The 72089-nt window shown below is 35.1% G+C and overlaps 4 protein-coding genes across 4 annotated transcripts; all 4 read left to right on the top strand.

The window, feature by feature from the left end:
• The first annotated feature begins 3373 nt into the window (after positions 1 to 3373).
• Positions 3374 to 19985, top strand: LOC137400058 (cytochrome P450 1A1-like). The gene is made up of 10 exons (XM_068086368.1): positions 3374 to 3581; positions 5088 to 5286; positions 7308 to 7378; positions 9049 to 9249; positions 11106 to 11330; positions 11696 to 11834; positions 13267 to 13399; positions 14387 to 14501; positions 14748 to 14893; positions 19388 to 19985. Exons 1-10 carry the CDS (start codon positions 3495 to 3497, stop codon positions 19593 to 19595), a joined length of 1524 nt encoding a protein of 507 aa, XP_067942469.1. The 5' UTR covers positions 3374 to 3494; the 3' UTR covers positions 19596 to 19985.
• An 11593-nt stretch (positions 19986 to 31578) lies between these two features.
• On the top strand, positions 31579 to 40016 carry LOC137400650 (cytochrome P450 1A1-like). The gene is made up of 6 exons (XM_068086982.1): positions 31579 to 31662; positions 32581 to 32779; positions 34226 to 34296; positions 38485 to 38685; positions 39417 to 39641; positions 39999 to 40016. The coding sequence occupies exons 1-6, from the start codon at positions 31579 to 31581 to the stop codon at positions 40014 to 40016; spliced, it is 798 nt and encodes a 265-aa protein (XP_067943083.1).
• A 2772-nt stretch (positions 40017 to 42788) lies between these two features.
• LOC137400205 (cytochrome P450 1A2-like) lies at positions 42789 to 46601 on the top strand. Its single transcript, XM_068086528.1, has 5 exons — positions 42789 to 42836; positions 44089 to 44221; positions 45115 to 45229; positions 45540 to 45685; positions 46397 to 46601. The coding sequence occupies exons 1-5, from the start codon at positions 42803 to 42805 to the stop codon at positions 46599 to 46601; spliced, it is 633 nt and encodes a 210-aa protein (XP_067942629.1). The 5' UTR covers positions 42789 to 42802.
• A 2049-nt stretch (positions 46602 to 48650) lies between these two features.
• Positions 48651 to 70707, top strand: LOC137399598 (cytochrome P450 1A1-like). The gene is made up of 10 exons (XM_068085777.1): positions 48651 to 48789; positions 48982 to 49180; positions 56493 to 56563; positions 57077 to 57277; positions 60642 to 60866; positions 62506 to 62644; positions 64232 to 64364; positions 66069 to 66183; positions 67764 to 67909; positions 69982 to 70707. The coding sequence occupies exons 1-10, from the start codon at positions 48703 to 48705 to the stop codon at positions 70184 to 70186; spliced, it is 1521 nt and encodes a 506-aa protein (XP_067941878.1). The 5' UTR covers positions 48651 to 48702; the 3' UTR covers positions 70187 to 70707.
• The last annotated feature ends 1382 nt before the right edge of the window (positions 70708 to 72089 follow it).

The raw sequence follows: 72089 nt of genomic DNA, 5'->3' as shown, positions 1-72089 counted from the left end.
TTTACAAGAATATTTTGCCGCTGATGAAGATAATAATGACGCCTAAGAACTACTAAAAGTTGATGTTTGTATCTATGGCTTCGAATAAAGTGATATTCTACAGCGATAAAAACCTTTCTATAGCCGTTGGACTATGAAATTCCTAAAAAGTTGGGGCGTCTTAGCCGGCCAACTGTCCAAGGGAATACGGCCCTGTAGTTCATTGATATCCACAACAAAATCGTTATATTAGAAATGCAGATAATTTTGTGTGTGATTGAGCTCATTGGGAAATTTCTAGTAAATTCGTTAATACACCGAATGAGCAGCATGGCGAAGCAAATTAAGATAACAAGTTTTTTTGGAAAAACCAAGACAAACGAAGAAGATGATGATATCAGTTTAGTCACCGAATTTGTAACTGATGAGGATGAAAGTCTGGTAGGTGAAGTCATACAATTAAATAATACTTATTGTAGTGATGAATTTTACTGCCAACCAAAAACGATAACAACCCTCACCAGGTCCAACCATGTTATACAGTTCTGGTTGTGATGTTGGTTGTTATCTATTTTCTTTTTTATGAGACATGTACTGTATTTGATTTTTTTTAAATTTGAAATATTGTGAACTCAAAACGTGCCATGGCCATCGCTTGCTATAAATACTTGAGATCTAATATTGGTACCATATCGGTCACGACGGAAAGGACCGAGACGTCATTGATAGTCCAAGAAACAAATGGCAGCAAGCGATCACGTTGAATTATCGATTTCTGCCATACATTTATACCTGCGGGTTACAAATACAAACTAGTCGCAAATATAACAACTTTTTTTTACTAGAGGACCGGACCTGAGGAATCTAATTTGTTTGTTCCACTGTATTTATTTTCACATCACTATATTTTCGCACTCATCAGAGCTGCGAAATTAAGTTGCAGCGAAATTTTACTCTGTGTGCTACTCACGAAACTAAATACTAGCGAAATATTAGTGTCCTAGGGTAGTCAATAATCCATTCCTCAAATGTTTACGTTATAGAGATTTACGTTATAAGAACAGTAAAATCCATGTAAATTGTCTAAGCTGTTCCAAGATCTACGCAAACTCACCCCTTTGGCCATAAAAAAGGAAAAGCTAGACTTAACTGTTTAATTTGTGGACTGTACTGTAGATGCAGTATTATTGGATTGCACCATCAACTTTTCTTCTTTTTCTTATCAATTTCACTGGTTTTATGGACCATGATTGCGATGGACCATGATTTTACAATAAGATTATGGATAGCGCACATCTTCGATGTTTATATACAACGATTTGCGTATTTTTTCAAACAGCAGTCTATTCTGCAAAGTAAAATTAACAACAAATATTTCCCACTCCTACAGTAAATCAGAGCAAAAAATATTTTTACTATAAAATGCTGTATCACTTGTTTGTCTATTTGTATCCAGGGGTCCAGGTTTGGGTAAAAGATAGCTTTCGACGATACTCCACCTCATGACATTTCGATTGATATACCGACCCCATAACACCTGCACCAATCGATCGCCTCTGTTGTCATTATAATAAGTACATGTATTTATGAACAAGTTCGTAGCTACCTATTTTCTGTTGTCGACACATCTGCCGGTCCATCACGATGAACTAGATGTCTTGGAAGCTGTATATATAATAGACATAACATCATGCGCAAGTCGTTTTTTTTCTCGCAAGTGCAGAGATATAGATTACCATTCAAATAGAATTTGAGAACTCACCCGACTTGACCCTTTACATTATATGGAATTTTTTACATAGTGCAACACAAAAACTTCCCATAAATTTTTTTCGTTCTCTAAAATTTACGTTGTAGGAGGTATAGGTTATAGGAGCGTCTACTGTATATTTAAATGTGTGTTTATGTATATCTAGCACTCCTGTTATTTTAGATTGATTAAAAATATGCTGTATGTCAGACAACAGATAAGAAATGTTACGAGATTTATCACCAGATTCTATCTGTAGATGTGCCCTCATCATTACAGCTTGTCCTGCTACATTTTAGTAACTGCAGAGCGCTAGACCTCTATGCCTGTATTCAGATATGCTATACAGGTAGTCATCGACTTACAACCGCTTTTGTTTCCGGCCAGTCATGGGTCGATTCGGACGTAGGTTGAGTCTGATCTGAGTTAGACGGGTTTAGCTTACTAAACACACACTTTGAGAAAGTTTTAGTATGTATTTTAGTAAACTTCAAACTTTTAACTCAGACTTTATCATTTATCTGCTTGCGAATCCGTTTTTACCATAACGGATAACGCCGAACTCTCTATGGCGAGCAACATATTATCTCTTAACAATGTATATAATCAGTACACAAATCGTCAAATTATAATTTCGAGAAAAATTATTGTTGATATTTTGTGGCAGAAAAAATTCGCCCCAATTGAAAAAATTAACGAGAAAGCTTAACGAAAATAACGAAGAACGGCTTACGCTATGCCTCGCACTGAACTGCCTGACCTTCCCGCAAGCGTGGCAGTATATTCGGGTGGACGTATGTTGCTTAAGTCGTAAGTCGACAACTACAGGTAGTTGTTTGGTTCAACATGAATAAAAATGTTCAATAGAGAAGTAACACTAGCAAATCTGCCATTTAACAAATATTATCCTAAAGTAGACAACAACCTCCATTCAGAGTAAATTCTGTTAAATTTATATTAATAAACCCTACTTTGTCCTAGTGGTGTCTGTCTGTTAGTCTGCATGCACAATATATGCCTCAACATATTTTTTATAGTGATTTCATTCCAACTTCACACAGGCATGCTCCATGCCTTCAGTCAGGTAATTAAAATGTTTGGTGTCAAAACTCCATCTGGTTTCTGAGAACCAGTCTTAAACATCCACCTGCTGCTATCTGATTGGAAATGAAGGGAACCTTGGACATCAATATGTTTACCGCTAGTCTAAATATAGGCCTGAGACTGCGTATATGATAACGTTTAATTATCTAATTGAAATTCATCCGTAATTTGACAAGAAGTCAATAAGAAAATGATTGACCTAAAGGTTACAACAATAGCACTAGAACTCTTTGCTCGTTACTAGCACAAGTATCTCATTAGCTCAGCACAAGTATCTCATTAGCTCAGCACAAGTATCCCATTAGCTCAGCACAGGATTGTGGTTCAGCACAGTCACCTTACTACAACCTCAAAATTAAATGTGTGTAAGAAGTATTAACTTATACATATGTAATAAGTCTATTGTTTTGAATAGATGCAATGAAGCGTGCAAACAGCTTAATTGAGGTGAATGAAGGGCCTGGATATCATTCGTTTGAAGTCAATAATGAGGCTAGTAGCTCTGCGTGAGTGCTAGCTAGTGAGTGCTCAGAGCTATTAGAGAGTTCCGCTAGGTGTCAGCAGGTGTTTGAAAGTCTGAAAACACTTCATTCAGGATTAAGCTCAATTTACCGACATATTTCTGTTGATATGTTATAAAGTGAAACACTGGAGAAACAACATGGAGCTTGGAGATCTTACAGTGACACAGATATTGCTCACAGTAGTAGGAGGAATGTTAATCTATCTAATTATTAAATGGTTGAAGGTAGGTGAACTTGGAATATTTGAGTATTGGATGATATATATCCTCATATTACATATACATCCTAATATTGGAATGAGTGTGAAATACATAAAACTCCAGATTCTAAGCTGCTGTTTCTTGATACCAGTTGACAAGCAGACCTTTTTGTTCTGCAAATAATGTTCACCCGGTGTATTCCGACGGTTTAGTGCTTTTTAGTTCTTGATCCTCTTTTAATTATTAATCCGTGCAATTTCAACCGAATTAAAATGTTATAAAATGTTAATAATTCTGGTGAAACAATAGAGAACCATGGAGCAGACGTTCTAGGAGATGAACATTTCTAAAGTTCAGCTGAGATATAAGCTAATAGGCTGATATAATACATAAGTTGAGGGAGAGTTGTTAGTAATCAACTAGCTACGCAAACGTATGCTTCTTTTTATAGTTTTTCAACTATCAACCAAAAGGCAAAGAATGACGACAAATGTTTGAGTAAAAGCAAGGAACTATAATACAGAAAATAAATATGAGCATATGTCATTGACTATTATTCCTAGATTTCAAGACAGGTTTAGTAACTAGATGTTGATCGTATATCTATTATATACTTCAATGTTTGTCTTTTTGTTTGTAAACACTGTGTTCATTTATAACAATTACAATCTAGCAATAAAAGTTCCGCATAGCACTGGATTTGATTTCAGAACCTCTAGATCGAGAGGCTGGATGCTAAACTTAACCATTAGAATATGCGTGCAACTAAACATAGTGATCAATAATAGTGAAGATATTCATTACATTGGTTAAGATACTCGCGCTTGAAGCACTTGCTTGGGATTAATGACTAACACTGTCGACAGTTACGCGTAACAAATATTGAGCTTGTACAAAATGCTGGTATTGTGTCAGTAAAGATCTAGATTGCCAGGAACGTTAGTCAAATCTATTAGGTAATTATTCTATTACCCATGCAACACAGGGCATTCAGCTAGTACTAGAGTAAAGGTTACAATTGCGAAGGACACTAGTTTGTCACATCAATTAAACTCAGATATGGAAGACATAGATTAGAGTCTAACGCATAACTTGCATGTTTAGCATGTTTGATTGGTTAAAACTAGCCAGAATTATAGTTCTTTTGATTAATTGATTTTTCAATTCTTTGTATAACGTTATAGTTCACTGACCCAATCTTATTAGTTTTCTACAAGCGTGGAAAATTTCAAACCTTTATAAGGTGTTATAATCTTATCTTTTCCTATTTTTAAACAATATGCTTTTGATCGGAAGAGACACTCTTAGTAGCATCCTTGACAGCAGTCAAAGTTTTAGTGCCTTTAGCAAAAGTGAGTGTTTTTAGTAGATTAGTCGTTATAGTTCTATCAAACGTGATATTAGTATTCGTTTGACTTGTTTAAATTTTAAAATATGATAAAATGTTTTTTATTGTTTCCAACACAGTGTATGATATTGATAAAAATAATAAAGTTATAACATTTATAAGGTGTTTATTATTTTGTTTAGGATCCAATTCGGAAGATTCCGGGGCCTCGAGGGCTACCATTTCTTGGCAATGTTTTGGCTCTAAACCCAACAAATGTCCACAATCAGTTCTATGAATTAGCAAAGAAGTTTGGAGCTGTTATGAAGGTGAAGGTCTTTACAGTTCCTATCGTTGTACTCAATTCAAGAGAAGCTTGTATGGAAGCTCTTATAAAAACAGGTAAATTCAGTGCTCCATCATCATTGGCTGACTTAGTTAGCCAATTATCTTACCACTAACCATTTAGGTAGACTCGACTCCAGATTACGTACATGAATACTCATAAATTAGTTATGTTAAATTATTTCATTTTTAGTCAGCTACTTTTAGTCTGATAAGGCTGTTGAGATCATGCCCTCCTAAATGGTTTTGGCCGTTTGATTGGCCAACTTAAAAATCATCATTAGTTTATTCAGCCAGAAGCTAAATACAATATCATACTTGTATATCTAATCTCTGACTTTATTAAAAACCCTTAAATAGTTTACCTTAACTCACCTTAAATGTAGTTTCAAAATTATTACAGACATGACATATACTGTAAAAACTCTATTTGAACGCCACCTGTATTTGAACGCCACCTCTAACAGAACGTCACTATAAGGGAAGGGTTGAAAAATACAGCTCCACCTTATTATTAAACACCGCCTCTATCAGACCACCACTTGGACATTCTTTGATCTTTACAAACCCATAATAGAAGGTGATCAATAAAAAGGTTTCCACAAAATGCTACTAAAAATGACTCGGTTACATCAATAATAATTAACTCTTTCGCTGTTGTAGTTGTTGCCATGGTTTTAGTGGTGGTTTACCTGAGAAGCTTGATCGTCACAATCATCAAAACGGTACTCCGATTTGTAGTGACTAAGGTCTAGATCCGATCTATTGTTTTCTCATCTGTTCATAATGTGGTTTACAATCTGACCTGAAGACTTTTGAAGCATTTTGATGAACGATCAGAATACTTTTCAGGAACACCTTATGATGTAATAGCAGCCATTTTTATAATATCAACGTTCGTTTTCCAAATTTAAAGCTTTACAATTTTTTTCTTCAAAACTTTGAAACTAATAATTGTACCTCGCTAATATTTTACGATCAATGTAATTCCTTGTCTAACTTAGTCTGATAATTCAATGTATATGAAAAACGGTTTACCAAAAAGTTTGAGGCCGGCGGCATTAATGACGCTCCTTTCCAAATAGAATGTAAAATATAGGCGACTTTAGAGTCGCTTTGCTTGTAAAAAAAGTTCAATTTATCTTATTAAAATTCTGACGAGCTAGTCGAAAAATACAGGGCCACCTATTTGAAAGCCCTCTTTACTAAAGCCCTACTATAGGGGCATGGTTACAAAACAGAGCGCATGGCGTTCAAGTATAGAGGTTTTACAGTATACATGTATAAAGTAAACAATTTACTTAACAAAATATTCTATTCTTCTTTCTGCAAAAGGTTTAGGCAAATTGTTGATGTCTTTCTCACTGTCCAGTCCAGTAAGAAACACAAGTTCTGTTATACGCTATAATAAGCAGGGGAAGGATCTATAAATGCTTAAAATTAAACAGGATGAATGATCTTTCAACTTTAATGAGCATTTTGCTATTAAGGTCACACAAAAACATAAAACCATCAACATAAAATTTGATAATCTAACTTAAATATCGGTTTCTAAACCTTTTTGACATATAAGAGCATGCTGTCAGTAACATTGTCAAATTCTGGACCAGAATATTTGTTAGCCAATGCGATGAAAGTGTTAAATAGCGCCCTAGCAGATTGCTGAACAATATATGGAGAGAATTAATTTTGATTAGTTAGATCATATTGATGCATTTATATGACCTGTAAGCTTTGGGTTTAGGTACTACCAGCAACTTGTTCTTCCGATTACTTGTGCAAACCGCATGAGTGTTGGTAAGGCTGACTATTAAATGACTGAGACAAAACAGATGAAAACAAGTTAAAATAATAATCAGTAACCAAGATAAGATCCAACATCAATAAACTAATGTATCAAGCATTAATACTAACATTTGAAGAGCCTCATCTTCTCAACACTATTGAATTGAATTACTGAATTTGACAAAGAATGGTTTGTTTTTCGTGATTCATTAGAGTTTGCTTTCTAAAGTGGAGCACCAGTGATCCGTGAATTGAGAGTCTTCTACTAATGGTATTTTTGACTTTGTTTATAGGAACTGATTTTCAAGGCAGACCTCCTTTAGCGAGAGTATTCAGAATTATACCGAAGGATGTTGGCTTCACGGTAAGTTGTGTTAAAACTGCAATTTACTGAATACCTACATGTATATAGGCTACTATTTATAGATGGACCCCAAACACCAGATATCAGATTATCGACAAAATTGGTAAAGTTGTACATGGGGAGGGGGATTTTAAATAAAATATAAGAACTGCCGAAACATTTATATGTAGTAACTAGTCCAATACTGGCGTTGCACGGGAATAGAATAATTACGTAATGAGTTTGAGTAACTTACCTGGAAAGCTAGATCTTTACTAAAATGATACTAAAACAATTCCCACATTTTGGGCCAGCTTAACAATTGTTACGCGTAAAGGCGTGGTCACATGAGCGCCAAACCGAAATGGAGAAGGAAAAATGTGACGCGTGCTCACTAGAGTTTTAATCAGCCAATAAGAGCAAGGGTTCGCCACGAAATTTCGAGCAGGACTGAAGTGGTTCGTTTCGGCCAGAAATGTCTTCGGTTGAACAGTTTACAACTGACAGCGACGTATTTTTGCGTCGTTTAGTTCGTTTCGGCGCTCGTGTGACCACGCCTTAACCTAGACACGCCCAAACTACGAGTATTCTCATATCTTCTATACACTTAAAAGTAACCTGTAAACCCTTTTGATTGAGTCAGAATCTAATGACAATAGATATGCGTATGCGTGTCAATGCATCGTCAACTTTGTGGGTCAAGGTCTTTAGTATTAGTAGGGAACTATAATCAAGTGCTTACTTTATGACAAACATGTTTGGTGTATGCCAGAAATGTTTTGATTAGACTCATTTGCGAGTTGTTGATAGAATGCTTACCATGTCAATTGCATATCACTGAAACAGGCGACTCGAAGAGCGCTCCAAGGTGTTTAGGCAACTTTCTAGCATCATTCTCACTGTAATGCCTAGTAGAAAACATTATGTTTTGCTCTACGCACGCTGCTAGCATCGAAAGATTTAAAAATGCTTAAAATTTAACCAGATGGCATGATTTCTTGTCCCTAATGTGCATTTTGTTCATAAAAAAACTTGAAATGATCTAATAAAAGGCTCAATAATCTAACTTAAAAATTGTTTTCTAAGCTTCTTTGGCATATAGCAGCATGCTGTCAGTAATAGAAATAAATTCTAAACCAAAATATTTGTTAGCCAATGAGATCGAAGTATTAAATAGCTCTCGAGTAGGTTTTTAATAAAATATACAACTTATACAATTCAGATGATAAAGGACGATGTTTGGAATATTTTATTGAGATTCAACAAGAGCTGGATGGAGATGATAAGACTGAATAAGTGTTTGTCACTCCATATCTAATGGTTTAGTCACGGACAACCTCTAGGTCTAGAGGATGCAAAGAGATACGAAAGTATCTCATGTGTTAAAGATTACTTTTAAGTGCATAGAAGGCGTTATATTAAAAAGTATTACTGACATAGAAAATATGTAATATCTTTCCTGTCAGTATTGAACTTGGAATAATATTGAGTAAATACCTTCTTAAAGAATTTGTCAGATTTATGCTTAAGCTACGCTTTCACTCACTATCAGTACAACAACGATATCATCATAATAACTTTCCATTTTTACAGTTTTGTTTAAAATTGAGCTTTAGAATGTTTGGTTTTGAACTGACTGTAGCTGATTTGGAAACAAATATATAAAATGAAAAGACTTCTTCTGATTACAGACCATGAACTCTGATCACTCTTTCTTACGTCGTACATTCACCAAAACAATGAAGGCTTATGGTCCAGGAGTGGCGCATTTAGAAGGTATTATGCAAGACACAATACAGGAAATGACGGAAGAAATCAATCGCAGAGGCGATCAAGTCATAAACACAGCTGATCTCTGTTCTGGTTATGTCGGCTGTGTTATCGCATCAATGGTAAGTGATTAATATTCTTGCAGTCCGGTGTACTGTGAAGTATCATCAGGTGCGCTGGCAAAGCTCCGAGTGTGAATATGTGCATAATCGCTTGAAAAATGTGGAGTGTGATGGATTGGTGCAGCCGTTTGAGTGCCAGTCTTCTGTGTTGAAAGTAATGAATTCAGATTATCTACAATGAAATCTTTGTGCCAACCTCTAATTTGGTGTCAGACAAACAGACAGACAGGTACAGCTCTTATTATAGTAAACATTAAACAGTGGTATACTTTGTATTCATGCATTTTGCAATGCTAACACCGGAAAGAAATAATGTGGCATGGCAAGTGTTCATTGTATGTGCTCTCCAACTAATACACAAATTATTCATTTTATACAGTAAGTTATAGTAATCTATTTGTTGATTCTCTAGAAACATTTTTTTAAGTTATATTTTAATCTCATTTTTATATATTAATTATTAAAAAGAATTAAACAATATTTGCAATACAACAACTTTACACAAGGCAACAGAGTGAGTCACTCTTTTTATGATTTGGAACTTTTAAAATTGTTTATTTACTACATTTACACAAAACTGCAGAGTTTATTTTAACCTTCCTAAAACTAAAATTTATTGTTTGTTTGTGTGGGAAATTCTACAGCATGAAGTTTGAAATAGTATGCAGTGGAATATGATCATAGAAATAACGGTATTTGCTTCTTCCAATCAGTAGTACCAAATCAATAGTACCAAATCAATAGTACCAAATCAATCATACCAAATCAATAGTATCAAATCAATAGTACAAAATCAATGATACCAAATCAATAGTACCAAATCAATAGTACGAAATCAATCATACCAAATCAACATTATCAAATCAATAGTACCAAACCATAGTACCAAATCAGTAGTAACAAACCAATGGTACCAAATCATTAGTACCGAGTCAATAGTAACAAACCAGTGGTACCAAATCATTAGTCCCGAGTCAATAGTAGCTAATCAGTAATCAGTATTATCAAATAATGTTTGACTTCAAAGTGTCTAGAACTTAAAACATTAATGAACATGATGAAATCAGTTACGAGAGTTAATGAGAAAGCTAAGCTATGTCAGTGAATAGGTGAACACAAATGTAAATATTAATTAGAAACATCTGATATATACAAGTTTTATCATCAAGAGCAAATCTACCTTCAAGTTGCTCCCCATTTCACAAGTTTGTAGCGGTACTGCAAACGTAAATTTAAATCAATTTAAAAAACGTAACATTTATAAATGTAATAGCAATCTGGCAGCATTGAGTTAAATTTAAGCTGACATCTAGAAGGGCTAAAGGAAGATTAGTAATCTAGAAACACTGAAAGGGTTTAACATTAGAAAGCTGATATTTGTTATGGATATCGATAAATATATGATACCTCTAGATATGTTACACAGCTGGGGGTGTGATAGAACTCAAATACCTTAGCAACCTTTAGATATGTTACACAGCTGGGGGTGTGATAGAACTCAAATACCTTAGCCACCTCTAGATATGTTACACAGCTGGGGGTGTGATAGAACTCAAATACCTTAGCGACCTCTAGATATGTTACACAGCTGGGGGTGTGATAGAACTCAAATACCTTAGCGACCTCTAAATATGTTACACAGCTGGGGTGTGATAGAACTCAAATACCTTAGCGACCTCTAGATATGTTACATCAGCTGGGGGTGTGATAGAACTCAAATACCTTAGCAACCTCTAGATATGTTACACCAGCTGGGGGTGTGATAAGTAAATATTCTCATATATTTTGGTCATTTGTAATTTCATGTGAGTCTGCCGTGATACTGAATGAAAATGGAGGATAATGTATGTTTGTAGATGTTTGGAGAGAAGTACTCATTTGATGACGAAGTCTGTCAGATGTTACATAAGATGAATAAACAGTTGATAGCAGCTGCTGATCCATTCACTGCCGGTGCTTTGTTTGATTTCTTTCCATTTTTGTTGAAATTCAAGTTTCTCTTTCCAAAAACTCAGCAAACCCTTGAGGATGCCAATCAAGTCTTTAATGATTTTGTTAAAACAAAGACTGAACAGTTTAGAGTAAGTCCATGATACATTTTATATATTGCATGTATACTACTATATATATAAATATATCTGTATTATCTGTACTATCATATACATTATATTTACTATATATAATATAAATATATATAATATAATATATTATATTTAATATAAATACATGGTATAAATAGTAATTACATGTATATACGACATACACTATTATATATATTATATATTTTACATATTATTGATTATATGATATAAGATATATACTTGAAAGCCTCTGTATAAGACAAACTGTATACAGTATAGATGTACATATATTTATTAAGTGTAGATGTACACAAATTCATTAAGTGTAGATGTACATATATTTATTAAGTATAGATGTATTTCAGGATTCATATGATCCAAATGACAAACGAGGATGTTTGGACTATTTTATTGAGATTCAACAAAAGGAGCTGGATAAAGATGGTAAACCATTGCTAGATAATGAGGGCATGAAAGGCTTGCTACTAGATTTTATCAGCGGAGGTAAAAAATAGCACTTGTCTGACAATGCCAGTGTATTTTGACATGCGCCGAACAGTTCTCATCTTATTGTTCTTATCAGTTTCAGTTTGGAGACTGAGGTCAAAAAGCAGCCTTAGCACCTTTTTGTTTACAACCGCAATAGATTGACAGTTGAGTAAAAAAGGGCTGTACAGTCTGCTCATGGATGTCTTCAAGATGAACTTGCACTAATTTTCTGTAGATTTTATCAGAAAATCTCAGTATTTTTCTATCATTTGCGATTGTTTCTGATGATTGAGGAGAGCTATTTGCAAGGATGTTTCAAGATTAAAATCGATAAAACTTAATCGCAATTAAAACATTCAGAAGAAAACACGAGCGAAATGACATGACTAGTTGTTATTGTTGCTATAGTTGATATCGGCTATTGCGTTCAAGTTGAAATATTACGTATCTCTATTCTGTCGGTCTCTTTGCAATTATAGACATCATACTCACACTTTCCATTGATCTGAGCATTTTAATCACGATTGAATTTTATCAATTTTTATCTTGAAACATCCTGGCAATCAAATCACTTCAAACAGCAAAAACAATCACAAATGATAGAAAAATACCGATACTTTCTGATAACATCTAGATTCTAGAAAACCTTTGTGTGGTACACGTGAGTTCATCTTTAAGTTAAGTACCCCAACTAGAAACATGTGTAGCTTCTACTCTAGACAGCTCCTACTCTAGACGGCTCCTACTCTAGACGGCTCCTACTCTAGACGGCTCCTACTCTAGACGGCTCCTACTCTAGACGGCTCCTACTCTAGACGGCTCCTACTCTAGACGGCTCCTACTCTAGACGGCTCCTACTCTAGACGGCTCCTACTCTAGACGGCTCCTACTCTAGACGGCTCCTACTCTAGACGGCTCCTACTCTAGACGGCTCCTACTCTAGACGGCTCCTACTCTAGACGGCTCCTACTCTAGACGGCTCCTACTCTAGACGGCTCCTACTCTAGACGGCTCCTACTCTAGACGGCTCCTACTCTAGACGGCTCCTACTCTAGACGGCTCCTACTCTAGACGGCTCCTACTCTAGACGGCTCCTACTCTAGACGGCTCCTACTCTAGACGGCTCCTACTCTAGACGGCTCCTACTCTAGACGGCTCCTACTCTAGACGGCTCCCACTTTAGACGGCTCCTACTCTAGACGGCTCCTACTCTAGACGGCTCCTACTCTAGACGGCTCTTACTCGATACTCAGTTGTTTAGTTACTTCGATTTTTCGCTTTGAGTTGAGCTTCATATTCCAGTTTTTAATCTTTCTTTCACCACTGTATATGTTTTCATACTTCATATATAATTTTTAGGCAATGTTTTACCACTCGAATGTTTTCTTCGTTGTTTAGTTTTCTAGATTTACATATATAAACTGTATTCAAAATGCTTTTTATTCAGGTTTAGAGACCAGTCAAAACAGCCTGCGTCAGATGCTTCTAGACCTTGTAGCCGATCTAACATTACAGAAAGATTTACAAGCTGAGATTGACAGTCAATTCGAACCAACTCATAAAATCACTCTAAAGGACAGGTATTTGTGCTGTGCATGTATATCACACATTAAAAACGTATAAACAGAAATGGGCTCATCTGTTTCTGTGCACCTTAAATTTTATGACTTGAATAACAATAGGACATGATTGAGTTGAAAAAGTCAAGCCTTTCAACTATGTTTACTCCCACAAGTTATCAACTTTTTAGGTTACAGTAATCCACTTGTTGATTCTCTTTGGAAAAATTATTTCAAGTTATAGTTTAACCCCTTTATTACATTCAAATTTGTAAAGAAGAGTTGAAAGATATATGCAATACTACAGCAGTACTACAGAGAGCCAGCCCATTTGGGATATAAGACATCAAAAAAATATTTATTTACCTAGTTCAAACAAATTCTCTTATCTCATCATTAAACCTGTAACCCAAATCATTCACACACAGAAAATGTCTTGCAGTAGATTTTGTTTGTTTAAGCTGTAATGTAAGTTGGCTATATTGTCAGTAGCAAATGGAAAGAAGGCAGCATATTACTTTAGGCAATATGCTGCCTTCTGCTATCGCAATGGCTAAGTCTGGATCAGGGTTGTGAAACTCATTAGTGTAGATGGACACAAAAAAGTACCTATTATTCTTAACTTTTAAATCAATCGTTTTCCAACATAAGTTCTCAGATGATTGCTAACATACTTGATTTGGTTGTTGTAATTGACAATTACGAGTATGAATGTCTCAATAATCGTAACCTCAGAGGCTGCAGTCTGCAGGCTACTTGAGTTCCACAAATATTTTAACACACTTTGAGTATGTTGATTTGGGATCACTAGTGTAAATTTATGCTACCAAACTTTTGTAGAAGTAAATTGTGATAACGTATTCATAAATTGTTGCCTTTTCATGTAATACTCTCATGTTCAACAACATTAGCTTATTCCCATCACGTTCTTTTTTTAAAAGCATAATAAGTATTAGTAAATGAATTATTTTAGAACGTATATAATATTTTTACCAAATGTTTTTGCAGAGAGAAGCTGCCACAATTAGAATCCTACATGTTGGAGAGTTTAAGATATTTAAGTCAAACTCCTTTTTTGGTTCCACATATGACAATTCGAGATACAGGCGTCGCTGGATACAAGGTAAGACATACAATTTTGAGTATATAAACACTGTTCAGCTAAGAGATGTAAACTTGAGTACATAAATACTGTTCAGATAAGAGATGTAAACATGAGTATATAAACACTGTTCAGCTAAGATATGTAAATTTGAGTATATAAACACTGTTCAGCTAAGACATGTAAACTTTAGTATATAATTACTGTTTAGCTAAGAGGTGCAAAGGTTATATTAATACTAACTCTATATGGTACATCAATTCACAGATTCCAGCAAACACAATCGTGTTAATGAACTCCTTTTACTTGGCTCATAACCCTGATGTCTATGAAAAACCCTTTACTGTGGAACCAAAAAGGTTTCTAGACGAAGATGGAAACTTGCTGAAGTCTGACCATCCCCTAAGAGAGAAGTAAGGATTTAAGCATATGAGTGAGAACTTGTTGCCTAATGCTTTACCTGTTGACAGGTGATAAAATGTTGAGACTTACTTTTGGCATGCCAAAATCACCAAACCAAAAGTTGCTCACATTTGTAAAAATATTTAAAAAGGAAAATTGTGTTCAATATTGCTTTTTAGTTTGCGAGGCGTTTTTCTCAAACCTTAATTCATACTTTGCTCTTAATGACATTTCAAAGAATGGATTTCTGGTTAGTAAACAATAATCAATATACTGATGCTGAGCTGTTGTGATGAACAATAAGCAACGATGTCTAACCTTTATAACAAAACTACATGTATTTGCATGTCATTCATACAATTAGCTTAAAATTTAATGGTTTCCAGTGCATTGTTAGACTATTCTAAATATCCTTAATTAAATGTTGACTTGCAACAAAATTCGCGTTACAATTATTTGATAGCAAAAGATTCACCATGTTTTACTCTGTTGTGTTGTAAGTGCAAAATATTTGGGAATGTGATTCACACTTGCCAAGTCTCCCGGTTTGGCCCGACCCTCCAGTTTTTTAAGACAGTTTCCTTTTTGCACAAAATCTCCCATTTTCCTTTAGCTTTTTCAATAAAAGTAGTGGTTTAATTTTTTTACTTGCGTTGTTCCTTTGTTTACTAGTTGTGAGCCCTCATCATCATACAAAGTTAGCAACAATGAAACAGGTCACTATTAAACCGTATGTTTGCCATAAAACCTGGGCCATTTAGATTTAGCAACATTGATGTCTAACGATTTGCTCTACAGTTATTCATCAATAAACGACGATTATACATGAAGCTGTGACATATCGTTGGCAAACAACCATGACCTCACATTGATAGTAGAGTACCTGAACATATAATAAAATTGTAGAAGGGCCTCCTATGTAGGTACCAATGAAGAAAAAAACTTCACAAAGAAATCTAGGCTTCAGATTCAACTACTACATTTACTGTCAATCTCACGCTTTTTTTCTCGACTACTTGGCAAGTATGGCAAAAACTCCCTTACTCAAGAAATAGTGCACCCATTGTTTCGGTTAAGTGAACTTAAAGGTGGACTTGCAACAAAATTCACATTACAGTTATTTGGTATTATAAGATTCATTATGTCTTACTCTGTTGTGTTGTAGGTGCAAAATATGTGGGAATGTGATTACAAGCTCTTAAAAGCTAAAAAAACAAACATATTTTCACAAATATACTTCACGCATTCAATAAAACCATAGATATATATACCTAGATTGGCCAATAATTGCTATTCCCATCGGTTGCCTTGTCAGACCTAAATGGCACGACGTAACGTCACTGTATTGTACCTCATGCTTGACTGCACTGCTGTTTACAATGAATCTAATGGGAAGAAGATAACAAAATTACATTTATTTTCACATAAAAACCTTCTTGGATACATAATCCAGTAAACTAAAGCAATTCTGTGATAATATCTGATAACCACCATAGATTAAAACTATAAAAGCTATGAATTGTTGCACACAAATCATGAGCCATTATGGCTTTATTTGCAACCCTCTCTTATCCCCATTCTCTCTTTTCCCCTTCTCCAAAGAATAAGTTAGAAGGGGAAAAGAGAGAAGGGGAGTGGAGAGGGGGGGCAAATAGCCAACCCACCCAAAGAGCCAGACCCTGGCTAGGTAAAAGACTAATATCATGTTGAACTAAACATTACTAAGTACAGTAATACTTCAACTTACGAGTGCTCCATTGTACGAGAAACTTGAGATGCGAGCCAGCTTTTATGCAAGTTTCAGTGCTAACATACGAGCCATGTTTGAGATACGAGCACGTGAGTCAGTTGCCAAGTATGCCGAAGGTGTTTTATGAGAACGGCATCACTCTGTATTTTTCAACTACTCAGGTTTATTAACTAAGAAACTTTAATTACGTCAAGTTAAAAATGAAAGTTTGCTTTTAGGTGTGCTTCTGAGTTTGTCTTTTAAGACATTAATAAAATTCAAATTTATCAAAGACAACTGTTGTAATGAAGGATAATTTATATCTCCCTCTCTCGCAAATGCTAGCATTAGCTGCTATTGTATGTATTTAATTTTACATTTTTAATAATCACATTTCCTTGTATTATTTTTTGATTGTGTCTTTTTGAAAGCATGTGGTAAATTATGACAATAACCAACATGTTTTTTCTGTTACAATGTCTTGTTTTGAGTGTTTTATTTGCATTTTCAGAGTATGGAAACCAAGCAATATATAATTAATTGTTCGATATATAAATAAATTGCACCAACATGCGAGTATATTAACATACGAGCTCAGTCTCGGAACGCATTAAGCTCGTAAGTTGAAGTATGACTGTATAAGTTTTTAGCTTTTAAGAGCTTGTAATCACCTTCTCATATATTTCACACCTACAACACAACAGAGTAAGGCATGGTGAATCTTATGATACCAAATAACTGCAATGTGAATTTTGTTGCAGGTCAACCTTTAACTTGCTTATGCATATTGTACAAATAACTTGGTATTGTCCTTTCGTGACTGGCTTCTTAGTGGTGGCAATTAGTGCTAGCCTGGCAAAGTTTTTCACCAATCCAGCACTACTAAGCAACACTCTTGTCGCTTTCTCGCTGTGGTTGCAAACCTCAATCACCACAGGCTAAGACAAAGTCAAGCCACCCTGATTCTTAACTGTAATTAGGGAATTCGTTGCTTGGTTTACATCAACGTTGGTAACATCCATGATGCTAGTGATACAATCATTACACTTCAGCTTTGGTGACCTAGCCAGCTGTAAAATAATCATTCTGTCTCATTTTTGACTTCAGACATACTTGCATACTCATCATATTTAGTCATGTTTAGTTCAGTATATTAGTCTATTTACCTAGCCAAGGTCTGGCTCTTAGAGTGGGTGGGCTATTTCCCCTCCCCTCTCCATTCCCCTTCTCTCTTTTCCCCTTCTAACTTATTCTTTGGAGAAGGGGAAAAGAGAGAATGGGGATAAGAGAGGGTTGCAAATAAAGCCATGATGGCCCATGATTTGTGTGCAACAATTCATAGCTTTTATAGTTTTAATCTATGGTGGTTATCAGATATTATCACAGAATTGCTTTAGTTTACTGGATTATGTATACAAGAAGGTTTTTATGTGAAAATAAATGTAATTTTGTTACCTTCTTCCCATTAGATTCATTGTAAACAGCAGTGCAGTCAAGCGTGAGGTACAATACAGTGATGTTACGTCGTGCTATTTAGGTCTGACAGGCTTTTTCCTTATTGGCCAATCTAGGTATATATATCTATGAATAAAACCAATTATATTGTTCTTACACGTCTATTTTATCGTCTTTGTAATGCTGTCACTTTTAGCACTGATATCTTATAACTTACCGTAAAAATTCGTTTAATTTTTTAACCTTAGCTCGAAGGAGTACATATCATTGTCTGATAATCATGACGAGCCTGTTGGTTACCTGTGATAACCAAAAAGTTCTGCAAAAATTATTTGCGAAGTTTGGGGTCACACGATCAGCTTACGACTTGTCGATTAGATCAAGTCGAAACAAAACTGTAAAGTAGCGAGCATCTATATTTGATATGGGGTCTGCGGTAAAACCCGAAGTGTTTGTCATAAACTAGTGCTACGATAAGTTTTATATTGAGCTTTTTATTGGCTTTTCATTTCATGTGAGAACATCACGTGACAAGACAATAACCAAATCTAACGACAACGTCAGAGAAATAAAGAGATTCCAATCTACGGCGGCTTTTCGTTTTTGAGCTTTTAAGAGCTTTTAATCACATTTCCACACATTTGGCACTTACAACACAACAGAGTAAGACATGGTGAATCTTTTGATACCAAATAACTGTAATGTGAATTTTGTTGCAAGTCAACCTTCAAGTCAGAAATCTGCTAGTTAGCATGGCTTCTAGTATTTATTGCGGTGCTGGTATATGATATATATTGGCATGCAGCAGCATAGATCAAATCTGTGTATCTTAGTCTATTTACATGGATTTTGAACTGATTCCTCAGTCACTTTTTTAACAATGACAAAAGCAGACAGGAGTTGAACGGCTTGCATTTTATGATTGTTTATATCTATAAATTAGAATTTTTACTTAGTTTTTTAATTGAAAAAAGACATCAAATACTTTACAGAGGCTTTCAAAATACTGCAGGCGTAGGCTTATACACTCTTATCTAGAGCATTCCTTGGAAGATTGATGTATAATAAGCACTACGTAAATATAAAAAATGTTGAGATGTTTCCATAAAATTTGTATTAAAAGAATTCAGTGGTATTACACATGAACATGAGTTTAATAGCTTGAGGTTTTTTTATACCCTTATGGTTGTTTCCATGTTTTTTCTAACATGAACAAATTTGCATGTTAGCTTTTTGGCTGATTTAACTAAAACATTAAACATCTTGCAAAGATTCTCAGATACTGCAACATGTAAACATGCATACTCTTATCTGTTTGTAGTTTTATAGGCTTTGGAGCGGGAAGAAGACAGTGTCCGGGTGAACTGTTTGCTAAATCCCGAATCTTTCTCTTCTTGAGTAACATTCTTCAGAAATATAATGTGGAACCGGCTGGTGAACTACCTGACCATGATGTAAGAAAATATCCTATGTCTATACTACTCGCAACACCATCTGCAAAAGTTCGTCTCACCCGACGACAGCATTGAGACATATGTATGTATATGACAATTATTGCTCAAGCAATGGTATGTTATTTTTAGAAAATGGGGTGGCTAATATATATTTTTTATACTCTAACCAATATGTAATAGTTTTTTTTATGTCGGCAATAAATTTGGAATATTATTAGGTAAATATTTTCCAGGTTTGTGCTTGCTGTCAGATTTATATATAAGTTATGCTTCTCCCTCAGCTTCGACACATCAAGGTTGTTTGTTGTCATCATAATTTTTTATTATTACTGTTTTCTGTTTAAAATTGAGCTTAATATCATATTATTACTTGTAATTAAAATTATCCAAGTACTACTGGCACTTTTTATATTTACTTTTATGGAAGATTATGCTGAGTATAAGTATAACCAACTATATACAGTGTATCACCAACTAAAAGTTTCACGATGTCTAAAAGAGCTTGAAAAATAAATATATTATGTCATTGGCTCATCGCTGCAGCCAGTACATCTGTTATAATGTATTGTTGGCCTAGTACGGTCCAAACTGTTGTCAAGAATTGTTGTAAGAAGTTATACTTTATTATATGTCTCTAGAACTAGTTTTAGTCTTCAGTAACAGTAAATTTAAGCAGTATCTCATGACTTGATGATTATGTAAAAAACAAAGAGTTGTCAATTCTTTATGGTGTGGATTACAATGAAAGAGAAGACAACTCATAATTGCATATTTTTTATCAAAGAAACAATTATCTTTAAGATATCTAAGATGTTTTTATCAAACAGCCAACTAAATTTTAGGTCTTACATTTCTCTCAGGTTTTCCTTATTATTTTGGAGCAGTGATAGCTGAGTTTGTTATTACTGACCATTTATCCTTTTAAGTAATCATATGGAGTTGATGTATGTGTGCTAGGTTTAAATGAGTTGATGTACGTGTGCTAGGTTTAAATGAGTTGATGTATGTGTGCTAGGTTTAAATGAGTTGATGTATGTGTGCTAGGTTTAAATGAGTTGATGTATGTTTGCTAGGTTTAAATGGGTTGATGTATGTGTGCTAGGTTTAAATGAGTTGATGTATGTGTGTTAGGTTTAAATGGGTTGATGTATGTGTGCTAGGTTTAAATTAGTTGATGTATGTTTGCTAGGTTTAAATGAGTTGATGTATGTTTGCTAGGTTTAAATGAGTTGATGTATGTGTGCTAGGTTTAAATGAGTTGATGTATGTGTGCTCGGTTTAAATGAGTTGATGTATGTGTGCTATGTTTAAATGAGTTGATGTATGTGTGCTAAGTTTAAATGAGTTGATGTATGTGTGCTCGGTTTAAATGAGTTGATGTATGTTTGCTAGGTTTAAATGAGTTGATGTATGTGTGCTAGGTTTAAATGAGTTGATGTATGTGTGCTCGGTTTAAATGAGTTGATGTATGTGTGCTATGTTTAAATGAGTTGATGTATGTTTGCTAGGTTTAAATGAGTTGATGTATGTGTGTTAGGTTTAAATGAGTTGATGTATGTGTGCTAGGTTTAAATGAGTTGATGTATGTGTGCTAGGTTCAAATGAGTTGATGTAGGTGTGCTAGGTTTAAATGAGTTGATGTATGTGTGCTAGGTTTAAATGAGTTGATGTATGTTTGCTAGGTTTAAATGAGTTGATGTATGTGTGTTAGGTTTAAATGATTTGATGTATGTGTGTTAGGTTTAAATGAGTTGATGTATGTGTGCTAGGTTTAAATGAGTTGATGTATGTGTGCTAGGTTTAAATGAGTTGATGTATGTGTGCTAAGTTTAAATGAGTTGATGTAGGTGTGCTAGGTTTAAATGAGTTGATGTATGTGTGCTAGGTTTAAATGAGTTGATGTATATTTGCTAGGTTTAAATGAGTTGATGTATGTGTGCTAGGTTTAAATGAGTTGATGTATGTGTGCTCGGTTTAAATGAGTTGATGTATGTTTGCTAGGTTTAAATGAGTTGATGTATGTGTGCTAGGTTTAAATGAGTTGATGTATGTGTGCTCGGTTTAAATGAGTTGATGTATGTGTGCTATGTTTAAATGAGTTGATGTATGTGTGCTAGGTTTAAATGAGTTGATGTATGTGTGCTAAGTTTAAATGAGTTGATGTAGGTGTGCTAGGTTTGAATGAGTTGATGTATGTGTGCTAGGTTTAAATGAGTTGATGTATATTTGCTAGGTTTAAATGAGTTGATGTATGTGTGCTAGGTTTAAATGAGTTGATGTATGTTTGCTAGGTTTAAATGGGTTGATGTATGTGTGCTAGGTTTAAATGAGTTGATGTATGTGTGTTAGGTTTAAATGGGTTGATGTATGTGTGCTAGGTTTAAATTAGTTGATGTATGTTTGCTAGGTTTAAATGAGTTGATGTATGTTTGCTAGGTTTAAATGAGTTGATGTATGTGTGTTAGGTTTAAATGAGTTGATGTATGTGTGCTAGGTTTAAATGAGTTGATGTATGTGTGCTAGGTTCAAATGAGTTGATGTAGGTGTGCTAGGTTTAAATGAGTTGATGTATGTGTGCTAGGTTTAAATGAGTTGATGTATGTTTGCTAGGTTTAAATGAGTTGATGTATGTGTGTTAGGTTTAAATGATTTGATGTATGTGTGTTAGGTTTAAATGAGTTGATGTATGTGTGCTAGGTTTAAATGAGTTGATGTATGTTTGCTAGGTTTAAATGAGTTGATGTTTGTGTGCTAGGTTTAAATGAGTTGATGTATGTGTGCTAGGTTTAAATGAGTTGATGTATGTGTGCTAGGTTTAAATGAGTTGATGTTTGTGTGCTAGGTTTAAATGAGTTGATGTATGTGTGTTAGGTTTAAATGGGTTGATGTATGTGTGTTAGGTTTAAATGGGTTGATGTATGTGTGCTAGGTTTAAATTAGTTGATGTATGTGTGTTAGGTTTAAATGGGTTGATGTATGTGTGCTAGGTTTAAATTAGTTGATGTATGTTTGCTAGGTTTAAATGAGTTGATGTATGTTTGCTAGGTTTAAATGAGTTGATGTATGTGTGTTAGGTTTAAATGAGTTGATGTATGTGTGCTAGGTTTAAATGAGTTGATGTATGTGTGCTAGGTTCAAATGAGTTGATGTAGGTGTGCTAGGTTTAAATGAGTTGATGTATGTGTGCTAGGTTTAAATGAGTTGATGTATGTTTGCTAGGTTTAAATGAGTTGATGTATGTGTGTTAGGTTTAAATGATTTGATGTATGTGTGTTAGGTTTAAATGAGTTGATGTATGTGTGCTAGGTTTAAATGAGTTGATGTATGTGTGCTAGGTTTAAATGAGTTGATGTATGTGTGCTAAGTTTAAATGAGTTGATGTATGTGTGCTAAGTTTAAATGAGTTTATGAATGTGTGCTAGGTTTAAATGAGTAAGAGGAATTTCCATTACATATCACTGTTTGGCACACCAGACACATAGCAAGGTAGCACAGTTGGCAATTAGTGTGACAGGTTGTATTTTTGTGGTCCTCTGTCGTTCTTGTATACATAATACATTCAAACTCACAGCCTCCAGATTACAAGCTATTAGAAGCCAACTATTTATTTTTGAAATACTAAGCTGTGTCAACAGAGGAGGGGTGAAATAATCTCTATGAGCCACCCCCAAACTGGGTAAGTTTTCTATTTTGCTATTATGACTAGAAGAAAAGGAAGACAAAATGCTAATGAAGCTACATACAGTTCTGTTTCTGTGCACAAAAAGTTAGACTTGATTGTCAAGCGTCCAGACGGCTTTGATTTATGTCTGCAAAGCTTAAAAACATAGCAGGATCTAGCTAAGAGCTTGAACTACATCTATGGAGAAATAGCCTCAGTTAAATCGGATGTAGAGACTGAGATCCAATGCAAATGTCAATGAGACAGTTGAAGCTCTATGATCTTGGAGCTTGTTATTATTCAAATTCCCTATCGTTCTAACAAAGATCTGATAGAGGCTGTATAGAAGGTTGCTGATAAACTCAACAGTAATATAAAAGCATGAAATACGTTAAACCTAATTTATAAGGTGTGACTGTCAGATCGCATTTTTGTGCGTGAGATACTTCTAACGAGATGCTTTTTACTCTGCTTATAAAAAGTCACAAGTAACTCCCGCTGACCATGAGTTTAAAGAAGCAAAAAGACACTTGTTAATAAGCTCCTCAATCAAGTAAAACTATATAAACTGACACGAGATTTTAAAAATCGGCACGACTATAAGTTTTCCAGGACTATCAAACAAAAAGTATTTTTAAGGAAAACTAGTGACTTTTCTGCTATCCGAGTAAAATCTGACCAGTTTTTAAATGAATTGTCTGTTGAAAAATAAATTCATACTTTACCTTGTTTGCTTGTAAATGTTTTGTTTTGTAATCACTCTTCTTTTTTATACTTAAATATATAAATTGTCTCTTTCATTGTTCTAACCATACACCTAACGCTTTTGGTTTTTTGATTGAAAATAAAAATTCACTCAGCTTAATAAACTTAAATATTCAAAGTTTACAAAATAGTTTCAAGCAACTCATAAACTTTTTAGGGTTTTTCTGAACCAGTTGATATTGTGTGTCTAACTGAAACCTTTATTTATTCCATTTTGCTGATCATATTTTTAGTAAAAGAAAAAGTCAGTCGATGAGGTGGTGTTGGGGCCTATGTGCGCTGTAGCATTGCAGAGAGTGTGGAGACAGATCCGGTTGGCATATCTGGTACTGAGTCATTGGCTATTGAGCTACATGTGGAATGTTTAGTAAATTAGCAGGTAGTCTTCAGTAGTCAGATGGCAGCAATAGTCTATCGTCAGCCAAGCTCTAACAAATATAAATTTCTAAACAACCTAGAGCAGTATCTCCACCCAACAAAGTCCTTAAACTTTCATGTATTCACGGGTGACATAAATATCAACAGGGAGTATCATAAATAAATATTGACATCAATATCAATAGCCATAATATTTTTCATCAAGAAAAATTACTACTTTCATATCAGACCATCTTCTAACATTTGTTCTAATTAAAAACATCACTGGACAATTTTGCAAAAATCTTCGATATTTGAGAAACCTCAAGCATTTTGATGAAAACAACTTTTTGGCAGAATGTTTTAACACAAATTGGCATGAGCTTGTTTATTCTCATACCGATGTGAAGATTATCTATGATGAATTTTCAATCAAATTTCTAGCAATATGTGATAAGCATGCCTCTTTTAAAAATTATCTAACATCTTCTAGAAAACAAAAAAGTTAAAAAACCATGGATAACTGATAAAATTTTATTGATGATGAAAAAGAGAGATTACATATTAAAAAAGTTTTTAAATTTCCCTTTAAATGCAAAATTGAAACAAAAATTCAAATTTTTTCAAAACTTAGTTAATAGAAGACTACGTAGGGCAAAATCTCAGTATTTTAAAAAATTCCTAAAATTTGCCAGGGATGCCAAAATATACTCGCAAATTTTAAATCATCAATTAGGTAAATCAACAGTCTGTAGAGGTAAATCAACAGTCTGTAGAGGTGAATCAACAGTCTGTAGAGGTAAATCAACAGTCTGTAGAGGTGAATCAACAGTCTGTAGAGGTAAATCAACAGTCTGTAGAGGTACATCAACAGTCTGTAGAGGTAAATCAACAGTCTGTAGAGGTAAATCAACAGTCTGTAGGGGTAAATCAACAGTCTGTAGAGGCGCTCCAAAAATCAACTGTACTAAATGTTACAGAAATGCAGAACTTGCAAAAAATAGCCAATTGTTTCAATCTATTTTTTACATTCTTAGGAGCTACATTAGCTCAACTTTTAGCAACACTTCAAGTCTTCAGGACAACATAGAAGATGTTCATCATATACCAACAGGTCTGCAGTTTCAGTTTAGCAGTGTTGGCGAGGATTATGTTGAGGATTTGTTGAAAAAGCTGAATGCAAATAAAGCTACAGGATTAGATTTAAAGATGCGGTTGCGTCAAATTTGAGTTGATTTTAAAAGAAAGTATTTCTTTTGTTGATCAGTTGGTATGTTGTTTGTTATGTTAAGCGATCTCATTGTCAAGATAATTCAAGATTAAAATCGAAAAAAATTGATTGCAGTGAAACCCTCAGGCCAAAAAAACATGCCCAGATTTGCCCAAGATGATGTAACGCGTGATACAACCTGTCTTTATCTCTCGTATTCACATCGGCTATTGCGATAAAAGTCTAGTCCTACCCAGCTCTATTGGCATATATTTTATCTTGTATTTGCTCATGTTGGCTAGAATAAAATTTTAACTCCTGCTACAGATACATTATTATCAACGTCTCAAATGCCTCAAACAAGGGAAATTAAGAACTTGTCATATTAGCTTCCTCTAAATGCTGTGTAAACATCTTAGTACCGACTACTAATTCTACCGGTCTACGGTAATTATGCCAAGCAAACTATGTAAAATAAGGTCTTTGTATCAGCACAGTTCCGTCGCTACCACACCGGAAACTAGTTACTCAGTAAAATAAGCAAGCTGCGTCTTTGAAAAAAATATGTGGCGAAACCAACTGCTTCCCTAAAGGTCATAGTCAACGTTATCGAGTCATTATTGGTATCAATTTGTAGAAAAGAATCATTGGTCTCGTTTGAATTGTTGATTCAAGTGCTAAACAAATGGTCGAGCTATGCAAGAGTACCTGTTGATACAGCTCTGGTTACATTTCATAAATCTATCTATCAGACAAGATTTCAGCACAGGTGTCAACGGGGCTATGATGTATTCAATGTTCTGTAAATCATGTTTTCCATCATCTTCAACAATATTATTTTATTATATAATTTTTACAAGCAAAAAAATGTTCATCTCGGCATAAAGCTTTCATTAAAAATATCTATCCAAGCTGTGGTCGCTCACATAGTTTCAGCTCATACAATAGGACAAATTCATCTACTGCAGCAAACTCAAACAAAGCATCATGGTTTATGCAGCACACATTCAAGTCTCTCTTTCCTATTTATGGCAGTTTCCACACTGAAAAAGCCGCTTCGCTGGTGAGATCACATAAACATCCTGTAATTAATAAAAAAAATGCAATAAATATGTCATTCATAAATATGTCATTTTAACGCGTATCTACTAAAAGCTTTCAAATTGGGAGTTAGGTAGATTGCGAGTGTAACTTTAAAAATAAATAAATGTTTAACGAAAGCATAAGTACGCCAAGCCAATGATTTGAAGCTTTGGTTCTGGAAGTTAAAGATGTGCATTGATCAATCGAATTTCTTCACTTTCTACAAGTGAGAAGTTAACATCTAGAAGTCTAATCATAAATCTAATTTACTAGCTAAAACTGCCAAAGAAAATTTGAAGCAAATATAGCTAAGTGATACGATAAAAAAATTATAACATGATGATTGGTGATAGCAAAAAGTTATAATTCTATTAATTAGTAAATGTATTAATGAGTACTAAAATTATTACCTTTAGTATATTCATCAATCTACGCCATTGTATTGCTAAATGCTATGGATTAAAAAGAAGCCGTCAATAACTTACTGTGCATCCATATCTCGCATGCGCTCACAGAAAATTACATTATAGCCTCAAACAGGGAAAGATAATCTGAATGTAAACACAACGGTATATCTATTATAATAATAGGAGATTCAAAGTAAAAGATAAATTTACCGCCATTCTCCTATCTTCCTCTGTAGCATAACTCTGCTGATGCCGGTCAGCTCTAACTATAAGCTGTCTGTCCCAAACTTTAACCACCTGATGCTCAGAAAAATTAGAGTCACCTTCGCAGTAACTGGAAGCATTTTTGCAATTCTGTTGTTCGTCAATAAAAAGTGCCGATCAAGTAATGCATTAAAGTAACGATGTTAATTAATTGAGTACATATCGATGTCCATGCGATTTAATAATAGAGTAAAATCCCTAACTTTGAGATCACAGACAACGCGTTTTACAAGTGATGAAATTTAATAGGACCTATATAAAAGATTTGTGCTGATGATCGGCTAATGAAGCGATCTTATATTTATCGCTCGTGGACTCTTTTCAGATGTATCACTCGTTACGTCACGAATGAAGCACCCGCTGGAATCTGAGCTTTTTAAAAGATGGCCTCATTCAAACGCATATATCTCTGGACAAGATTAGTCTACAAAGACAAAAATGACATCAAACTGTAGCTGATATTTTAGCTTTTCATTGGTTTTAATTTCATTAAATCGACCTTTTTGACGCAACCACATCTTTAATGCCAGCAAAGTTAGTGACAAATGCAGCACCCGATTTGGCTTATCCTCTAGCTAATATTCTGATTACTAGCTTACAATTAGGTATATTACTTGATAGCCTTAAGGCAGGGTGAGAACAACACGCACAGTAGCACTTCAGTTAGTTGAGGCGCTGGGACCACAGGAGTTGGCATATTTTGGAAGTAAGTTAAATATTTGGCATAATTCATAAAAGTTTGAATAGTACATGTAGGTCTTGATTACGTTTAACAAATGGCTCTCAACGTTTCCTACAAAGCTATTAAATTTTGAAATTTTGTGTAAGCCTATTGGAAGACTATTCCATCGTGATGGTATTTTGTACTAAATTGTTTTATGACCGGAAGTAGTATAAAATATTGGTAATGGTAGATTAGTTTTCAAAAATCTAGTACGATAGCGTGAATCTTTTTTACTTTGTAATCAGTTGAATACAATTTTGAATGCGCCATCAAACTTTTTTATACTGGTAAAGTTTATCAATAGGCAACACAAACAGCTGAACAAACAGGAAGATAGGTAAAGCCATAGGTAAAGCCATTGTTCGTTTATCAAAGGTTATGTGCATTAGACACTTTTGTGATATTAATAATTTTTTAATATTGAAATATTTGCATGTAAACAACTTTTTCAAAGATTCTATTAAAACTGGCGATACAGATACAGAGGGTCTGTAATTTGATACAAGCTTTGCTGAACCCTTTTTAAACAAAGGTTTTTGCCCTAGCTACTTTAACAAGTAGGAATTAAGCTTTCATTTATCTTTTTTTCATTTAATCAATATTGTAACTATATGTTCCTTTTTGCTTAATGTTATATTTCTACTAATAGGTGAAATAATACACACACAGACACAGACACAGACACGCACACGCACACACACTCGCACTCACACTCGCACTCACGCAGGCACACGCACGCACACACGCACGCACACACACGCACACACGCACGCACACACACACGCACACACACCACATACGCACACACACATGCACGCACACATGTGTGCGCACACACCCAAATATTAAAAAAATATATTGACACCGTTTGATGAAAAACTGCGCTTTCATTTATGTTCAACTTGTACTTTGGGGTTTTAGTATTTCAAATTTTGTCAAACTGGGATTGATGTGAAAAAGAGATAAATTTTACCTTCTGTATTGGAAAACTGAAGAAAACCTGCAAGCACACTAAATGCACATGTACATAATGGCAGTCATAGTTGAAATAGTTTTTTGTTTGTAACCTAGAATTTTAGAAATTTCCGCACATCTTTACATAGCTTAAAGCATTTGAGTATTTCTTGAGTAAGAATAATTTAAACACAACTTTATTTGAGCTTGCAAACATCACACATAATTGGATTTTAAAAGCAAACATACAACATGGCATGGACAGCTGGCACCAAGCTAAAAGAAGATCTTGGTCAGAGATCTTGACAATTGCAGCTTGTGAATTCACCAAAAAATCATCAAATCATCAAATCATATACATATAGTGTGTATTCATTAGTATGGGCAGCACAAGGAAGGTATAAACACTATGGAGTTATGAACACATCCTTATACATGAGGAGGTTGTAGGAGATGATGTTGGCCAGGAAACCCTCATAATACGTTTGTTTTTTTAGGCAGTCATTGAAACTGTTTTAGGGTGCAAATGGTACATATGTTCTTAGTTTAAATTGTTATTTTATTAGTGTATCTTAAATTTTATCCAAGTGCTATAATCTCATAAAATAACTAAGAGTTAATAAACCTCAACGGTAAAAGCTAAAGTATATTTAGATAGCTAAAGACAGGCAGTCTGTAAAATTAATCAGATGGCTCAACAAATCAGTGGAGAATTTCCAGACTTGGTTAGAAACGAAGACTTTGATCGGCAGGCGACTGACTATATATAAATTACATTTCAAAGTGAAGCTTTCGCATAGCTTGTCTGTAAATTACTGAATGGAAGTTACAGCTTCCATCACCAATTGTGACTAAATTACAGATTTTTATATATGTTTACCATGTACGTGTTTTAGCTGTTAGATTAAACATTTGTTGTATTGTGTCTGTAATTTATACAGGTCACAAAACACTTCTTAATAAAACATGGTACAAAAGGACTGTTTGTAAAAAGCTAACTCTATTCCAGCCTAGCTTGTTGCAAGACAATTGGCTTAATCACACGCACCCTTGCAGCCATAATCAGCTAACACAATAATAGCAATAGGTGTTTCCATTCACTAAGACCCATTCATTTTACTGACAGAAGAGGCTAAAATTTAACGATTTTCTGCTATCATAGCTAGCACTAAAAATTCCACTGTCGTATAGCCCACGACCAAAGAGATATTGAAAAAAAAGAAAGGGTACTGATGGTTGAGAAATGCAATATTAGCAGTCAAATGGCACTGCAGTGCATAGGATAACTGCAATGGTGGCTGTAATGTACTGGGTGTTATTATATACAACAAATTGCAATAATGAAAGGAAAAGATTATATGTTTATATCTCTCCCCCTGCAATAGGAGAAATACAATATTGGCCAATATTAGAAGTAAAATGCACTGATATTATTAGAATAACCAATGTTATTAATATATTAATACAGTAATAATAGAAAACCAATGCACAATTTTGTTTACATTTTAAAACATCATAGCTAGCAATATCAAGAAGTTGTGATATTTATATCGATTTTTAGAAAATCTGTACTACGTAGTCATTGTTCTGTAGTCATCCAAACTTAGAATTAATTATTGTAATAATCTCATAAGAATCGTTAGAAAAAATATCATCATCATTTCCTTTACTTACACTGCGTTGGACATCAGTTAGAATACCAAAGTACTCAAAAGTGTCTAAAATGTCAGTTACTTTGAAATCGGCAAAAATGAAACGATTTCAGTACTCCTACGTTAATTACAGAAACCTTCGGCAATTCGACAATGCTATAGACTGGTGAAATGTGCACGTTATTTTTTCGTGAAATGCGCATGACTTAATCGTTCTATTATCTGTCGCTCAGCGTTTCAATTTCCGGTCTTAACTTTGATAAAAGTAAGGCTTAGCATGTTTTAATAACGAGTTTTGGCCAAATAATTCTGTCTATTTGTGTATAATCCGTTCAGATGGGTAAGTTTTAAGATACTGTCGACACTTTTCAAAGACTTGATAATATATTTGAATAGGTTTATATGTGTTTTGTATCGTCATTATACTTAAACGACTCTACAAAATGATGGTTAAATTTGTTGATGAGATTTCAAAACGAGGGTTTGCAACGTTGTTGATGAATAATTTTTGTAAGTTGTGTGCACATGCATTTATCATAAAAACTCTCAAACTTTGCTCCGCTCGTTTGGTCGTAGGATTAGGTAACATAGTGGGTTGATAACTCTGATGCTGTCGTGTGTCGCCATCATAGAAGTTGTGACATTCAATTGATACAAGGCTTCCAGTGAGCAAGTGACATTGCTGAGATACCAATGCATCTAACATGTCCCGTGGGTTATCACCAAGCAAAATGCCAGATTCCACGAGTCAATACACTTCTTTCAAGTATTTGGCAATGTCACAGGTCACATGCAAACTGGATAGATTACAGTTATAAACTGAGATTATAGTTCCATAGTTATATAAGCAGCAATAAAGTGTCATCACAGGTTTGACAAGCATCCGTCATGCATCAATGACCCATAGAAAATTTACAGCTTTCCTCCACAACTAAGGCATGACACCTCGGAGACCTGTGACACACAAGAGCAGAAGTCATAATGGAGTTGGAAGTGAGTGCCACTCAGGTTCTACTTGCAACTTCAATCTTGCTACTAACTTATTTCATTGTCAGATGGATGAAGGTAAGTTCATTTGATGCTTTTTACAATTTTCTTGATATCTGGAATTAAGATTTGGTGCAGTCACAAATTTTCTTAAATACCTTGTAAAATGGAGTGGAGTCATTTGTTAGAATCTTTGATTATTTGTGTTTATACAGATTACTGGTCAGTAACATGCATTCTAAATTCATTTTAGCTAACTCCCAGCTAATAAATATAAGGTTATATATTATAGCTAATAAATATAAAGCTATATATTATAGTTAATAAATATTAAATATTAATAATATATATAATGTATATAAAATAGTATATATATTATATATGATATATAATAGTATATATAATAATATATAATAATAAAATATATAATTATATATATTACATATATAGATATATAATATATATTATTAATAATACTGCTATCTATTCAGGGTTCTTAAGCCTAGATAAAAAACTCATCTATCCAAACGAGACAGTTTTTATATGCCTCTTTCGGTAGCTTATTTCAGTTCCATGTTTAGCGCTATGCTTAGCATTAAAATGCATAAAAACCTTTATATATCAGAAAATTCACAAACCAAATTATCATTAGGCTGTATGGGTTGTAATAAGTTGATAAGTGTTAGCATTAACTTGGGAAATAAAAACAAATGATGAGCTGTCCACTCTTTTCCTACTAATATTTGGAATAAAAGGGAAGATGACTCTTAGGATCATGTTTCAAGCTCAGCAATAAGGAGTGAATATTTCTTTTAATACTTTAATGGCTATATCTACCATTTACCCACATAAGGATTTGGTATAACAGTTTCTAAACAATTCTCTGATCATCATCTATGGACCCTGCTGCAAACCTTTCACTTATTATAATTATTATGACAGTTAGCAAAACTTTGTTACAATAATTCAAAAGTTGCCTTTTTCTATTTCTTACAGGACCCTATTCGAAAGATACCTGGGCCACCTGGTTTGCCAATACTTGGCAATGCTTTGTCTCTGTATATGCCAAATCTACACAACCAATTCTATGACATGGCAAGAGAGTATGGAGCTGTTATGAAAGTGACAATCTTTGGAGTTCCAATTGTAGTTATCAACTCGAAAGAGGCTTGTGTAGAGGCTCTCATCAAGACAGGTTGGTGTGTAATAAATACTAGCTCAGGTGACGTACCAGAGTTACACATATAAAATAGGCTCCAAAAATTGCCTAAAATTATAAAGATACCTAAATACTAAAAATGCAGTTTTAAATAAGATAAGACTTGAGGAATTTAGCTGATATCATGACAGTTTTATCAAAGTGAGCCGCTAATTGTTGCCTTGAAAAATTGATGAAAGTTTCAAATTGGTATATATTTTTATGGATTGATTGATTGTATCTATTGTATCGTTTGTATTGCTTGTATTGATTGAATCAACTGTGTTGCTTGTATTACTTGTATTGATTGTATTGCTGGTATTGCTTGTACTGCTTGTATTACTTGTATTGCTTGTATCGATTGTATTGTTTGTATCGCTTGTATCATTTGTATCATTTGTTTCGATTGTATCGCTTGTATTTCTTGTATCACTTATATCGTTTGTATTGCTTGTATTACTTGTATTTATCTAACATTGACCGATAGAAAATTCATCCAGTGAGTGGTCTTGTAGTTGTAATTCTTGACTCCCCTCGCTCGACTTAATGATCATGAAATGAAGAGTGGTTTACTCATCGCAATTCCTTATCTGTTGCCTCCGCTCTTCATTTGGCTCTTCATAAATGTGTGATTTGTGCCTTAGCATTTATTTCTCAAAACAGGAAATAATAACTCGAGATTGTTAGTGTGTATCTAGTTGACAGAAAAACGATTTGAAACTTGATATGTAGACAGATGTACTATCTTTCAGCGATAAGGTGTTCAATTTGCAGTCAAACTTTATTAAGGTTTAATGACTCAGTCAAAAACATTGAAGCAGTAAGAAGCTGCCTGACCTAGTATAAATAGTGCAATAGTCCCAAGGAGTGTCTGTACAGTCATGTCTCAGCAAATGAAGTTGATACATTCCCATAATTGTTTTGTATTGGTAAACTCTGATGGTAAAGTGAATCTACATGTATATATGTTCAATATGAATCTTACAGTTTTTCTTTGGTTTGTCCGGTTATAGCAACAAAGTTTTATAAATGAAAAATTCGCCTTGCTCTGGATTTCAACTCAGAACCTCCAGTTCTGCAGGCAGACATTTATCCAATACACTACACTAGACACTATACAGCTTTATGCTTTCAGGTATAAACTGCATGGTTTGAGAAATTTTGGATATCATACGCTGGAAGTTACTTTGGATGTCATATGTGGCTGTTACTGACCTGTGCTCTGCGCATGTATGCTTTATGCTTGCTCTACATGACCTATGCAGTCCTTGCATGTCAATCATTGTGTCACCTGATAGAGTTATTTGGCATTTGTTTTAAAACACTTATCTGTAAGGCCACAGTCTAATTGTCTGTAGGGTCACAGTCTTATTACCGAGTTGTTTATCTGGCAGCTCACTCACTTTTTACTGTTTGAGATGGGAAAATTTCTGCTAATTTTAGGAACGGATTTTCAAGGTCGACCCCCTTTGAAAAGGATGATGGCAATTGTACCTAAAGATACTATATTTATGGTGAGTTTATGGTTGTTTATTGTGTTCATCTTAGAAAGAAACTTTTTTAAGAGTGCATATACAGATTTTCGATATGCGCAGGGGCTATGCGCAGGAGCTATGAGCAAGGGCTATGAGCAGAGGCTATGAGCAGGAGCTATGCGCCAGGGCTATGTGCCAGGCTGTGCGCAGGGGATGGGCGCAGGGGCTGAGCGCAGGGGCTATGCGCAAGGGCTATGCGCAGGGGCTATGTGCAGGGGCTGGGCGCAGGGGCTGGGCGTAGGAGCTATGAGCAAGGGCTATGAGCAGAGGCTATGAGCAGGAGCTATGCGCCAGGGCTATGTGCCAGGCTGCGCGCAGGGGATGGGCGCAGGGGCTGGGCGCAGGACTGGTCGCAGGGGCTGGGCACAGGGCTGAGCACAGGGGCTGGCCGCAGCGGCTGGGTGCAGAGTTTATACACATAGGGTATGTTTTTGGTGATACATGCCAGGGTTATGCATACGGGTTATAGATTTGAGGGTGCGCCCAAGGGCATATGCGGCACCAATGCAACATTTGGACTCCATTTTATTGTGTACCCTGGGCAACTATACAATCCTTATAATAGTTTTTACTGGCTACCTGATAGACATGTAGATCCCATTGACAGTGGATAAACGCGTGCCTAGCAGAGCATAGTTAAAAATGTGGTTGTAGACACAATAAAAAAAGTAACATTTTCAGGCTTCAAAAACCGAACATTTGTCATTGTAACAAACAGATTAGACTATATTATTATACTATATTATTATATATTATATATACTATACTAGAAATTCCACTGTCATACAGCCCACGACCAAAGTGATAATGGAAAAAATAAAGAGTACTGTTGGTTGTTGAAAAAGTAGTTCTCAGCGGGAATTGACAGAGTAGGATAGTGTGAATGAGATTTGTTTGAAATAGAAATTGAAATAGGAATGTTCTAGAAATAGCTTGAAAAGCTTGGTTTAATACAATTATAAATTACACAAAAAATCACACCTAATCTACTACTATCTCAAACCTGTTTTACAACGATAAAAAAATTATTAATTTATACTGTAGGCCTAATCTACTGTAATGTATGTAATTCAACAACAAAATGGAAATATGTTTATTATAACTCTGAAATGCAAAATTAGGAGTAAAATGGCAAGATACTGTGTACTATACACAGTTTGAAAGTTGGTTGCATTGAATGTAGAATGGTTTTGATAGCGATCTTTAACAGAAAGCAAGTATGAGCATTCACGCGTCTGAAAGTTTTCTGCAAACTGCAGTCAAATAAAAAATGTTCTCGTCATAAAGGGGCGTTCTAGTTCGGCCCTAGATTGTATATAAGTTGTAAAGAATTTTGGCTAACATTTTAAATAATGGAACCTTTTGTGATTGAACAAAAAACATAGGCTGTTAAACTGTGTACCACAATTTTGTACCTGTAATTCAGTCTACGCCTCAAACGGTTTACGTTTATTACAAAAACCTTCGAATAAATTCAAGTAAACAATGTCATAGACTGGTGAAATGAGCAAGGTTTTCTCGTGAAATGCGCACTGCTAAATAGTTCTACTATCTGTCGCATGGCTTTATTCGCGTATCGTAGGCCGGTCTTAACTTTTATTAAACCAAGCTTTTCAAGCATTTTGTGGCGATTTTCGTCCAAATTAATCTGTCTATTTGTGTATAATCCGATCAGATAAGTGAGTTTTAAGATAATGCCGACGGTTTACAAAGACTTGGTAACATATTTAAATAGGCTTAAATGTGTTTTGTATCGTTATTATACTTTAACGACTCTACAAAACGATGGTTAAATTTGTTGAGGAGATTTCAAAACAAGGGTTCGTCTCATTGTTGATGAATAATTTTCGTAAGTTGTGTGCACATGCATTAATTATAAAAACTCTCAAACTTCGCATCCGCTCGTTTGGTCGTGGGATTATTAGTCTATTAGACTTATTAATGAGCCATTCTCTAGTAAATGGAGTAACTAATGAAAGTTACATGTAGATGATAATTTCAAGTTTATAATTATGTATACAACTAAACAATTTTTTACCCGTCAACTATCATTTCATCATAAACATTTTTAAAATCATTTAAACCTATCTTTCGGATATGCATAACAAATTTAAAAACACCTGAAGGTACTTGCCTCACTGCCGTGTAAATCAGAATGGAACATAATAAACTAAATAGGCACATAATACTTGTCATAAAATGAAGTAATCTGTTAGGTATCAATAGTTTTGATTCGATTTTCATTGAATGTTCATAAAAATAGAACATCTGATATTATTGTTATTAGTACGCGTGACAGGCCTGTGCGCTGTGACTGATAGACATGAGTAATCAGTATATTTGAAAATATCCCAAAATTTTGAAATGCTCTAGAGTGGTGTAGCGGTGTAGCGGTGGTGCGGTGATGCGGTGGTGCAGTGGTGCGGTGGCGCGGTGTAGTGGTGGCGCGCTGTAGCGGTGGTGCGGTGTAGCAGTGGTGCGATGGCGCGGTGTAGCAGTGGTGCGATGGCGTGGTGTAGCGGTGGCGCGGTGTAGCGGTGGCGCGGTGTAGCGGTGGCGCGCTGTAGCGGTGGCGCGCTGTTGCAGTGGTGCAATGGCGCGGTGTAGCAGTGGTGCAATGGCATGGTGTAGCGGTGGCGCGGTGTAGCGGTGGCGCGGTGTAGCAGTGGCACGGTGTAGCAGTGGCACGGTGTAGCGGTGGCGCGGTTGTTTATGAATGCGACACCCTAGGTTCGATTCTTGTGCTGGGTTATCTTTTTTCCTTTTTGCTATTCACATGGCTTTGGACAGACGGACAGACAGACAGACACTGCTCTTATTGTAGTAAAGACAAGGAATGTTATTATTATTATCATCAATCATTGCTGGATTAAGTTGGTTTACTTTCCCTAGAAAAAGTTAATTAAACTAAGGTGAAGCACTGAGAATATTAATACTTTTCTAGATCTCTCAACAGTTTTTGTGCCTAAAAAATTTTAATTTATTAGAAATACTAAAATAACATCGCTAATGAAATAATCATAAAATTTTGAGTGGATATCAAACCCATTGTATTTAGAGCTACGAAATATTCGTATTGTATTTTCTATAATTTTGCTAGAAAGTACACAAATACTCAGTGATGAATTAATCTTCATAGTCAACCATTGCTTTTAGAAAGAATAAAATTAAAAAGGTTAACCTTTAACACTGTATTTCTTCCTCAACAGCTATCTCAAAACTCTCATGGACATTTTGTTGTTTTGGTGTACTCTGAACTATCAACTTACCCTAATCATTCCAAGTCATTTTGTCATCGTTACTTGCAAAACTCTTTGGGTCGAAAATCTGGTCTGCAAAGAGCAAGTTTGATTTCTCAGGTACTTTAAATACTATCGCTCTTTGCCTAACTATAAGAGTAGCAGAGGTAACTTCATGGTTCTATATGTACTAGTACCCTTACAGTCCGGGTGTACCATGAGACATCATCAAGCGTGCCATGAGACATCGTCAAGTGTGTCATGAGACATCGTCAAGTGTGTCATGAGACATCATCTAGTGTGCCAGGAGACATCATCAAGTGTGCCATGAGACATTGTCTAGTGTGTCATGAGATATCGTCTAGTGTGTCATGAGACATCGTCTAGTCACTCTAGTGTGTCATGAGACATTGTCAAGTGTGTCATGAGACATTGTCAAGTGTGCCATAAAACATCGTCAAGTGTTTCATGAGAAATCGTCAAGTGTGCCATGAAACATTGTCTAGTGTGTCATGAGACATCGTCAAGTGCGTCATGAGACATCGTCAAGTGTGTCATGAGACATTGTTTAGTGTGTCATGAGACATCGTCAAGTGCGTCATGAGACATCGTCTAGTGTGCCAATTAAGCACAGAGAATTACTATATGTACAATTGCCTGTTCTGAATTGGATTAGTGCAGTTAGAGTTGTGGTCCGCAAAGCCAAGTGTCGCGAGCTTAAATCTCAGATGAAGCAATATTTTATCCTAACTTCAAACCCTGGCTTCAAACAAACAAACAGACAGGCAGATATGGGTTTTATCATAGTAAAGATTAGGAAGACAACTCCCAAATAACCGACAGAAATCCGATTTGCACTTTTACAATTAGCAGATGTCTGGATTAGTGTAAATCAAAATTTCTTGTCATGATATGCTTTATGTTGAAGACACTGAATGATGAGCAAATTATGCTGCGGCGCATATTTACTAAGGCTATGAAAGCCTATGGACCAGGCATTGCAGATCTGGAATATGTCATGCAAGAAACAATAAAAGATATGATTGATGACATTCACCAAAAAGATAGTCATGTGATAGATGCGGCAGAGCTGAGCACAGGCTATGTGTGTTGTGTTATTGCTTCTATGGTGAGTAAGGACTGTTCTCCGGTACCATGTATCAATACAGTGCGAGGTCAGAGTTGAGATGGTATCAAAATGTTAATCTTTGATTATTAGCCCTAAATGCACCAACCTTACTAAAAACAGAATCAGGTGAGTATTGGAAAACAAGTTGTTTTCAGGAAAGAAAGCAAAGCAATATCTAAACATAGTCAAAAGTTTAAAATTAAAATTATTTTCAAGGTGCTCAGAAGCTGAACTTTTTTATTTCATATCATATATGATATACATACATGTATATCATTACGTTATGACAAACATCTTTTATTACTCTGTGGCACCAACATATTATATCCAACATATTGTATCCATCATCGTATGTTTCAGCTCATGAACTTTCTGTTACTACAACCTTCAATTCACTATCCCAACTCATCTACCATACTTTAATCTACAATAGAATACCAACCTTAAAGCACGTTTGTTCAACTCACTCAATAATTCCTGATTTCTGTCTTTCCTTTAACATGTAACAAAAACATTATTTTGTTGATGTTACTAACTCAAATAAAAAAATTATGGTATAACTTTTATTATTTGTATTCACAGTTTTTTACTTTAGTTGAATTCCTCAATCTTTTGTTTGTCATGATTAACAAAGAACCTTGAGATGTCTGCTCATTGCTACTTTCTGTTTGAGAGCCTCATTTTGCTTTTTACGATAGTTTAGCCAGCTGTAAAGTGAAATTTTAATTCAGATGTTTGGTGAGAAATATTCCTACGACGATGAGGTCTGCCAAAAGATCAATGAAATGAGTGAGAGACTAGTCGAAGGAACAGTTCCCTTGTCGAGTGGGGCGGTCCTGGATGCCCTCCCGTTTCTCTTTCATTTCAAGTTCTTGTTTCGAGACACCCATAGAAAGCTGGAAGTAGCGAGGGGAGTCGTTAATGACTTCATAAAAACACGGATAGATGAAGCAAAGGTGAATGTTTATAAATATAAATGTTTCACTGAGCCATTAAGCATAAAGCAATTACTTATATATAGATTTAATTACACTTTTAAACTATGTTAAACTGTTAAACTTTGCGTTAAATTTATGTTAAATATAAAGCTACATGTAACTAAATGTATGTTAACTTTAACACAGCTAAACTTTATTTTGATCTGAGAGTAAATAAACAATAGTCAAGTATCAAAATTTACAGAATGTAATGAAAATATGAAGCTTTCATTGGTTCAACTTATTAGAGCGTGAATTATTTGAAGTTCAATTCCTTCTGGCTTCAGCAAACCAAATCATTTTGGAGCAAGTCAACTAGAATTTTTACATAAATAGGTGAACTCTGAACTCTGAACTCTGAACTCTGAACTCTGAACTTGGTGGCTGTTGGCTATTCTCTTTAATCATCGACAAAAATTCCGACATTTTTAATGGAATCTCTGACTTATCAACCAAAAAATCTCAATAACCTTAGCACAAAAGGTCAAAAGGTCAGAAAGTCTTTCAGCATACAAACACATGAGCTGCAGAAGTTGTTTTATTTTATTATTATTATTATTATTATTATTATTATTATGTCCTAGCAAGAGTACCCAGTGTTTCCTAGGAATAAACTCAATAACTGTCTTAGTTTCTTTTAACCATATTCATTTTGTAAAACAGAGTGTTAATTTTAATAATGCTACACGTTCTGTCATAATGGCAGTGCAAAGTAAATATGTAAGAGAAAATGGTATGTTTTTGATATTCACAATTTGTGAAAAAGGAAGATGTATATGCATGTACATGTATATGAAGGAGATGTAAGCTAATACATTAACCATTATACTTCAACTTTGAATAAAAAGATTTGTAATAGCGAGAAAATTGGTTTTATAATCACCAGTTATTCGTTTCTCATGATGAGATGCATTTAAAGAACTTTATGGTGAGCAATGTTTTTAACTGTTTCCATGGTTTGAGGAAGTGTTCATGTATCTCCATATAAGTTGTTAAATTTAATGGTCATCTGTATATGGCTAGTTATTAGCCCTTTATCAATACTTTATCAATACTTTATCAATACTTTATCAACACTTTATCAACACCTCATCAACACTTCATCAACACTTCATCAACACTTCATCAACACTTCATCAACACCTCATCAACCCTTCATCAACACTTTATCAACACTTCATCAATACTTTATCAACACTTCATCAACACCTTATCAACACTTTATCAACACTTCATCAACACTTCATCAACACTTCATCAATACTTCATCAACACCTCATCAACACCTCATCAACCCTTCATCAACACCTTATCAACACTTTATCAACACTTCATCAATACTTTATCAACACTTCATCAACACCTTATCAACACTTTATCAACACTTTATCAACACTTCATCAACACTTCATCAACACTTCATCAACACTTCATCAACACTTCATCAACACTTCATCAACACTTCATCAACACTTCATCAACACTTCATCAACACTTCATCAACACTTCATCAACACTTCATCAACACTTCATCAACACTTCATCAACACTTCATCAACACTTCATCAACACTTCATCAACACTTCATCAACACTTCATCAACACTTCATCAACACTTCATCAACACTTCATCAACACTTCATCAACACTTCATCAACACTTTATAAACACTTTATCAACACTTTATCAACACTTTATAAACACTTTATAAACACTTTATCAACACTTTATCAACACTTTATCAACACTTCATCAACACTTTATCAACACTTCATCAACACTTTATCAACACTTTATCAACACTTTATCAACACTTTATCAACACTTTATAAACACTTTATCAACACTTTATCAACACTTTATAAACACTTCATCAACACTTCATCAACACTTCATCAACACTTCATCAACACTTCATCAACACTTCATCAACACTTCATCAACACTTCATCAACACTTCATCAACACTTCATCAACACTTCATCAACACTTCATCAACACTTCATCAACACTTCATCAACACTTCATCAACACTTCATCAACACTTTATAAACACTTTATCAACACTTTATCAACACTTTATAAACACTTTATAAACACTTTATCAACACTTTATCAACACTTTATCAACACTTCATCAATACTTTATCAACACTTCATCAACACCTTATCAACACTTTATCAACACTTTATCAACACTTCATCAACACTTCATCAACACTTTATCAACACTTCATCAACACCTTATCAACACTTTATCAACACTTCATCAACACTTCATCAACACTTCATCAATACTTCATCAACACCTCATCAACACCTCATCAACCCTTCATCAACACCTTATCAACACTTTATCAACACTTCATCAATACTTTATCAACACTTCATCAACACCTTATCAACACTTTATCAACACTTTATCAACACTTCATCAACACTTTATCAACACTTCATCAACACTTCATCAACACTTCATCAACACTTCATCAACACTCTATCAACACTTCATCAACACTTCATCAACACTTCATCAACACTTCATCAACACTTCATCAACACTTCATCAACACTTCATCAACACTTCATCAACACTTCATCAACACTTCATCAACACTTCATCAACACTTCATCAACACTTCATCAACACTTCATCAACACTTCATCAACACTTCATCAACACTTCATCAACACTTCATCAACACTTCATCAACACTTCATCAACACTTCATCAACACTTCATCAACACTTCATCAACACTTCATCAACTCTTCATCAACACTTCATCAACACTTTATAAACACTTTATCAACACTTTATCAACACTTTATAAACACTTTATAAACACTTTATCAACACTTTATCAACACTTTATCAACACTTCATCAACACTTCATCAACACTTCATCAACACTTTATCAACACTTTATCAACACTTTATCAACACTTTATCAACACTTTATAAACACTTTATCAACACTTTATCAACACTTTATTAATACTTTACCAACCTTTATCGATACATCAACTTGTAGGCTTCATTTGATGCCAGCAACAAGCGAGGATGTTTGGACTACTTTATTGAAATCCAACAAGAAGAGCTAGATAAAGATGGTAAACCTTTGCTAGATGATGAGGATATGAAGGGTCTAATGCTCAACTTTGTTTCTGCTGGTAGGTAGTAATTTGTCACAACAGGTTCATGATACAAGCTTTAGGTAATAACCTTATGCAGGTAGGTAATAACAGCTCTCTGCCTCTAAAGACTAGAACCTTAGGCAGGGATAACTTTTCACAAATACATACTAACAACCTTAGCTAAAAGTTTTTCCAACTAGTAGTCAGTATCAATAACTTCTTGGAGTTAAGTATGAAGAATATCAGCCTTGAAGATAAACAACATTTCACATGCTATTTCTTGTGCTATTTCATGTGCTGTTTCACGTGTGTTTCTTCACATTTCACATGATATGTTGCACTAGTAGTCAATCACGTGCACCATGAGAGATCATCAGGTGTAATAAGTATGTGCATAATTACTCTGCAAGGCAACAAGTGGGTAAGTGGCGCAGATGGTAGCATGCTTGATGGAGAAACTGAATATCTGGTCTCTGATTCCCTTTTTTTCTGACGCTTTTAGCATGGCTTTGGACAGACAGACACGGCTCTTATTATAGTAAAAATTACTGACACTTACCTTTTGTCATCTTTAAAAATAATTGCAGAGCTATTCATATAGTTCAGCAAAATAAAATCATGTAGAACAATACCTAGATGTCTGTTAACAACATGGTTTATCAATTATAACGCCCGCAGTTAATCACTTTAGTTCAAAAGGATAAACACCGGAAATATTAAAAGCATTGAACACACAGGGTTGGTAATTAAGGGTGATTTAATCCCCATCGTCAAATCACTAATGGTATCTGGCCAAATGCACTACACATCGAAACAAATTTTTGTGCCCATTCCAGTCCAAATGCAGTGATTCTTCGAGCATTGACAGACAATAAAATTGGTGAGCAACAGACAAAAAAATGTCACAGATTCACTTACAGTTACCGTAGCGCTGTAATCTCATCAGGAGTTTTCTCCTCTTTTATTACAATATCTCTGTTAACAGCTCTCATGTATTTGCTCCCTCTGCGAGCAACATGGATAAAAGGCCAAAAGAATTTTTTTATTCATCCCACTTTTTGAAGTTATAAGATTCGTGCCTTACACTGTGAGAGTAAGTCGCTGTCATATTGCTGTTTTCATTACCATGGCTCGGAGGTGACAGATTAATAGTGCTAGATTAACGCTGTCATTCAGAATAGACTGTCAGCAAACCTTTTCATTCAATGATATGCAACAACTCCATGTCCATAAAATGCATTACTTTATAACAGGGAATTTTCATCAGTGTTAAACTTCTAATTCTCAGGTTTGGAGACAAGTGGGCGGAGCTTATGTCAAATTTTTTTGGACCTTCTGCATGATCCAACATTACAGAAAAGATTACAAGCAGAGATTGACAGCCAGTTTGAACTAACACACACAATCACTCTCAAGGACAAGTAAGGGTCAACTTTAGAACATTTTTAGCTTTTATGTGCTAGCTGAATATCACAATGTTGTCTTTGGATGTCAATCTAAGGGAATGTGCTTCGTTCAGGAACAGTTCTTCCTTTGCTCAACAAAAGAGAATTGTCTTTCCTTTTTGACAGAAAATCAGCTTAATACAATTTATTCTTCTGATTATAAAAACGATACAGCAAAATATGAATAAGAATATTTTGGTTTTTTTGTGTTTTTCACAAATTGTCAAACTTTTTTTATAAGGTGATGAGCTTGCTTATAAACAGTTTGAGTAATTTTATAAAATTTGAGTGGTCCTCGAGGCCAAAATATGTACAGTTGATTGGTATTTTGAAAAATGAGAAAATTGTTAATAGCCTATGATTAGGCGGACGCCGAAGGGCGTAAATGCAGAGCTATATACAGTAGGCAGACGCAGAGCTGCATAGACGCAGAGCTGCATAGACGCAGAGCTGCATAGACGCAGAGCTGCATAGACGCAGAGCTGCATAGACGCAGAGCTGCATAGACGCAGAGCTGCATAGACGCAGAGCTGCATAGACGCAGAACTGCATAGACGCAGAACTGCATAAACGCAGAGCTGCATAGACGCAGAGCTGCATAGACACAGAGCTGCATAGACCCAAAGCTACATAAACACTAAGCTATATAGACACAAAGCTATATAGACACAGAGTTACTTAGATACAGAGCTACATAGACACAAAAAGCAGGTAGACAAAGGTCTCTATATAGACACAGATCTCTATATACGCAAAGCTATATAAAAACAGTGATACATAGGCATAGAGCTACATGTAGCTTACCAAAACATTGTGAATATTAATACCGCATTCATAATGACAGCAAGCACTGTCATTTGATCTTTCAGAGACAAGCTGCCACAGGTGGAGTCATATGTTCTTGAACACTTCCGATACTTGACTCAGCTGCCATTTCTGGTTCCACACATGACCATACGAGATACCGCAGTGTCAGGATACAAGGTTACTTCAATATATGGCTTATGCCAGTGCTGGTAGATATCGCAGGTTATATTTTAACCAAAGTAATCAAACATACTAGTTTCATGGTTGTAAAACCTCTAAGACGTACTTGAGCTAGAGAAATAACTGAAGTTTAACACTTGCACCAGCACCGATGTCTATTGCATAATCTTACTTCTACTGCTAGAGCTTTTTTGAAATTTCTGCTAGAATTTTCCATTTCCCATTGTTAAACTTGAGGTTTCCACATGTCCGTGTCTGTTCTTATGTGTTGGCTAACCTCTAAGTGTGAAGATATATGTTTGTACAGGTTCCAGCCAATACTTTTGTTCTGATGAATTCCTACTATATAGCTCACAATCCTGAGGTTTATGAGGATCCTTTTACTGTCAAACCTGACAGGTTTCTAGATGCAACTGGACAATTGGTGGATCGAGACCATCCTTTGCGACAAAAGTTAGTGCTTACCTACATTTGTCCATCTCCCTATTTTATGTTACTAGCCGAATTCCCGGCATTGCCCGGGTGTAAAAATCAGCTTATAAACAGTGACAGGTAATGAAGTCACTTGCCATTAGCCTGGCACATTGCCAATGACTAATTTGAGTACGTCATTATCCATATAGCTAAACTTATCAATAAGAGCCAAGAGAGCAAGTTTCAGTTCAGTGCATATTTTAGCCGATATAACGGCTCATAAGGTCTAATAAATAGCTCAGCTTAGTTGGTAAGATTATTGCCTGGGGAATGGGAAGTCGCGAGATCAAATCTGTCACGAGGTGAATATTTCATTCCTAAATTTTAATGAATTTAAAAACGAAATTCTAGCCTATGGTACACAGCGTACATGACAATGAGTTTATACTCTACAGTGTATTTGCACACATCTCGGTGAATGTGTACACCAGAGTAAGAGTACGGGCTACAGTAAGTGTACAAACTACAGTAACTGTACATAGTACAGTAAGTGTTCGGACTACGGTAAGTGTACAGCCTTCGGTAAGTGTGCAGACATCAATGAACTCCTCCCATAAATAGAATAAGGTTAAAGATCATACAAAGAATTTTCATTACACCACCGCTGATAGCAGTAAAATTAAACTTAAGATGCCCGTCACTGGCAGCCAAAAAGTCAAGTGTTATCATCTCTGCTATTACTGCTTGCAGCTTCCTAGGTTTCGGATCTGGAAGAAGAGGTTGTCCAGGTGAAGTGTTGGCTAAGTCAAGGATATTTCTTTTTTTGGCCAATATTCTACAGAACTTTACGGTAAAGTTGGCTGGTGAACTACCAAGTCGGGATGTTAGAAAGTACCCGATGTCACTCCTTCTGACACCACCGTCTGTGAAAGTCCGATTTATTCGGCGACAATAATGACTCATTCTGATGTAAATGTTATACTTGGCAGCAGAACTGCGTGAAATATGGAACTGATTGTTTGCAGTATTAGTATATGGTAAACATTAATGCAAATAAAAGATTCTAATATGTTCAAATAAAAGAATTACTCACTGCCATTTACTCACCTCTATATAATTTCAAAACTTTGTGCCATTTCTCATCAGATGACATTGAAAGGGTTCACTATCTCTCATGAGATAGATGTATACAAGGAATAAAAGTAGCGCAAATGAGGTGATAGCTTGACATTTTTCAAATTTCACTTCAAATAATACAGTACAATAAGTTGCAGACGAAATTTGAGAAAAACTGTCTATATTTTGTTGTGTTATCTCAATGGCTTTCAAAATGCTACTGACAGCTCAATATTCAATAGTCAATATTCAATAATCAATATTCGACCGTCAATATTCAATTGTCAATATTTGATCATCAAAATTCGATAGTCGATAATCAATATTCAATACTCAATATTCAACACTCAGTACTCAATAAAGCTTTCATAGAAATACTTAAGTTCCAACATTGTTATTTGTATTTACATGTAGTATATTTATACCAAACAACATTTTAAAGATTCTAACATAATTATCTTATATTAACCTGTGGTTTAAAGAACAACTAGGATTACTATTACTTGTCTAAAACACATTATTAGATATTCTTCAATATCTGTATACATGAGATTCGTTCTCGATATTACATTTTTAGTATTGATCATATCTCTGAAACTTGTGCAGGGATTTATTCACCATTCAGCATAGTAAAATTTGATCATTCAAATTTTACCATGCTGAATGTTACCATGCTGAATGTTACCATAACTTTATTCTACGTGTCAAATGTCAGCTGAAGCCTGTGATCTACAAATAAACCTATACACTTAAATTTTTATTTTTAAATCTATGCATATAATGAGGTATTCTGATAACTTTGTTTGCATACTAACCATATCTATGAATACTGTATTTATTTTGTTTAGCAGGTATGGACAAACTGATGTTATAATTGAATACTATCTAAATATGTAAAACTAGAGTATCTTTGACTTTTGTTTATGTAGTAAAATATTTTCTAGTTGAATAACGCCAGTTTATAGAAACTGAGTGTATGCATTATAAAACGAATACAGCAAAGTCTAGTATAGCCTGTATAGTTTTATTTAAGAGGTGTATGTTAGTATTTTGTAGGTAGTTGTAAATTATTGTAAAAGCTATAGGTAACAGATAAAAAGAAGTTCTAACCAAACTCACCTGATATCATCTTAAAACCGTTACTGATATGTTCTGTGTACCTTTCTATCTGTGTGTAAGTGTGTAAGTGGTGTATACTGTACAAGTATACATATAGGGCAGCAGCAAGCAAACAAAAAGCAAACGCGCATTCCTAATGATTTGGAATGAAAGGCTATTGAGAATAGCTAAACGCTAGACTTATTCAATATCTATGATCGACTTGTGTAAAAGTAGAAATTAGCTGAAGATTTTATAAAAAAATTTCCAGATTCCATCCAGTCATATATTTTTTGACAAAAACTGCCATTCAGGAGTTTTATCGTGCATGTTGTTATTGGTCAACCACTCAGTCATTGGTTTAGTGTCTCTGTTTCTATGGGATTTTCCATCCTCAGTCTGTGTTTTTACAAAGAGAAGAAGGTATACAGGTGTGTATATTAAAGCTATTGCAGAAAAAAGTTTTCTAATTGGATAAAAATCAGTGTCACCAGCAACCATGATTAGCTGTCTATGACCGCTAGTTAGCAATTGCATCCTGCAAGGTGTATCAACAATAAATACAGCGTGCAAACTATGCATAAACAGTCTAAGTTGTATGCTACTCATGTGATAATCTTCTCGAACAAACAAGGTTTGACAACTCCCCTCTGAACAACATACACAGTAGGTACTAGCTTGAAGGGCTCAGACAGAAAAGGGCAGGAGTATGTTGATTGGTTTAGAAATCTCATGTGATTCTATTCATCTGAGTGTTAGCTGAAGCTCGCTGAAGCATTTCAGGCTAAAGATAAAAGAAAGGTTCTGTCAAGCAGAAACAGAAGTCTCTCTGAAGATCGGCCATGGATCTCGGTGTTGTCACAACATTTGATCTGCTAGCAGCAGTATTCATTTTGCTAGCAACGTACTTATTCGTGAAATGGTACAGGGTAAGTTCTAAATAAGTATTTACATTGTCTAAAATATTTAGTTTCCTTTTCTCTATAAAACTATTTTATTTATTTTTTACTAGCTGTAATTTTAAGACTTCAGTCTTTAAAAATATTGTAAAGATTGATTACGGTGTTTGTATTTTCAAACTAATAATTATAGAAGTTTTGAAATTTGGTGTAATTTTGCAGGACCCTATTCGAAAGATACCAGGTCCTCCTGGTCTACCGATACTTGGTAACGTCTTGTCCCTAAATCCATCGTTCTTGCACATTCAGCTTTTTGAGATGGCAAGAAAATATGGAGCGGTGATGAAGCTTAAAATTTTCACATATCCTATTGTGGTCATCAACTCTAAAGATGCTTGTCTGGAGGCACTCATTAAAGCAGGTGAGACTCAATTTTTTACTTTCAGTGGACAATTTTGCAGAGTTGAACATGGCAGCCACGCATAACAACCTCAAATAAGTTCATTGGTTGAAGCCAGATAAGAACACAATCAGAACCATGTACAAACCTACCAGTACACCAAGTTGTTAAAGGTTAATATGCCATATTATCTCTGTAGTTCACATAGAGCTGGAAAAGACTCACCCTGTTTTTATTGCACAGTTAAGAGTAAAACAGCATAACAGATGACTTTTTACAGCTTTTGAATTTCAATCTGCAGGCCAACCTCATCGACCTATTACAGTTTAAACTGGTTTTTGGCGGTTTCATACTGCACCCTTTTATAGTCCTAGATCAATGGTTCTTAGCCTTGTCGGCCATGCTGAACCCCACCATCTTCATATGCAATTTCACCAAACACTCCTTTATTGAAAACTAAAATATACTTTTTCACATTCAAGACATAGTTATATGTTTTACTGGTGCACAAAACGAACTGTGTATTAGCATCAATGTCTTCAAAGAACAAACCAATAAAACGCATGAACTCACAACAAATTACATATATTTTAATAAAGACATGACCTAGCAAATCAGTGTAACTTCTGCTGTTACCTTTGGGAGGCGGCCATCAAAACCCCTGAAAGTGACCGCAGAACCACTAGTGTTCTATGGAACTCAGGCTAAGAACCACTGGGCTAGCATAATCATCTTATACGCCTTCTCTGACAAACTAACTGGGCTATTTGGTAAAGCTTTATGTTTGCCTCACTTACTTCCTCTCATTCACCATAACACTCGGAAACCTTATCACTTTAATTTCGACACTGGCTTGAGTCTGTCTTCCAATTATGTCTCTCCAGCTAGAGTTGTGTGGGCATAGTTTGGAGTTGAAAAACTGTACACTCAATCTATCATTTTCTAAATACTATGATTTGCCGCGGTGATGAGTGGTGATGATTATGGGATCATCTAGCAATTCTTTTCAGGTTTTTTTTCATTTATGGCATAAACTCACTTTTTTATTTATTATCTCAGACCGCATGTACTATACGTATTTCAGTAGCAAGTTTTCTAGTCACTCCGTCTGCTCCCAAAAGTACTATCAACAAATATAATCTATTTAATGGACACCCATTTTATCCTACCCTGTGATTGACAATAAGAACTTGCCAACTCCATATTTAGATGCTAGTAATAATCCAAAAACTACCAATTTACTTTCATATAGTTACATGGATATATGTAAACATTGTATGCTTACATTTATATGTAAACATTGTGTGTTCACATATAAATGTTAAATTTGGCTATCTTTGTTTACAAGTATAAACATAATATTTACTGTTATTTTCCATTGTAATGTGCAGATACAGCTGTTACACCATAACTAAGGTTAAAAGTCAAATAGCAGTTAATATTTAATAATATTCATGTCTAAAACATCCTTAGCTTCCCATTGATGTGCGTATTGCCATAATTCTTCTATAAAATACTTAACAAATTATGAAATAATAACAAACAACGTGTTTATTTTAAGCAGTCCCATATTACTATCACTAATGTATTTATTTTTGTAAGTATATCAGAATTGCTAACTTATGAATGATTGTGTTATGTATTTAATAAAAATTCATTATGAATTTCTAAAAAAAATTAGTTTGACAAATTTTTGTACAACTGTAAGCTGCTTGCGGATTACTTCAACACTATTTAATAAAAAAGTTTACATCTGACAATCTTTGATGATTTTAGAGTCACCAATTAATGTAAACTGTTCAATGGTACTACGGAAGATAAAACTATAAAAGTTTATTGTTCATTTTTATGTTCTACTGACTTCCAGATAAGAGATTCTTAGCAACTGTTACTACTACTAGTACCTTGAAAGTTTAGAGATCCAGTGAGAGATCATCAGGTGTAATAACTATACGTACAAGTATTCTGGAAGGCTAGTGAGCAGTCGAGTAAACACGCATTTTCCTTCTAGTATGGCTTCACACATAGCGCTAGCTGCAGTGTTGAGTGTGAAGCCATGAAAGATTGGCATGTGTAATAAATATGTGCTCAGTTTGTTTCATAGTATAGCCAGTTGAACTGCGTAGTGTATTGGATACATGTCAGGCTGTAGAAATAAAGGTTGTGAGTTCAAATCAAGTTTTCAGTGGATTTTTCATTTCTATAACTTTATCGCTATAACTGGACAGATGGATAAACAGACAAACATTGAGATTTATATAGATTATTATTATAAAGTATGGCTTATCAGCTTCATACGCCATAAAGCTTATGCCATGTATCTCTGATGATAGCTAGTTTATGAGCAAATTGTTTGTAATTAGCATATATAATACTTCAAAGAACTTTTGCTATGGGTACATTTGGTAGGAAGAATCTTTAATTAGCAAAGTTTTGAAATATTTCTTTGGCAATCAAAATGCTTTTATGATGAATAGAACTCTTGAACTCGCTTGGTTGATTTACAGCTCATGTTTCCTTAGGATGTGAAACTTTCATGTACAACCATATTTTATATGTTAACTTTACAGGTTCCTAACCAACTTTTTTGAAGCGTGCGACTGTTTTCTCATACCAGCTGGTATCGCAGATCAAGGCTCAACAATATGTTTGCGGAACTGCAGTTGTGCTTCGACAAGAATAAGCACATTTATCAAGCATTTAAATTTTAGCGAAACTTGTGAGCTAAATTGATTGATGTCCATAGATACTCAGATAAAATGGCATAAAAATGATAGAAACCTTTTTTGTAAAAATTTCAGGCAGCAAAAAGAATAATTCAACAATATTTTGTCAAATAAAATCACATATTCATAGTTCATAAGCTGTTTCATTGTTTCATTGTTCCCATTTTTTATTTGTCACAAGATTAAATTTAAAAAGTTAGTGTTTGCGAATGGAGAACTCTCCCCATAAAAAGGGTGTAAACAGCTGTAATTTTTTAACTTTTTATAGGTTTTAGAGTGTAATAGACTGCTCATAAGTCTTTAGAAATAGAAAAAATTGATTTAAGTTTGTAAACATTATTTTGTCATTAAAAATTAACACGAAAAATTTTTCCATGTCATCTCAATTTATAAAACTGCCCATTGTAGAAATCTTATGTCGCTGCATAAAGTGATTCACAATAATTATTCTTGAAATTGTTGCTGTCTTCTTTAGCAACTATCGCTGGTTCCATGAACAAAATTATGCTTTCAACTCTTATTGTTGAAATATCATTCTCTCATATTTATTTTCCATTTACAATTTGGTCATAACACCTTAAATAACAATTCAATGGTGTCTAAACAGATGTATAGCATTTTAAAGGTACTTAAAAACAGTTTTGATGTGATTATCAACAAACATTTTTGGGTGACATCGATGTTCTTGCAATCGTCACATGATGGACTAGCTGGATCGGATTGTAAAGTCTCTCTGACTTTTGCATACTTTCAGTCTATTCACACTTATAACGTATATTTATACGTCCTATAACATATACCTCCTATAACGTATACCTCCTATAACGTATACCTCCTATAATGTATACCTCCTATAATGTATACCTCCTATAACGTATACCTCCTATAACGTATACCTCCTATAACGTATACCTCCTATAATGTAAATTTCAGATAAAGTAAAAAATTATGCAAAGTCTTTGCTTCATACTACGTAAAAAATTCTATATAACGTAGTGTGTCAAGGAGGGGCAACCTCTCAAATTCGAGTTGAATGGTAACATATCTCGCCTCATTTGTGAAAAAAAATGACGTACATATGGCATTATACTCTATATACAATAAAAATGATGTACGTATAGCATTACATCTATTATATATATAACTTCCATTACATTTTAGTTTATCACGATAGATCGTCAGATGTATCGACAAAACAGAGAATAGGTAGCTGCACCATTGTTAATACATGTAAATACTTGAAGGCGATCGGTTGGCGCAGGTGTTACAGCGTCGGTCTATTAATCTGGATGTCACAAGTTGAGAGTGTCGCTGAAAGTTATCTTGTATCCTAACGTTGAACCCTAGATACAGATAGACGACGAACTTGTAGACACCGCTCTTTTACTAGTAAAATATATTTTTGTTCTGCTTTATTGTAGGCGTGTAATATGTCTGTTATTAGTTTTACTTTCCCAAATTGACTTTACTGTTTAAAAAAATGAACAAATCGTTGTAAATGGGCATCAAATATGCGTGTCCCCATCAACTATTGTAAAATTGCTGCAATCATTGTCTATAAAAACAGTGAAATCGATCAGAAAAAAGAGACAAGTTGTCGATGCAAACTAATAATATTACAGTTAGGTTACAGCCAACAAATTAAAAAGGCATGTCTAGTTTGTTTTGTTTTTTTGGCCAAAGGGGTGAGTTTGGAGAGATCTTGGAATGGATTAGGCAATTTACGTTTATTTTACTGTTTGTACAAGATAAAATCTTTATAACGTAAACGTTCCTGGAACGGATAATTTAGGTTGTAAGAGCGCCTACTATATAGATAAAAGGCATACATGTAGTTTATTATAGCAAGTATGCTAGAGTCCAACGTGCCTTTTAAATACACTTGATTGACTGGAGGCGAATTTGATTATAGCAAACTTGCTATAGTTTGTCATGGTAAAACTATAACATGTTCGACTATAACAAACTATAACATGTTCGAATATAACAAACTATAACATGTTCGACTATAACAAACTATAACATGTTCGAATATAACAAACTATAACATGTTTGACTATAACAAACTATAACATGTTCGAATATAACAAACTATAACATGTTTGATTGTAACAAACTATAACATGTCTGGTCAAGCTGTAAATAATATAAGCTAAGGAGACTTGAGTTCTAAATTAGGACCTCGATAACATTTGATAGATGTTCAGCATAACCTTTGTTTTAAACACAGAAATTATTTGGCAGACTATTCCCACTACTAAATAGCTGTTGTCACTATTAGATTTATTTAACTCTCAAAAAATAAACTTTTTGAATTCATTCTCGATCTTTACAACTCAGTAAGTCAGTAAGTTAAGATTAACTACTAAGATGAATGGCGAGAAGGCTCTCAATAGACGACATGTATCCGTGACATGTAGACTCAATCTAGGACTGTTTGTTCATTAAGCCATGACTGGACTGATTGATGGACATTTATCATCGGCTAAAGGTGTCAAGTTTGGTGATAAAGTTACATTAGTAAAATTCGTCAAATGGCTTATGCAAGCTTTTAAAGTCTTTTGAAGGGGGTTTATCACAAAAAACTTATCAACTTGTGGTATTTCTACTGATTGATTTAGGCGGCCATTTGCTAGCAGACTTGAAGTTCTAATTGTTGAGAATGTTGAAGCAAAATTTACCATGCGATTTCTTTTTCATCTTTTTTCAGCTTTTTCTATTTGGAGGTCATTAGGGGTCACCACCACAAATGGTATATTCTGGCACAGAATATATTGTGACCATTTGCTCATGAGGCATCCAGCTGTGGCTGGATGCTTTTCCTAACACAACGAATGGTTCTTAGCACTAACCACTGAACTTAGGCTGACTAACCTGAACTAAACTGAACTATAACATGTGACTAACCTGTGTATATGAATGCCTTTCAATCTGTTTCCTGTTGGCATATGAGTGCCTTTCAATCTGTTTCCTGTTGGCATTAGATTGTAGAATGGGTACGGTAAAGAAAAATTATATTTATATGTGTTTCTTGTTAAAGGCTAAAATGGCCATATATGCTAATATGTTAACACCAGAAATTGAGAAAGTTGTGTTCGATAAAGCTGATACATTCTGCTTTTGCTATAGTGACAGAGACAGTTGCTTCTCTCTTTCAGTCAGCACTACGCACAATGTACTTGCGCAATAACAACAATTGTCCTGCCTTAAAATGCCTTGCACGAATTCTGGGAAATATGTCCGCTGTAGGCATAGAAGAGGCAATTATGGAATGATGACATGTGGAAGCCCCTTGGTAGTTGATTATTAACGTACTTGCAGGTAGCTGGCCTCAGTGGCCTTGACACAATGTCTAAGAATATGAATATAAGGGGTATTTATGACACTGCGCCTCCCACTGTGCATCGCCAGTTTTTATCCCGCTTTTGCCGCCGTCACGCCTCTTCAACAGGATCTGGCATAAGATGTCATTAAGAACAGAATGTAAACAGACGATGTCATACCTAGCTATTAATCTTTGTGACATCTACTCAGCTGCATCTGTTTGCTCGCTTCTAAAATGCCACCATCAGATCAATCCATCTAGAGTTGATTTCCGCTTATCGGGTGTAGTTTCAGGTCAGCAAGAATTTCTCAACTAAAGTGCCCAGGGCTGATACTCCCCCCTAAAAGACCCATTAGGTTCGGCCCAAAATCACGTTTTAGGGGGGTTTTCAGATCATGGTGCACTGTCAGTGAATTTGCTACTTTAGAGGGGGTTTCCACAGCCAAGCCAGTAAAAGGGCCCCTGCTCATTAAGGTTTCATTCAGCCAAAGTAATACCAAGAAATTCCACCGAAATTCCAGTCTTCATTTTAATGCAGATTGCATTAAAATCTGCATGCCTGCTGACGGAAAAGGAAGAGAAAAGAGACAGTCGACACTGCATCATTTTAGCAACCCTTTAGCAATATACTCAGAACAAATGATATGATATTTCTTTCATTGGTATTCATTATGTTTTCTTTTGTAAATGAAAAGTGATGATTTGATGGTTGATGTCTGGAATCAGTTTTATTAACCCTTTTGCAGGCATAGCGACATTTTGTCATTTTGCGATACTGACGCTAGCGGGCAGAGCGACTATTATGTCGCCACACGAACAGTTTTTATAAATTGATTTATGATTAGCTAATTGTATTTTTGTTTAATTTTTTTACGAATAGTAAACTACAATATATTGGTCTCTGTTAGCAACAAAAAATATGCCATTTGCAGGAGAAAAATCGATCGTTTTTGCAATACTAAACAAACAAAAAGTCCGAAATAAAAACGTATTTAAATAAAATTGTGAATTTTGTTTGTAGGTTTTTTCTGCTTTATTAATGCATGAATCATATTATCATATTGGATGTTTAGCAGGGCGTGGAACCTGGGCGCCCTCTAGGGAACTCCCAGTGTTTAGGGGGTGTATTTCAAATTGACCAGCCAGGTGATTGGGGGTACAGTATCCAAAATGTGAAGTCACAAACATTTCAGTTTTTCACGATGTACAGCGTCACCTCGAGCTGAAAGTTTTAGAGATAGAGAGGTGGGAAAGTGGCAACGTTTTACTATTTTGCTTGTAGGAACAGACTATCTCGGCCGACCACCTATGAAGAGAATGTCTACCATAGCTGGTAAAGATATAGGATTCCATGTAAGAATCTTTCAGTAAACTTGTGAAATGATTTTATCAAAAAGAATTAGTATTTTTCCATCATTCGCGATTGTTTTTGATGTTTTAAGGTGATCTGACTGACAGGATGTTTCAAGATTAAAATCAATAAAACTTGATCTCGATTACAACAATCAGATCAAGTGAAAGTGTGATTATGATGTCTATAATTGCAAAGAGACCAACAGAATATAATGCGTACCGCTTCAATTTGAACGCAAAGATGATATTAGCTATCGCAACGATAACAACGAGTGAGGTCATTTTTCACACATTTTTTTCTGAGCATTTTAATCATGGTCTAGCTTTATCAATTTCAATCTTGAAACATTCTGGCAGTCAGATCACCTCAAACATCAAAAACAATTGCAAATGATAGAAAAATACAGATACTTTCTGATAAAACCTGCAGAAATCTTCTGTAAGTTCATCTCTAAATGAAATATTTGTTTACAATGACGAAGAACACTTATATAGGCTTGTTAATATCTACAGACCTTTGATGAGGACCACGTCATGCTGAAACGCATTTTTACAAAGGCTATAAAAGCTTATGGACCAGGGATAGCGCATCTAGAGAATGTGATGCAAGAGACAATCCAGGATATGGTTGATAGTATTGATCAGAAAGGTGATCAAGCAATAGATACCAACGAGCTCGTTGTTGGATACGTCTGCTGTGTTTTAGCTTCCATGGTAAGTTGAATGTGAGAATATCTCTAGATGCAATGGGTATTCCTGCTTTAGCTGTGTAATTAAAGTTTGATATTACATAAATCTTACTATGTTATTATCATTATTACAATCATTGTTTTATAGTCAGTGATTAATTGTTATCAATATTGTCATTTACATTTATAACAATAATAATAATAATAATAACAATAGCGCGAGTTATGGTAATAAGACTAGAAAACCTGCCCAGATTGAATTATGTTCTAGTAGGCTGGGTGGGCAATGACAACTACCCAAACCTGCCCAGATTGAATTGTGTTTTAGTAAGCTGGGTGGGCAATGACAACTACCCAAACCTGCCCAGATTGAATTGTGTTTTAGTAAGCTGGGTGGGCAATGACAACTACCCAAACCTGCCCAGATTGAATTGTGTTTTAGTAAGCTGGGTGGGCAATGACAACTACCCAAACCTGCCCAGATTGAATTGTGTTTTAGTAAGCTGGGTGGGCAATGACAACTACCCAAACCTGCCCAGATTGAATTGTGTTTAAGTAAGCTGGGTGGGCAATGACAACTACCCAAACCTGCCCAGATTGAATTATGTTTTAGTAAGCTGGGTGGGCAATGACAACTACCCAAACCTGCCCAGATTGAATTGTGTTTTAGTAAGCTGGGTGGGCAATGACAACTACCCAAACCTGCCCAGATTGAACTGTGTTTTAGTAAGCTGGGTGGGCAATGACAACTACCCAAACCTGCCCAGATTGAACTGTGTTTTAGTAAGCTGGGTGGGCAATGACAACTACCCAAACCTGCCCAGATTGAACTGTGTTTTAGTAAGCTGGGTGGGCAATGACAACTACCCAAACCTGCCCAGATTGAACTGTGTTTTAGTAAGCTGGGTGGGCAATGACAACTACCCAAACCTGCCCAGATTGAATTGTGTTTTAGTAGGCTGGGTGGGCAATGACAACTACCCAAACCTGCCCAGATTGAATTGTGTTTTAGTAAGCTGGGTGGGCAATGACAACTACCCAAACCTGCCCAGATTGAACTGTGTTTTAGTAAGCTGGGTGGGCAATGACAACTACCCAAACCTGCCCAGATTGAATTGTGTTTTAGTAGGCTGGGTGGGCAATGACAACTACCCAAACCTGCCCAGATTGAATTGTGTTTTAGTAAGCTGGGTGGGCAATGACAACTACCCAAACCTGCCCAGATTGAAGTGTGTTCTAGTAAGCTGGGTGGGCAATGACAACTACCCAAACCTGCCCAGATTGAATTGTGTTTAAGTAGGCTGGGTGGGCAATGACAACTACCCAAACCTGCCCAGATTGAATTGTGTTTTAGTAAGCTGGGTGGGCAATGACAACTACCCAAACCTGCCCAGATTGAATTGTGTTTTAGTAGGCTGGGTGGGCAATGACAACTACCCAAACCTGCCCAGATTGAATTGTGTTTTAGTAAGCTGGGTGGGCAATGACAACTACCCAAACCTGCCCAGATTGAAGTGTGTTCTAGTAAGCTGGGTGGGCAATGACAACTACCCAAACCTGCCCAGATTGAATTGTGTTTAAGTAGGCTGGGTGGGCAATGACAACTACCCAAACCTGCCCAGATTGAATTGTGTTTTAGTAAGCTGGGTGGGCAATGACAACTACCCATATTTATAACATATTTGAAAAGCCAGAATATTTGGGGTTAAAGAGTTCTCTTACTAAATCACTGCATTAAAAATTAAAAATAAAAACAAACTATTAAATTGCATTTTTAACATTGAATCAAGTATTAAAATACGCAATATTGTATAACATTCATAATAAAACAATTAAAAAGAAATGTATTAACTTGACATGTAATATAACATCCATAATAGAATATTTCATAAGAAACATATTATATTAATATGCAATAATATATAAAATTCTTGATTAAAACTATTGATAAACTATGAATTGTATTTTTATATTTAATAATGAAAAGTCACCGATATTAAGCTGTCTAAATTGTGCTCAAAACCAGATGACACACAAGGGTCATTTGTCCTTCTAATCATTAAGGGATAAATTTGATGTATAGCACAATAATTATTATTTATATAACCTAACAGTTACTCATTGTAGAGTTTATTATTGTTTATATATACCTAACAGATACACATTGAAGAGATCAATGTAATTTGATGGTTGATTGCACAACAAAGACTAATCATCAGTTGATGCACAGCTCCAAAATATCGCATTGTCCCTTTTTTAATGCCACATTTTTGTGGCTGAGATAAAATTGTCAGTTCTGTCTCCTGTATTGGCAAGGTGTCAACACTTGATTTATGACTATCAGGAACTTTGCAATGGATTGCTTTACCAAACTGTTCAAGACGCCAAAAGTTGTTTAACTTTCCAAGTAAAAAGGTTTCGCGATCATCGTAAAATCCTCAAGTTGATTGATAGGTCTTAAAACTTTGTAGTTGTATGTTATACTGTAGGCCCTCCCATAACGTAGACCTCCCATAATGTAAATTTAAGTTGACGCAAAAAATTTATGCAAAGCTTTTGATATCGAGAAATAAGAAATTGTATAACACAATGTGCCATGTCAATGCAAGTTCTCAAACTCGATTTTAATAACCAAAGTCTTATAATTAACCTTAAAAACATAGTTTTCTCTTGTATCCCATTCGGGAGAAAAAAGCTATATCTGTATGTATGAAGGCATCTCTATTATATCTTCTAGTGCCTAGACAGTCTAGAGCGCTTTGAGAGATCATCATGTGTGTCAATAGCGCAAATGGAATAAGTAGGTGCACAAGTATTCAGAAATACTTAAAGGCGGTTGATTTGTACATGTGTTAGACTGTTCATCTAACAACCTGAATGCCATTAATTGGAGTCTCGTTGAAATTAATCGTTTATTAAACCTCAGACCCTGACTTGGGAAAAATGAACAGACAGACACTGCTCTTGCGATAGCAAATACATATTTTCATTTTACTTTATTTTATACATGTACTACATTGTTTTGTTATTTCTACCATAGACCTTTCTGTCTAAAAGAAAAATGAAACAAATTGATTTAAATTGACATTGAAGGTGTGAACTTCCCTAAACTTAACGTGAAACAATTGTAATCATGAACACTAAACCAAGTGATAAGAAAGAAAAGAAAAGTTTTCGATACAAACAAATAATACTACTGGTACTCTACTGTCATTGAATTAAAAAGTTATATTTAGTTTTTCCAATTTGAAAGGCCAAAGGGATTGGGTTGGGATGGTAATTTAGACTAAGCAATTTACATGTATTTTACTGTTCGTCTAACGTAAAATCCCTTTAAACGTTCTCAAAATAGATTATTGACGTTGTAGGAGCTTCACTTTTTCTTGCAGATGTTTGGCGAAAAATTCGCCTATGATGATGAAGTTTGTAAGAAGATGCATCGAATGAACACACGACAGATTGAGGCAGGTGATCCGATGTCTAGTGCAGCTATTCTGGATGCCTTTCCTTTTTTGTTTAACTTCAAGTTCCTATTTGCTGATACTCATCGCAAGATTGAGGATGCGATGAAACTTGTCAACGAGTTCACCAAGTCTCGTCTGGACCAGGCAAAGGTATAATTCTAAACTAATCAAAAAACCATCATTTTGAATATTTTAAACCAATTCTGCTATAGCTGAAGCTTCTTCCTCTGTGGTTGTATTAAAATCTGCAAGCTAGGAGGCATGGATTCACACTTTTTTAGCTCAATTTCTTTAGATCTCAAAAGTAATTTGTCTAAAACTCGTGTGAAAAATGGAACAAATTTAAAAGTTTTAACAAAAATCTCTTTTTACAAAATGTTACTCTTCATCTCCTGTAAGAACGTTTCCAAAAAGGTTTTGACATTATAAATGGTTTTATTTGTTTTGCTGAGTGAGCTTGAGAAAAGCAGCAACAAACATTAATAGGGCCTATATTTTAATAGTAACAGAGCAAGATGGGTGGTAAATACATATATTTTTTTATTGGGCAGTCCATAATCATTTTTATGCAAAAAATATAGCACCACCTAAAAGATAAATCCATTAATAAAGAGGTGTCTACATTTAGTGTCATAAATGCAAAAACAAAAGGATATACAAGGGCAAAAAAGATAAGATGTATGCCTAGACTTAGTAGTCTCAAAACTTGAAGCCACTAAGCTTAGGTATACATCTTCTTTTTTTTGACAAAAGATTAAAAGAATGAGCAGTACAATTGTTGAGTGCAGTTTTTGGTAAATACAAAATAAAACTATCACGTCGTGAATATCTGCTGCTTGAGAATAGAAACATATGAACTATAATGCTAAGTAGTCACTCGTAAACAAACCTGCTCAATAATTAGATATTAAGCTTTGTTGTCGAGTAGCAGGTTGATGGTGCTAAAATTGTTAAGAAAATTTTGTAGTCAAGGCATTAGTAAAATTTTCTTAACATTTTGGGTAAAAGTTTGAAAAATGATTACTAACGATTAGCAGTAAACCCGGTGTTGCACGGTGTTGCCCGGTGTTGCCCGGTGTTGCTCGGTGTTGCCCGGTGTTGCCCGGTGTTGCCCGGTGTCGTTTGGTGTTGACCGGTGTTGCTAGGTGTTGCCCGGTGTTGCTCGGTGTTGCTCGGTGTTGCTCAGTGTTGTTCGGTGTTGCCCGGTGTTGACCGGTGTTGCTCGGTGTTGACCGGTGTTGCTCGGTATTGCTCGGTGTTGCTCGGTGTTGCCTGGTGTTGCTCGGTGTTGCCTGGTGTTGCCCGGTGTGGTTCGGTGTTGACCGGTGTTGCTCGGTGTTGCTCGGTGTTGCCCGATGTTGCCCGGTGTTGCTCGGTGTTGCCCGGCATTTTTTTTCAATCAGATAGCCTGCATCCCATGTGTAGATCTTCAAAACAAAATGCTTCACTGCTTTCCCAACAACAATCCATACGTTTTTATCAAAAGCAATTGTCCTTCATGCATGCAACAATGCATTCTTGAATTGCTAATCCGTGTTTAAAAGGCTGGTTTTCATAAACCAGGAGGATTTTGGAAATGAAATATTCTGGTGACATGGTGAAAGGCACGGAGGGCATGGCGTGTGAAGTGTGGATGGAACTGACTAAAATTAATGAAAACGCATAGAATTTCTGCGAACTAACAGACAGACAGACACCCAGTGACAAAGTGGGATTGATATAGATATTATCAATTATTTTAGTAAAGTTTGAGCAACTAAAAACTGTCTTAGCCTAACATGTTCTTTAGGCTTCTTATGATGCTAACAACAAGAGAGGATGTCTAGACTACTTTATTGAAATACAGAAGGCGGAGATGGATAAAGATGGTAAACCACAGCTAGACGATGAAGGCATCAAAGGACTACTACTAGATTTCATCAGAGCAGGTAGATGTTACTATCTTCTACCTTTTATGATATATGAATTGCATTCAAGTTTATTAGAAAATCTTTGTTTTTGCTATAGTTATTTCTATAGTTATTGCTATAGTATTGCTATAGTTATTGCTATAGTTATTGCTATAGTTATTGCTATAGTTATTGCTATAGTTATTGCTATAGGTATTGCTATAGTTATTGCTATAGTTATTGCTATAGTTATTGCTATAGTTATTGCTATAGTTATTGCTATAGTTATTGCTATATTTATTGCTATAGTTATTGCTATAGTTATTGCTATAGTTATTGCTATAGTTATTGCTATAGTTATAGCTATAATCATTACTTTCTGTCCGAAGCCACGATTAGTGGTAGAAGAAAAGATTGCATCACGCTGATTTTGAAACCACAACATTCAGACACTCTAATACGCATTTGTGAATAATTGTGCAGCTACTTGTTATGGGCACTTTATCCGCACACCTGACAATCTCTCATAGCGTATTAAACATGACTTTTAGACTTTCAGTTTTCTATTACAGAAAACTAGACTACTAGTTTTCTGTAATAGAAAACTCCCTATACGTCATTTTCTCTCCGAAGTGCGCAAAAAGAAAAACATATATTTGTAAGGCTAACTATGAGATTTTCATTATTCAAAATGAATTCGAGCCCTTGTACCAACGTGAACTTTTATGTTATGCTAGTTGGATGTCCAGCGTTGTACAGGTAATAAAAGGTTTTTGCATAGAAAAGTTATTTTGAATTGGCTATGTTTCTGTACCTAATGAATTTGAGTAACATGATCTAGTCTAAATCTTCACTATAATAAGAGCCGTTATTATAATTTAGAACAGCATTAAAAAAAGATTGCATCATGATCTTTCACACCATCATGATCTTAAAGCGTGCTAGATGAAAAGTGACCTTTGTAACGAATCGGCATTGAAGATCGGCAGGTGTAATAAGGATGATGTGGAAAATTATTTTATCGTATAGCATTGTAGCCACTCGGACAGGTGGTTTAGCACGCCTGTCTGCAGACTTGGAGGTTATGAGTTGAACTACAATGAAAAGAAATTTTTTCATTCCTAAAACGTGATCGATACAATTGGACACACCAACAACATACAACCAACAAACGCTGGGACTTATATATATAGATGAAATTTCTAACGTAATTCGAAGCGTAAACTTTGTACATCAATTGGAATTTATATATTGGGAAGTTATAATAGCGTCTACTGGGGTGGTCTTTTGACTGGGATGCCATACAGCTACTTAAGCTAGAGTAAACAATTTTATAAATTGCTATGATATACACGGGTATATAGCAAATCTACTGAAATAAGCCTCATTTGTTAAAAAATTTTTACAGGTATATAACAAACAAATAAATGAAAAAGACAACAAAACGAAACATCCTTGAAGTCTAGACTATGGTTGACTCATGACATGCCTTAACTTCAATTATGTTGATAATCCTCAAACCAGACCTTGACCACCCAAAATAGTTACAAACTGTTCCCATGCCAACACCACATCAGGCTATTTTTAAAGCTATTTAAAACACCATTTCTCTGTCTGTGTCAATAGGGTTGGAAACGAGCAGAAGAAGTCTCGCTCAGATATTCCTAGACCTCCTACATGATCCAGGTCTACAAAAGAGGCTCCAGGATGAGCTTGACACCCAGCTGAATCCGACCCACATCATATGTCTCAAAGACAAGTAAGGACATGTTTTATTACGAACGTGACAATGGCTAGTCACTGGTGACAGAAACTTCTGGAAGTTCTGCTTTCGCACTGGTACTCTTAGGGTTGTTATCATGTGAATGAGCTGGAAACACCCATATTCCTCCTCAACAATAACAATATAACTTTTTGTGGGTCTTATGGCAGCGCTGACTTACGAATCGGGTGTTAAATGTTGGCAGAAAATTTAGCAATGGATAAAGTTGTCTGGCCCATCTGCAGCTCATCATTCAGTCAGCATTTCTAATGTATTTTATGATGAACTACATTAGTGCGCTGGAAGTCCCATGACGCTGTCATATGTAATATCTACGTGCACAACTATTCTCAGATGTGGAAAGGTGGTTGAATGGTGCAGATGATAGCGCTCTTGACTTATAATCTGAATGTCAGCGTTTGATTCCCATGGTGTAGAATCTCTTTTCCTAATTCTCTTAGCGTAGTTGCGGACACACGGACAGACGCGGCTCTTATTATAGTAAAGATTGTGGCTAGTAATGGTCAGCAGTCTTGGTTTTTGTTTCAAAGATTCTATCAAGCAGTATATCAGTGTCTTGTCAGTAATCTGTTATCATAATTCTAAATGTTTCATGTAAAGTCTCTTCCATATTTCTCCGTACGTAAAAAGAGTGTTCGATTTTTTGCATGTGTAGTGCACATTTAAACCCTGCCTGCGGCTAAATAAAAGTTAAAGAATTTTGATTCCTTTAAACCTTCAAACTGGAAGTAACTTAAATATTATACTGCTACTTGGACACAAGGCATTGATGGTTTACAGTTGTGTCTTTTTTATGGTTGCCTTTTTAGATGCCACAAATGACTGCAGCCTAATTTTGCAATATTATCGAAAATCCGATTCAACCCTTATTAGCAGAGTTGAGGTTATGTTGCAAAATTCAAGTGTAGAACTAAAGACACTTAATACATATCAAGAGCTTAAACTCTGGATCAACTGTTTAACATTCTCGAACAGTTCAAACTCTTTTTTATTAGTAGAGCTAATTAGCAAAAAAAAACATTTTTATAAAATCTGCCAAAATAAGGCTCTTTTACCAATCAAATTTGTACAAAAAATTCCAAATTTAAACGTAAACCATCAAAAAACTGTGCAATTTATTAAAAATGAAAAATCATACTAGATTTTGCTTAGTTATAGGTATACTAATAACAGCAAAATGGGTACTAAATTCAGTGTTTTCATAAAAATTTGAGAGTCTTGCTACAGTCAATAAATCAACATAAAATTAAGCTTGTCAAAAAAATCAACTGATAGTTGGTAAGCTTTTTTGAAACAAATATTATCTGGGAAGATAAATTGTAGTGACTAATTGCTCATAAATATGTTTGCTAGTTGTTCTTAATTTTGACAAACTAGTTTTGTGTCCAAAAAAATATGCTAAAGCAAAATATAAAATAAAACATCTGAAATAAAAAAAATTCTGAGAATTTCAAAAAAAATTGTTTTTTTATAAAACACAGCTAAAAGAATTTTTAAGTTTTATGTAAGATTAGTCACACAATGGATGAACAGTGCGTGCTTTTCAAGTGGCATCGCCATATAGCAAATTGTTTTTTTCGTTTCTAAAATAAAAAACAAACCATTTATTTGGACTTTCGTAATAGCTAGCTCAAACAAAAAACTTGCACTAAACAGTTCATTACGCTCGGACTGCTGTAGAGAGAAGCTGCCTCAAATGGAAGCCTATCTGCTAGAACAGTTCAGATATCTGTCTCAAGCACCTGTACTTCTGCCCCACATGACTCTCAGAGACACAGAACTTATTGGCTATAAGGTTTGTAGGGGCAATACACAATGTCTCAACTAAGGAGAGAAAGAGATCAGGCGTTTATAAAGTACTAGCTGTAAGCTCGACTTACAGCTGCAAGATTTGTTTTATTTTTAACATAAATTGTTACACTGTTTTTACAACAACAATCTATATACACATTCATTGGAGGCAAGCGTCACGAAGGCAAATTTTGGGTTTCTAATTGGGTTTCAGATCGTTGCAAATTTATACAGGAAATTACACATCAAAGTTTGCCAATTGAGCCCGGCATTGTTTGGAGTAAGCATGCTTTGTTTACATTAAATAAGCCGTAGGTAACGGTAACATTGAAGTAACGGTAACAGTAACGGTAACAGTAACGGTAACAGTAACGGTAACAGTAACGGTAACAGTAACGGTAACAGTAACGGTAACAGTAACGGTAACAGTAACGGTAACAGTAACGGTAACAGTAACGGTAAGTTTATAGGTAACGTGTTGAGCTCTGGCAGTCTGCTCTTAGAGATCTTCCCCCATACTAGAATGTTTCAATGTTACGGAACACTGTTTTTATTATAGGAAAGATTATTCTAACAACTCCATATGTGGTAGATTTAGACATTTGGTAGAGTGTTAGTTTATAGAGCGGAGTGTCCGAGTTCAAGACTCGCGTGAAGAAAACTTTTATGAAGCGCTTCAATAACCACTTACGTGTATATTATTTCTTTAGTTCGACGGTGTCAAAAAAGATTAGAAGATGAGAGGTTTACACTGTAGATAGATTAATACCAATTTGTCAAAGATGGCTAATGGTTGCTAATATAAAGATACTCTGCTTGGTTTCGTTTGAAAAATCGTGATGGTGTTTTATCATGAGGCTGTGGCTGTGGGTTACTAGATCCGGGAGTGTAGACCTACTCTCCCACACTGACTCATATTGGTTGGGAAGATACGTTCAAAGTGACATCATTTCCAGCCTTTACTATCAGCTGTTCAGGATGGCAAGATTGCCAGTAGATAACATTTATCTACAGTACACTGTACTAACTGTACTAGCTAATGTAATCTGATTGCTGCCAGTAATCAGCAACAGCATTTTCGCAAGCATGAGAGTTACAATCAGCTAGCGGTTGTAACTCATAGTTAGTTGAAGATAAGAATGTCAAGGTTGACACCATTTTTGTCTTTTAACTGTTTGTTTGTTTTGTTATTCATACTAGCACCCTGGCAGTCTAATGTGTATTGTCAGGTGTTATAATTCATAACGATTCTGGATTAGTGAAGTTGTTAGAGCATTGATCTACAAAGCTGAGTTGGATGTTTGAATCCTGTTGCAAGCAGTCTTTTTTCCTAACATTTAACCCTGGCTTTGGGCTTTCAAACGAACACCCCTCTAATGATAGTAAAGTTTGCTATTATAACTTTTCACGACCTGCCTGTTTATTCTGTGAACCGATATTCTGTCTATCATATGTACTGGTTATTTAGTAGCAGTTACTCTACCCAAGACTATCCTATCAAAAAACTCTTTCATCGTTTTAGTTAATACTTCAACTAGTAACGTGAGAATTGTCTCTACTCTGCATCAGCCAGTCATATTTTAGATTCCAGCGAATACTGTAGTGCTCATAAACGCCTTCCATACAGCCCACAATCCCGATATCTATGAAGATCCCTTTGTGTTAAAGCCTGATAGATTTCTAGATAAAGAAGGAAAGTGTGTAGATCGAGACCATCCATTGCGACAAAAGTAAGTCAGAAAGAAGAGGCAATATACTCTGAGATTATCATCATAGATTTTGCTCATATGGCAGTTACTTCAACCTGCAGTTGTCATTCAGTGTTGAGTCAATAAGGCATCGACAGCAAATCAAGAAAAATTCTCTAAAACATCCCCTTTTAACTTTTTGACAAGATGTCAGAACTAGCCTGTGTGCAATCGACTGTGAAGGGGGTCGGTGTTTATCATAATATGTGTTTGAGCTGAAGTTGTAATTACATGTACATAAAATGCACGCAATAAGTCATTATTTTCAACTTACAAAAATGAATTATCTATCTCGTACAAGCCGGGTTGTATGTAAGCTCAGTGTCTATTTTGTGCTGATGTTTGTAGGGTTTGAAAAACTTTACGTATTATAGGTATCTTCTGACCTAACTTTCTTGATCCCATTCCTAAATAATTTGCAAGTAAAACTGTATAATAGTTCTTTACATATGTCATTTTCAAAAAGTAACTATCAGCATTATTATTATTGTTAGTTGACTTCTGTATTACATGTGTGGGATGACTGTAATGACTGAGGCAGAGAGAATACTGGTTGTATATGTATGGCTGTCAGTGCTTGTCTCAAACAGATAGCTTGTCGGTCAACAATGGAAACCGTTTTAAAACAAAAGCTATTTATAGTGTATAAATTATCATACAACTTTTTAATAGTGAAATCCAGATGGCAGTGATTAAATTTCAACATTAAGTTGGCAAGTTACTCGCTAATGCAATGCCCTGATTCCAAGAACTTTTAACACAAAATATAAAAAATGATAATGTAAGAGTTCAAAGATCAAACGAAGAATTTGCTTTCCACAACCAACTTTCGTTCCAAACCGTACTAGGATACTAAGACTAAATTAATTGATGAATGTAGATTACATATTTTTTACTCATAGTTGTAAATTACTACAAGACATTTTTTGCACATATTTTTTTTTGTACATGTACAGTAGCTGAACTGCCCTAATGGGCTTCACATGCTCATAACCTGCGCTAATACATGAGCAAATACTGTGATGTTAAAGCTAGTTTTGGGTCTTAGTAATCCGTACTTTGGGGTTAAATACAATTTTAAGGCATCTTGTATTTGTCCAACTAGAAGAAAGCTGTAATAAAATGTTTCTGAAAGTGAAACAAATCGTACTAGAATACATTTGAAACAATTAAGAAGTAAACTAATATAACCAGACTACATTAGATACAATTAGGGAGTGAACTAGAATAACCAGACTACAGTAGATAAAATTAGGGAGTAAACTAGAATAACCAGACCACAGTAGATACAATTAGGGAGTAAACTAGGATAACCAGACTACAGCAGATACAATTAGGGAGTAAACTAGAATAACCAGACTACAGTAGATAAAATTAGGGAGTAAACTAGAATAACCAGACCACAGTAGATACAATTAGGGAGTAAACTAGGATAACCAGACTACAGCAGATACAATTAGGGAGTAAACTAGAATAACCAGACTACAGTAGATACAATTAGGGAGTAAACTAGAATAACCAGACTACAGTAGATACAATTAGGGAGTAAACTAGGATAACCAGACTACAGCAGATACAATTAGGGAGTAAACTAGAACAACCCTGACTAAAACAGTCTAAATTATCACGTGTAGACTTCAATAGATAAAACTAGAATAGATTAAATCACACTAAACTGGAATGAATATCATGAGACTAGATCAGGTTGACATTACCTCTTATAAATTAATCTGTTAAACCAAACAAAGTAAAAGATTCTTTTATCATGTTTATAACATCTTAGATACAGTATGTTTTTTGAAGAATTATGCGCAAAGGTTTGAGTACAGTAGAAATGATAACAAATGCTTGAAAAACATGATAAAATTTTTATATAGACTTGGCACACTAACTGCCCATGCACAAAGTATATCTCCAATGTATATATGTCTCAAAGCCTTTGGCGAAACTTCTGGTCTGAGCCTCTGGTTACATAAAACAAATGGTTTTTATGTAACTAGACTGTTTCATAAAACCTAGAAACATAATAGCTGTTGTTTTTTCGGATTTTACAGTTTTCTGGGATTTGGATCAGGAAGAAGAGCGTGTCCAGGTGAATTGTTAGCCAGGTCAAGAATATTCCTCTTTTTGGCTAACATTCTACAAAAATACAATGTGGAGCTCATCGGGAAGCTGCCAGAACGCGATGTGAGAAAGTACCCGATGTCTATTCTCCTATCACCGCCTTCCACGCATGTTAAATTCGTTAGACGCCAGTGATATAAGAACAGCAGTCCAATTCAATGTTTTCAGCTTTGCTCTACCGAGTTCAGTAATAGACTCTTTTAACCATATACGCTGTACATACACAAGCTTTCCTCTACATATTTAAGATACCGAGTTCCTTAGCAACTGATAAAGGAAACGCTTGCCAAGAGTATTTTGCATCTTTTACAGATTCATTGTTCAGTCAGTCAGATAGAATGTTGCAATATAGTTGAATATGGTAAAGAATTTAACTTTTTTGTAATAGTTTTCTGATGTTTTATTTTTTTTTCTTGTTTACTTTACATGATAGTCAAGTTTTGTGCTTCCTTCATGACATTATGTTTGATGGAGCTGACTCTGCGGATGACACTAACTAGTTTACCATTCTCTGAAATGTTGCTATAAAAACTTGTGTTATTTCATGTGCAAAAACAGTATAAGAACATTTTATAAAATGAAATAGAGTAGAAAAATAATGTTTCTTTTTATAAATTTTTATAATAGTTATAATATAAACATTGATCTAAAGATCATACCACTTGAGATTCCTTTTAAAGCAGCTTTACTAACTTTTCTATAAGTTTTGGTTACCTTTACGTTATACTAACTGTACATATCAAATCACAAACTATAGCTTAATCCTTATAAAGGTCTTCATGGAAATGTTCGTGAATTTCAAGTAGTCTAACTTTTTTGCATTTGCACAATATATTGCGCAAGTATGCGTATAGTTAAGCTCTTCCACATTGCTGGAGACGTGAATGTCCTCAAGTCCTACAAGTGTGACAGCAGGTGCAACTATAGTTTGTGGAAAGAAACTTGTGTGAAGTAAAACACCAGTGAAGTGTTATTCATCGGCAGTTCTAAATTTTTAATTCTACCATTTCCTGTTTTAGCTCATTGTTTTGTGAATCAGATAAAGAATTGGCAGCAGTACCTGTTCATGGTGGACAGTGTCAGGCATCTCATTGCACTCTGGTTTCTGGCTGAGCTTTTCAATCTTTACTATAATAAGAATCGTGTTCGTGCATCCATCCATCTAAAGCCATGGTTATAAGTTGAGATAAAAAATGCTTTCAACAGGGTTTGAACTCACAACACTTAGCTTGGTATACTGGCATGCTAACATCTGCACCAATCAATCGCTGTCTGTTAGACTAATTGTGCTGATAGCTATTTGCTGTGCTCTATCAGCACACATGACAATCTCTCCCTACACACTAGACTGACAGGACACTGGTTGCTTATAACATGGCTGAAGTGTGGGGTGATACTCATCCGCAAAGCTCAGAAATGACTAGATTCATCTTCAACTTCAGCAATGATTTTCATGTCTACAACAAGCACTATTAATCAAACGTCTATAATAATTGTTCTCAGCCACTTGGCCTCTAACCAGTCAATAGGAAATCACTCTGCTGCGGGATAAAGGGCTAACAAGATGACCTAGGAGTTGCCTCTCGTACTAACAAGGTGGACCTAGGAGTTGCCTTTCATACTAACAAGGTGGACCTAGGAGTTGCTTCTCCTACTAACAAGGTGGACCTAGGAGTCGCCTCTCATACTAACAAGGTGGACATAGGAGTCGCCTCTCATACTAACAAGGTGGACATAGGAGTTGCCTCTCGTACTAACAAGGTGGACCTAGGAGTTGCCGATCATACTAACAAGGTGGAACTAGGAGTTGCTTCTCATACTTACAAGGTGGACCTAGGAGTTGCCTCTCATACTAACAAGGTGGACCTAGGAGTTGTCTCTCTTAGAAAGATTGAAGCTCATCATAAATCTATTGAGGGTTATCTATGAATGCTCTTATGGCAGTACAAGTGAGATATTTGGACTTAATGAAAATGCCATAATACCATAGGAAACACCAATCCCTAATAACACAGTATCAAACAGCTATAGTGTAGAT

This window comes from Watersipora subatra, chromosome 7 (assembly GCF_963576615.1).
Source record: "Watersipora subatra chromosome 7, tzWatSuba1.1, whole genome shotgun sequence".
Classification (NCBI taxonomy): Eukaryota; Metazoa; Bryozoa; class Gymnolaemata; order Cheilostomatida; family Watersiporidae; genus Watersipora; species Watersipora subatra.
The sequence above is the reverse complement of the archived record's forward strand: the minus strand, read 5'-3'. Positions and strand labels throughout refer to the sequence as shown.

What these genes read in the sequence shown, in the direction of transcription:
- LOC137400058 (XM_068086368.1), top strand. Translation starts at nt 3,495, where the DNA reads ATGGAGCTTGGAGATCTTACAGTGACACAGATATTGCTCACAGTAGTA. An exon ending in TAATTATTAAATGGTTGAAG is followed by an intron (nt 3,582 to 5,087) that starts GTAGGTGAACTT and finishes TATTTTGTTTAG; the next exon opens with GATCCAATTCGGAAGATTCC. An exon ending in GCTGTGTTATCGCATCAATG is followed by an intron (nt 9,250 to 11,105) that starts GTAAGTGATTAA and finishes GTATGTTTGTAG; the next exon opens with ATGTTTGGAGAGAAGTACTC.
- LOC137400650 (XM_068086982.1), top strand. Translation starts at nt 31,579, where the DNA reads ATGGAGTTGGAAGTGAGTGCCACTCAGGTTCTACTTGCAACTTCAATC. An exon ending in AGAGGCTCTCATCAAGACAG is followed by an intron (nt 32,780 to 34,225) that starts GTTGGTGTGTAA and finishes TGCTAATTTTAG; the next exon opens with GAACGGATTTTCAAGGTCGA. An exon ending in GTTGTGTTATTGCTTCTATG is followed by an intron (nt 38,686 to 39,416) that starts GTGAGTAAGGAC and finishes ATTTTAATTCAG; the next exon opens with ATGTTTGGTGAGAAATATTC.
- LOC137400205 (XM_068086528.1), top strand. Translation starts at nt 42,803, where the DNA reads ATGAAGGGTCTAATGCTCAACTTTGTTTCTGCTG. An exon ending in ACAATCACTCTCAAGGACAA is followed by an intron (nt 44,222 to 45,114) that starts GTAAGGGTCAAC and finishes TTGATCTTTCAG; the next exon opens with AGACAAGCTGCCACAGGTGG. An exon ending in CCGCAGTGTCAGGATACAAG is followed by an intron (nt 45,230 to 45,539) that starts GTTACTTCAATA and finishes ATGTTTGTACAG; the next exon opens with GTTCCAGCCAATACTTTTGT.
- LOC137399598 (XM_068085777.1), top strand. Translation starts at nt 48,703, where the DNA reads ATGGATCTCGGTGTTGTCACAACATTTGATCTGCTAGCAGCAGTATTC. An exon ending in GTAAAGATATAGGATTCCAT is followed by an intron (nt 56,564 to 57,076) that starts GTAAGAATCTTT and finishes TAATATCTACAG; the next exon opens with ACCTTTGATGAGGACCACGT. An exon ending in CAGAACTTATTGGCTATAAG is followed by an intron (nt 66,184 to 67,763) that starts GTTTGTAGGGGC and finishes GTCATATTTTAG; the next exon opens with ATTCCAGCGAATACTGTAGT.